Here is a 72,089-nt window from a genome sequence, read left to right as displayed (position 1 = left end):
TACATGTTAAGTACAAATATTTAAGAAATAACTTTGTAATATGCCCTAGTAGGCCTAGTGTGATTGGTTTGGATAGGTTGGCATGCCAATAGAGTTCTGATAGTAGTACTACGTATGGCTTCATGCCATTCTGTAATGTGATAGCCTATGTGTAACACCCCCGTTGCATAGCCTGGTATATTTCACTGTTCCGGTGACCGGTGTCGGTCCGGACAATTAATGGGATTAGGGCCACACTTAAGATAACTTGAGAAGCCATAAACACAAATAATTAGTAATGTTTAATTAGTTAACTATAAATAAGAAAAACAGAACATAAGAGGTTAAACGAGCCGAGAGTCACAGCGATGAGTGACCTCCTCGGGAACGACTGCGAAGTCGTTTTAAACTCAAATTTTGAACCGTAAAGTGACGTCATGTCCTTAGGACCCTTATAAACACAGTGGAAAAGAGAAAATCACAAAAAAGAACTGTTAAGCCAGTCAAATAATTAGGTCAGGGAGCCAGAAGAAATATTGGATTATTTGCAAACCGGGATGAACCGGCGAGGGGCAATTTGGTCAATTGACCCCGAGAGCTGACTCCTAACCTAACTGTCCAATAAAATCGGAGAAAAGAAAATTTCGGAATTGAGAATTAAATTAAAGAACTAATAGAAAAAAAAATAAATAGAAAAAAAAAAGAAGATGGAAAAGTCAAAGGTGATGACATCATGAATGATGTCATAAAGGATTAATTAAATTATTTATTAAATTAAGTTTTTGTGGTCTTCCATAAGCAAAATAGATAAAAGAAAAAAAAAATTTTTTTGATTACTTCATTCCCGTCACTATTTCTCCCTCATTTCTCTCATTTCCCTTTCCACCATTAACACCCATTTCAAGCTTTCAATAGCTTGATTTTATTTTATAAACTCCCTAACTCCTTTAAGTAAGTCTTGTTCTTGGACTTTGACAAGCATCTTGACAACAAAAAGAGGAGGAAAGAAAGAAGATTTGAAGAGGGAGAAATTCAACAAAAGAGGTTAGTGCTTAGTTTTTAATATTATGTTTAAATTCATAATTAAGTAGTTGAATTACACTAGAAATTGTGGAAAAATGAAATGAAATAAATTGTTGAAGGACCAAACCTAAATTTTAGTCAACTAGGGTTTAAGGATGTGTATGCATGAACTTGGTGAATTTAAAGGTGTATGTGAGCTTATTGGTGTTGAATGATTAGCATTAAAACCATTAAGTGTGATTAATTACAATAATTAAATGAATTAGGGTTTGGAGGCCTAGGGTTTGAGGCAAATTTTGGAGAAATGCATAAATGGCATTTTTGACCTATTGTGAAGTGAAATAGTGGTCAATTATGAGCAAATGAATTGTGTGGGAATGGTAGGAAATTAAACCAAATTCCTAGGTCAATGGTCATGCTGCTAGCAGCATGACCAAACCTATTTTGAAGGACCAAAACTCAAATTTTACAAGTCTAATTGATATGCCACCAATTGGAGATGAAAATAGACATAAAATAGCACAATTTTCATTAAGGAACCATGGCTAAAAACTGACCAAAACTTGGTGAAACAATTGACCAAAGTGAAATGAGAGCAGGCTGCCACTGCACCAAACTGACCAAATGAATAGTAACTATTCATTGTCATAACTCAAGTTAGACAGGTCAAATTGACCTGAAATTTGGCCAGGGGTTAGAGGAGATATAGACCTAAAACTTTCATGAAGAACATCACCCCAAATTATGCCATTAACCCATTCAAATTATTGAGCAAAGTTGAGTTATCAAACCTGCAACTCTGCAGATTTTCATTTGAGCAATAATGTTTGGATAGCTATAACTCTCTCTAGGAAACTCGGATTTAGGCGATTCTTGAACCGATGGAAACCTAAGACATAGTAGAACATTTCATATGAAGAAAGTTAGACCAAATTATGAACTTAACTTACTCAAATTACTGACCAAAGTTGGATCAAAATCTGCCAGAACCTAAAATCTCAGCATGAACAGTGCACGTGAACAGTAAACTTATTTTGGCTATAACTTGAGCTACAAAACTCCGATTGAGGTGATCCAAAAATGAGAATACACTTAAGACAATAAGGAACATTTTCTATGAAGGAAGTTTTGCCAAATTCCAACAGTAGATTGACCAATGGAATAGTGCAACTTAGAACTCCAAAACCGAAAATTGGCAATTTTGCCTAAATGACCTAAGCTTTGAGTAAATGACTAAAACCAACAAGTTTAGTGACCAAAATGTGGTATGTGGGTGAAGTTGGAGTTCCCATACCTATTAAGCCTTAGAAAGTCAACTATTTGACTTAAATAGTGCAGTGAATAGTAACCCGAAACACAAAATTTCGAGAACGTCGAATTTAACACGTTAGAACTAGGTAAATGCGAAGTTAAAATTTATTTTGGGATTTATGTTAAGTTCTAGTACTGAAACATTGTAAAATTTTGTGTTTCAGTTGAAAAGAATATCGGGAAGGAACCCGAGGAAACGAGTCGAGGCTAAGGGACGACTCGCTTGAGGTTTGTGCACAATAAACCCTATTTAAGCATTTTATCCTTGGAAAATTGATTTAGTACGCATTATGAATTTATGAACTTTTGTGTTGCCACCTTGTGATCAAATTGTAACTTTGGAAATTGATTTGATTTTTTTGTATGCAATATTTGAATGAAATGTTTGAAATGGATTTTTGATTCACACTTAGCATGACATTACTTATTATTCCTCCTCCATTTATGGGGTTGAGATCGATTATTTTCCTCCCTCTCTGGCTTACCAGTTGAGGTTGTAGATCGGATGAGTACTCATTAGCTAGCTAGCCACCTCCCTCATTGATTTTGATTAATGGGGTTGTAGATTGCTTTGTCGTGGTGTACAACGCAGCATTGATCGGAAATTTTGTGTCATGGCTTAAGTTGTGTATGATTTTGGCAACACTGTGTTTATGAAATTGTTTGACTAAACTGTGTTTAATATATTATTTGGCAAAAATGAGTTGTTATGAGTTTTGATATTTGTGAAATGTGGTTCTGAAGTATTCAAATTATGTTTCATCAATAAATAATTTATGTATCGCATTTTAAATTTTTATTGTGCACCACTGAGTATGTTTATACTCAGCGATAGTTTAATTTACTGTCACAGATAAGAGCAAGGATAAAGCAGCAGAGTGAGCTGCGGGATTGATAAGAACTTCTTGATCCCTTTTGTACGGGTATTGTTTTATACCCTTATGGTTATTTTGATGTAAATACTGTAATGTCATAAGTATCAATGTAAATTGAGCAGTTGTAAATAAATTGTAATAATATTTTTCTTTGATTTTCTTCTATAAATCTAATATTTGTACATATGAATTTACTACTTTATGTTTTGTTAATGAAGATATTAAATATTTTGAGATGAGAAATCTTGATTTGTATTGTGAAATCATTTGAAGTGCCTTGTATTGAGTTGATTTGAGAATTATTGGTGGTTGGGAGTTGTGAAATATTTTTGGAAGTGCTTTTTACAGGTATTTGAAGAACTGGTTTCTCAAAATACAGAGGGAACTCTGTTAAAATTTTTATAAAATTTGCGGCAAAATTTAAATGGACAAAAATTTTTACTAGTCCTTAAACTTTGAATAAATGGTTTTTAATTCCTACCAAAATGCTCACCACTTCCAAAATGTAAGAAAATTGTTTTAAAATCCCTTGTAGGGTACTTAATGAGTTATCGATATGTGAAGTTCGGTAGTTCATTAAGTATTCCACGGGATCATGTTATGCCTTACGGAGGGGTAAGGTGTGACATGTTTTAGTGGTATCAGAGCATGGTTTTTCAATAAATTTTGACTATGTGTAGGAACATTTTATTGATAAGTACAACTGCTCAAGTGTCTTTAATTGATACATATGACATATTTACATCATGAATATGCACTAACGGAGGTCAACCTCCTTGTGTTTAATCTCAGGAAGTAGAAATTTTGAGAAAACGGAATGGAAGGAGGGGATCATTCCGAAGAACAATCTGTTGAGGCTGAGGTTCAAAGGAAAGCCCCAGCACTCCAGAACGTGAGTGGGTCAACAACTCGGCTCTGCCCAAAGACCGCAGATTTCTGCTCAATTTGTACATGAGATGGTCGCCTTCTTTCAAAGAAATGGCGGGTAATGTGCCACCCCAAGCTCGGATGCGACTGTAGTAGCACAACCACAAATTTCTGGCAGTATGAAAAATTGATGAAATTTGGGGCTACCGAGTTTAAAGGCAATCGTGGATCCACCGGAGGCGTAATGTGGTTGGAAAGAATGGAACGAGTTTTCAGGAAACTGCAGTGTACGGAAGAACTGAAGTTTGAGTATTCTGTTTCCTTGTTGCAAGGGGATGCATTTGAATGGTGGAAGACCATCCCCCACAGCCTGGTTGAGCCACCTGTGCTGACATGGACAGACTTTTTGAGGGAGTTCCGACAGAAATGGGTTCCCGATGCATATGTGGATATGAAGTTGCAAGAATTTTTAAGTTTGAAACAAGGTAACCGAACTGTAGCAGAGTATGAGAGAGATTTCTCAAGGCTAAGCCACTATGCTGGAAGCTTAGTCTCCACCCCCAGAGACAGATGCAAGAGGTTTGAGTTCAGGCTAAGGCAGAGTCTGAGAATGCAAGTTGTGGGTTTCAGACATCAGAATTTTGCTGAATTGATCTCACAAGCCTTGGAATTAGAAAGGATAGAATCCGAAGGGGCAGTGAAGAAGGGTTCACAAGAGAAAGAGAAAACTGAAAAGACTACTGAACAAGCATCCGAAGTGGTTCGGGAAGAGGAAACAGCTTTGGGGATCTAGCTCCGTGAGAGGCAGAGGCAGATTTTACGGCCAAAGACCACCCGATGCAGTCGTCAGACCAGCGAGCACCCGAGGAGCCCTATCGGTCGGCGGTGTGAAACGCGTGTGGTAGAACTCATGGTGGGGTTTGTTTCAAGGCTACTGGTGCATGCTTTAAGCGTGGAGGAAGCGGACATTTCGCTAAGGATTGCACTAGTCCACGCGATGTCCGGATCTTTCACTACATCCAAGGATCACCAAGTCTCGCACCTGCAGGGTCACGATCCGCTAGAGGTAGAGGCAGAGGTAGGGGTCCCGTAACACCTGGAAGTCGAGCACTGTTAACCAGCCATTACCTAGTGGCGCACTCCAGAGTGTATACCATGCGTCGAGAGGAAGAGGTGAAACATCGATGTTGTAGCCGGTATTTTCTCCATCCTTGACCAAGATGTGTATGTGTTATTTGATCCTCGGCTCCACACATTCGTATGTTAGTGCTAGTGTGATGTGTTCAATCGCTATTCGGTGTACCAATGGACTATGATGTGCTAGTAACTAGTCCATTAGGCTAGGAGGTCAGGGTAAATAGGTTATATAAGGATGGTCCTTTGGTGATCCAAGGACACACTTTTCTGTCTGATTTAATTGAAATGCCCTTCAGAGATTTTGACATTATCTTGGGCATGGATTGGTTAGCCGTGCATCACGCCATGATTGATCAGAGATTCAAGATACCACTTTTGGTCTCCTCAAGATGGTGATGTAGTAATACATGGGGAGAGACAGTTATTGCCTTCAAACATCATTTCATTTTGACCGCCAGGAAAATGATTAGAAAAGGGTGTGAGGCGTACTTGGCACATGTGATAGACACCCAAGTGGGGAGTCCAGCACTAAAGGACATTCCTACTGTATGTGACTTTCCAGATGTGTTTCCTGATGAACTGCCAGGATTACCTCCAGAAAGAGAAGTGCAGTTTGAAATTGATGTTATGCCTAGTGTGGACCCAATCTCCATAACACCATACAGAATGGCATCTGCAGAATTGAAAGAGTTGAAAGTGCAGTTGCAAGAACTGCTTGACAAGGGCTTTATCCGCCCTAGTGTGTCACCTTGGGGAGCGCCAGTGTTGTTTGTAAAGAAGAAAGATGGCACTCTCCATTTGTGTATTGATTATCGGCAGTTGAATAAGGTGACAATAAAGAATAGATATCCATTGCCCCGCATTGATGACTTGTTTGATCAGTTGAGGGGTGCAGCTGTGTTCTCCAAAATTGACCTGAGATCAGGTTATTATCAGCTGAAAGTACAAGAGCAGAGTATTTCTAAAACTGCCTTCAGAACCCGCTATGGCCTTTATGAGTTTTTGGTTATGCCATTCGGGTTAACTAATGCTCCGGCTGCTTTTATGGATCTGATGAACACTATCTTCAGACTATACCTCGACCAGTTTGTTGTGATATTCATAGATGATATATTGGTCTATTCAAGGAATGCAGAAGAGCATGATAGACATCTGCGGATTGTACTATAGACTTTAAGGGAGAAACAGCTATACACAAAATTATCGAAATGTGAATTTTGGCTGAAGGAGATATCCTTTTTGGGGCATATAGTATCAGCAGAGGGTATTAAGGTAGATCCTAGCAAGATTGAAGCTGTCCTTAATTGGAGGCCACCCAGAAATGTCACAGAGATTCGCAGTTTTCTGGGTTTAGCTGGATACTACCGTCAGTTTGTGAAGGGATTCTCCATGTTGGCATCTCCATTGACCAAGCTGCTTAGAAAAGATGTAAAATTCCAGTGGACGGATAAATGCCAATAGAGTTTTGATGAATTGAAAAGATGTTTGACAGAGGCTCCAGTCCTGACTTTACCCACACCGGGTAAAGAATATACTGATTCTGATGCTTCTCACAACTGGTTAGGTTGTGTGTTGATGCAAGATCGAAATGTCATTGCCTATGCATCACGCCAGCTAAAACCGCATGAGAGGAATTATCCGACACATGATTTGGAGCTTGTAGCCATTGTGTTTGCTCTTAAGATCTGGAGACATTATTTGTATGGGGAGAAATGTTACATCTACACAGATCATAAGAGTTTAAAGTATTTAGGCACCCAGAAAGAGTTGAATTTGAGACAGAGGAGATGGTTAGAGTTGATAAAAGACTATGATTGTTTGATAGACTATAAGCCAGGGAAAGCTAATGTTGTGGCTGACGCCCTAAGTCGCAAGACTATGGCAAGTCTACGGGTTACTCCTTTATCTTTGGTACATGAGTTGAGGTTATTACATGCCAATTTAGAGATTAATGATGATGGGCAGGCAACAGTTGCATGGCATGTACAGTCAGTGTTGATTGATCAGATCAGAATGGCTGCTCAGAATGATGAAAGGTATCAGAAGCTGTTGGAAGAAGTTCGGCAGGGCAAGAAACCGGAGTTCTCAATCAGAGATGATGGTTTACTGCTACACCAAGGCAGAATGTGTGTTCCTAATGATGTTGATTTGAGGCAGATCATTTTGAAGGAAGCACATGAGTCTCCTTTTGCCATGCACCCTGGTGGTACAAAAATATATAGAGGGCTAAAGGAGCATTACTGGTGGATGGGCATGAAGAGAGATGTGGCAGAGTTTGTATCCAAATGCCTGACTTGTCAGCAAGTAAAGGCAGAGCATCAAGTACCCACTGGGTTGTTACATCCACTACCAGTGCCGGAATGGAAATGGGAGAGAATAACAATGGATTTTGTAATGGGACTTCCGAGGACACAGAAGAGTCATGATGCAGTGTGGGTCATTGTTGACAAACTGACTAAGTCTGCTCATTTTCTGCCAGTCCGAATGGACTACAGTTTGGACAGATTGGCCAGATTGTACATCGATGAGATTGTGAGACTGCATGGAGTGCCAGTATCCATTGTATCAGACAGAGATCCTAGGTTCTCTTCTAGATTCTGGGGTAGTCTTCAGAGAGCCCTAGGAACTAGCTTGAACTTCAGTACTGCATTCCACCCATAGACAGATGGCCAGTCTGAGAGGGTAATTCAAATCTTGGAGGACATGCTACGGGCTTGTGTGATTGAGTTTGAGGGTAGTTGGGATACACACTTGCCTTTGATTGAGTTTGCTTACAACAACAGCTACCAATCAAGCATTGGGATGCCTCCATATGAAGCTTTGTATGGCAGGAAATGTAGAACCCCGTTATGTTGGGATGACGTGGGTGAAAGAAAAATGATTGGACCCGAAATTGTTCAACAGACTGAAGAGAAAATCAGGGTAATCAGGGGTCGACTTAAAACTGCATCAGACCGTCAAAAGTCCTATGTTGATTTGAAAAGAAGGGATATTGAGTATGCAGTGGGTGAGAAAGTTTTCCTCAAGGTTTCTCCTTGGAAGAGGATTATGAGATTAGTAGAAGGGAAACTAAGTCCTCGCTTTATCTGCCATATGAGGTTCTGGAAAGAGTGGGTCCTTTGGCATATCGGTTGGCACTACCTCCAGAGTTGGAGAAGATACATAATGTCTTCCATGTGTCTATGTTGAGGAGGTACCGATCAGACCCATCTCATGTTCTACCAGTAGAAGAAATAGAAGTGAATCCAGACCTCACAAATGAAGAAGAACCCATAAAGATTTTGGCTTATGAGGTGAAGCAGCTACGGAATAAGCAGATACCGTTGGTAAAAGTGCTGTGGAACCATCATTCGGGCCAAGAGGCTACTTGGGAACGAGAGGAGGACATGAGGAAACAACACCCACAGCTGTTCAGAGATTGATACCAGGTAAAAAAAATTTCGAGATGAAATTTATTAAGGGGGGGAGAATTGTAACACCCCCGTTGCATAGCCTAGTATATTTCACTGTTCCGGTGACCGGTGTCGGTCCGAACAATTAATGGGATTAGGGCCACACTTAAGACAACTTGAGAAGCCATAAACACAAATAATTAGTAATGTTTAATTAGTTAAATATAAATAAGAAAAACAGAACATAAGAGGTTAAACGAGCCGAGAGTCACAGCTATAAGTGACCTCCTCGGGAACGACTGCGAAGTCATTTTAAACTCAAATTTCAAACCGTAAAAAGTGACGCTGCGGTCCTTAGGACCCTTATAAACACAGTGGAAAAGAGAAAATCACGAAAAAGAACTGTTAAGCCAGTCAAATAATTAGGTCAGGGAGCCGAAAGAAATATTGGATTATTTGCAAACCGGGATGAACCGGCGAGGGGCAATTTGGTCAATTGACCCCGAGAGCTGACTCCTAACCTAACTGTCCAATAAAATCGGAGAAAAGAAAATTTTGAAATTGAGAATTAAATTAAAGAACTAATAGAAAAAAAATAAATAGAAAAAAAAAGAAGATGGAAAAGTCAAAGGTGATGACATCATGAATGATGTCATAAAGAATTAATTAAATTATTTATTAAATTAAGTTTTTGTGGTCTTCCATAAGCAAAATAGATAAAAGAAAAAAAAAATTTTTTTTTGATTACTTCATTCCCGTCACTCTTTCTCCCTCATTTCTCTCATTTCCCTTTCCACCATTAACACCCATTTCAAGCTTTCAAAAGCTTGATTTTATTTTATAAACTCCCTAACTCCTTTAAGTAAGTCTTGTTCTTGGACTTTGACAAGCATCTTGACAACAAAAAGAGGAGGAAAGAAAGAAGATTTGAAGAGGGAGAAATTCAACAAAAGAGGTTAGTGGTTAGTTTTTAATATTATGTTTAAATTCATAATTAAGTAGTTGAATTACACTAGAAATTGCGGAAAAATGAAATGAAATAAATTGTTGAAGGACCAAACCTAAATTTTAGTCAACTAGGGTTTGAGGATGTGTATGCATGAACTTGGTGAATTTAAAGGTGTATGTGAGCTTATTGGTGTTGAATGATTAGCATTAAAACCATTAAGTGTAATTAATTACAATAATTAAATGAATTAGGGTTTGGAGGCCTAGGGTTTGAGGCAAATTTTGGAGAAATGCATAAATGGCATGTTTGACCTATTGTGAAGTGAAATAGTGGTCAATTATGAGCAAATGAATTGTGTGGGAATGGTAGGAAATTAAACCAAATTCCTAGGTCAATGGTCATCTCACGGGCAAAGATGACCAAACCTACTTTGAAGGACCAAAACTCAAATTTTACAAGTCTAATTGATATGCCACCAATTGGAGATAAAAATAGACATAAAATAGCACAATTTTCATTAAGGAACCATGGCTAAAAACTGACCAAAACTTGGTGAAACAATTGACCAAAGTGAAATGAGAGCAGTGCCATCAAGATTAAACCGACCAAATGAATAGTAACTGTTCATTTGGTCATAACTCGAGTTAGACAGGTTAAATTGACCTGAAATTTGGCCAAGGGTTAGAGGAGATATAGACCTAAAACTTTCATGAAGAACATCACCCCAAATTATGCCATTAACCCATTCAAATTATTGAGCAAAGTTGAGTTATAAAACCTGCAACTCTGCAGATTTTCATTTGAGCAATAATGTTTGGATGGCTATAACTCTCTCTAGGAAACTTGGATTTAGGCGATTCTTGAACCGATGGGAACCTAAGACATAGTAGAACATTTCATATGAAGAACGTTAGACCAAATTATGAACTTAGCTTACTCAAATTACTGACCAAAGTTGGATCAAAATCTGCCAGAACCCAAAATCTCAGCATGAACAGTTCACGTAAACAGTAAACTTATTTTGGCCATAACTTGAGCTAAAAAACTCCGATTGAGGTGATATAAAAATGAGAATACACTTAAGACAATAAGGAACATTTTCTATGAAGGAAGTTTTGCCAAATTCCAACAGTAGATTGACCAATGGAATAGTGCAACTTAGAACTCCAAAACCGAAAATTGGCAATTTTGCCTAAATGACCTAAGCTTTGAGTAAACGACCAAAACCAACAAGTTTAGTGACCAAAATGTGGTATGTGGGTGAAGTTGGAGTTCCCATACCTATTAAGCCTTAGAAAGTCAACTATTTGACTTAAATAGTGCAGTGAATAGTAACCCAAAACACAAAATTTCGAGAACGTCGTATTTAACACGTTAGAACTAGGTAAATGCGAAGTTAAAATTTATTTTGGGATTTATGTTAAGTTCTAGTACTGAAACATTGTAAAATTTTGTGTTTCAGTTGAAAAGAATATCGGGAAGGAACCCGAGGAAACGAGTCGAGGCTAAGGGACGACTCGCTTGAGGTTTGTGCACAATAAACCCTATTTAAGCATTTTATCCTTGAAAAATTGATTTAGTACGCATTATAAATTTATGAACTTTTGTGTTGCCACCTTGTGATCAAATTGTAACTTTGGAAATTGATTTGATTTTTTTGTATGCAATATTTGAATGAAATGTTTGAAATGGATTTTTGATTCAAACTTAGCATGACAGTTACTTATTATTCCTCCTCCATTTATGGGGTTGAGATCGATTATTTTCCTCCCTCTCTGGCTTACCAGTTGAGGTTGTAGATCGGATGAGTACTTATTAGCTAGCTAGCCACCTCCCTCATTGATTTCGATTAATGGGGTTATAGATTGCTTTGTCGTGGTGTACAACGCGGCATTGATCGGAAATTTTGTGTCATGGCTTAAGTTGTGTATGATTTTGGCAACACTGTGTTTATAAAATTGTTTGACTAAACTGTGTTTAATATATTATTTGGCAAAAATGAGTTGTTATGAGTTTTGATATTTGTGAAATGTGATTCTGAAGTATTCAAATTATGTTTCATCAATAAATAATTTATGTATCGCATTTTAAATTTTTATTGTGCACCACTGAGTATGTTTATACTCAGCGATAGTTTAATTTACTGTCACAGATAAGAGCAAGGATAAAGCAGCAGAGTGAGCTGCGGGATTGATAAGAACTTCTTGATCCCTTTTGTACGGGTATTGTTTTATACCCTTATGGTTATTTTGATGTAAATACTGTAATGTCATAAGTATCAATGTAAATTGAGCAGTTGTAAATAAATTGTAATAATATTTTTCTTTGATTTTCTTCTATAAATCTAATATTTGTACATATGAATTTACTACTTTATGTTTTGTTAATGAAGATATTAAATATTTTGAGATGAGAAATCTTGATTTGTATTGTGAAATTATTTGAAGTGCCTTGTATTGAGTTGATTTGAGAATTATTGGTGGTTGGGAGTTGTGAAATATTTTTGGAAGTGCTTTTTACAGGTATTTGAAGAACTGGTTTCTCAAAATACAGAGGGAACTCTGTCAAAATTTTTATAAAATTTGCGGCAAAATTTAAATGGACAAAAATTTTTACTAGTCCTTAAACTTTGAATAAATGGTTTTTAATTCCTACCAAAATGCTCACCACTTCCAAAATGTAAGAAAATTGTTTTAAAATCCCTTGTAGGGTACTTAATGAGTTATCGATATGTGAAGTTCGGTAGTTCATTAAGTATTCCACGGGATCATGTTATGCCTTACGGAGGGGTAAGGTGTGACACTATGGCTATACTATTATGATGTTATACTTGACTTTATGCCTTATTGCTTTTATGGCTTATTAGCCATTCTGTCTGCACACCAGGAGACACATTATGACTGTTGGTGTGACTGCCCGAGGTACCTGGTACCCAGTGCTAGTTTACCCGTTTATCTAGTCTGGTCAATTTGTATAGGTTACTTGGGCATGGAAAAGTATAAATGTAATTGAATTGATTATTAAAGAAAGTAAGGAAATTAAATATCAAGATAAAGAACAAGAATGATTACAATAAAAAGAAGTTCAAAATCATCAAGAAAACGATTAATAAAATGCTAGAACGAGTTAATATCATAAAATGTAATTATCCTTCGACTAAATAATAAGTTAGTAATTATTTATTTCTTATAAACACAATAACAAGAAAATTTTTACTTTTATCTGCATATTATATTTTCTTGTATTATTGGCACCACTAAGCTTTATGTTTAGCGCGTTGCTTTTGCAACGCGTAAGTACTGAAGATTTGGACAGAGAGCCTAGTAGACCACAGACTGTGTGAGGCCGTTCACAGTTCTGCATAGTATTCGTGCCACCTCACAGGCTACAGTGTATTGGTAGGACACTAGGTCCCATTTTTGTATTTTATATTGTTTGTAATCAAACTTTTATTTTCTCATGTATAAATTGAAACTTATGTAATATAATTTGGTATGAATATCAGTATTTGTAAATTTATGTTTATAAATGAAATGTACATGATTATGATGTTAAATGAATGAATGACTATTGGAAGTGTTTTTCACAGGTTCCGAAGAACTGTTTTCTCCATTTTTAGCCGGTACTCTGCCGGATATTCTATAAAATTTTCGAAACCTCAAATGAATTTAAAATTTTACTAAATGACTTAAATGAGTTAAATTTCACAAATTGCATTTCTTAACCATGAAGAAATAAATTAAGGAATGATAAAAATAATTAAGATAAAATATGGTATTCCGGTACACTGTGTGGCATATCTTGCTCGGCTACACTGTAGACGGGTGAGGGGTGTCACAACTGGCTTGCCAAAGCCTCATGCTAATATAATATTCATTTTGATTCATAAATTATTATGAGATTCTCATTGACTGACTTGTCTTGAAATAGTTCAAGCCAAGTACTGCACAGTCCCAAGTCAGTGCTAATACCTTGGGCCTGTGACACGGTGCAAGCTAAATCGTTAGCTACTGACAAAGAGTTTCATGTCATTGCTTCATTATGGGTTTTGTAAGGACTTCAGTAAGTTGATCCTTGGAGGAGATGAAGTGTACCTGCAGCTGCTTTTTGGTCACCATATCGCGGACATAATGAAGTCAACCTCAATGTGCTTTGTCCATACGTGAAAAATCAGGTTAGCGGAGAGATAGGTCGCACTTATATTGTCACACCAAAGTGTTGGTAATGCAGCAAGAGTGTATTTGATATCTTGCAATAGGGATTAAAGCCATGAGATTTCAGTTGCAGTTGCCCCAACTGCCCAATACTCAGCTTCCGTAGAAGACTGAGCCATAATTTTTTATTATTTTGAGCTCCATGATATCTAGGCCTAAGATATATAGCAAAACCAGTTGTGGACTTCCTGTCATCTAAGTTGCTCGCCCAATCCACATCACTATAGATGTTGAGCTCATTGGATGGAGATTTGGAAAGAAAAATACCATGAGTAGGAGTCCTATTAAGGTAGCGCAGTATTCTTTTTATAGTTGCCAAATGCTGCATTGTGGGTGCATGCATGTATTATGAGACTCGGTTGACTGCAAAGGTAACATTAGGACGAGCAAGAGATAAATATTGTAAGGCACCCATTACATTGTGGTATAGTTGAGGATATTATCAAAGGGTTCCCCTTTATTTGATTGATGTTTGATAAAAGGACACATTGGTGTTGCTATACCATTGCAGTTGAGCATTTGTGCTTTGGAGAGAATATCCATGATATATTTGGATTATAAAAAATGAAGGCTAGTACTTTTCTAATAGCTTCAATACTAATAAAATAATTAAGAGAGCCAAGGTGTTTGACCATAAAGTGTTGTTGTAAAGATGAGAAAAAGTCTTATAAAAAGTGATGTGTCCCTACCGCAAGTGCACGGGTCGTTCAAGTAGTATAGAAAAAATATCGTTCCCACGAGGAGTTGTGTTAATGATTGAATTTTTGATATAAAAAGTTGACTAAATTGAGCTATTTTTGAAATTAAAGTAATGAATTGATGGGTATTGAGAATGTGAAATCTATGTATGCAAAATTAATAATCTATTCAACAATGTATTAATTAAACTAAAATTGCATCAAATTGAAATAAGCAAGTTCAAATATGGAAATATTCAAAATGGCAAGTAATTAAATTCGATTAGAAATTAACAATGGTAAAAAGGCGATTCCGGAGTTCGGGATTTCATATTCGAGCTATTTTGGGATTTTAAATTGGTTATCCAATCTTGTGAAACTAATGGGTTTTAAGGAGATTAATTCTTAAATCCTTTGAATTCCCTTTCGAGTGAGACAAAGAGTGCCTTAATCAATCTAATCCTACTTTCGTGGACTTAGAGTTAATTAAGACCCATTAAGTTCTTTAATTAATCTGTGAATCCTCTTAATCCTTAGCCTATTTTTATGTCTAAGTTAATTAAGTCCAATTTCTTGATTATCTATCACAAGGCCTTCTCCTTTCGGTGCTTCAACCATGGATTAAGAACATTACTTAATGGGATCCTACACTAAGCATGTCATTAAGCACACAAGAAATGAATAAAACTCATTAAGACCACAAAATATGGATCACCCAATCAAAATCCACAAAATATCTCAAATATTACAACCCTTACTCCAGAATCAAAAGTAAACTACTCACTATCCATAATGCTTACAAGATATTATGAGTTTATAAGGAAATAAAGCTTTAATCTAAGCTAAGAAATAAGAAATTAAACACTAGAAATATAGAAAAATGTAAGGGAAGAAAGAAATCTGCAAATCTTGGTTGAAAATGGTGTGGAAGGTGAAAGTGACTCCTCAAATTCTGCCACTCTTCTCCTTTCCTTTTCTGCTCCTTGTGCTCCCTCTCTAAAATGGGAAAATGAGACTATATATAGCATTTTTCTAACATGGAGCCCTAAAATGGTATGTTCTAGGAAGAATTATCTGAGGGAATCTTCTGCCAGCTCATTAATGAACCCTTTATGGGAATGCATAAGTGGACTGCATAAGTGGACTGCATAAGTTATGCAGTCCCTTATGCAGTTTTCAGCTGATTCTGGTTCACTTATGCGAAACTGCATGACTTGGTGCATAGGCTATGCAAAGTTCCGTGAAGGTGCATAAGGGAGGCGAGAATGTGCATAAGCTATGCAGTCTCCTTATGCACATTTCGGCAGGTAATGGAACAATGATTTTTCTCCTTATGCAGATCCGCATAGCTTATGCGACAAGTTATGCACAATTTGGTCAATGCATATTTCAGCTTGAAAACTTGTTTTTGACATCTTTGGCTGTAGAAATCACTCCTCAATGGTAAAATTTCTCTTCAGTCCTTCCAAAAACACCATTTTTCCTACAAAACAAAGTAAAATTTACAAATTAATCTAAAATTGACAATTATGAAAAACTAACTAAATAACTAATGAAATTAGCTAAAAGTGACTAATAATCAAATAAAATGGCTATGAATTTAAACCTAAATGATTATGCAAAATGTATGCATCAAATACCCCCAAACTTAAGCTTTTGCTTGTCCTCAAGCAAACTTTAAAATGTAATGCAAAATTTTTAGGGGTGCCTTATCCAAAGAGCTATGAAAATTACCTATTAAAGTAACTTAACACACCTTTAGCCATACCAGCAATCCATATACCCATCCTTCAAAATGCAAAGAATTTAATGCTTATCCAAGCTTTCACCGCTTAGCCATCAAGTCAATTATCATTCAAAATCCCCAAACCAACAAATCAAAAGAGATAGTCATGCTCAAAAGGAATTCTAGGACAATCAATAACCAAAGTATCTCAACATGGAATGATAGAATTGAATGAATAGATGAATAGTTTTCCAATCCCATAGGCAAATTCCCTACTCCCATCTCCACTAATGTAGCAAGTACTATCAAGAGATCAAAGGTCTTTTTAGGGATGTAATGGGGCCATGGGGTTTAAAATGAGGCTAAGAAGAAAGATGGGTAAAAAGGATTCAAAGCATGAGAATATTTTCAATTTTGACAACATAAGGTACACCTTTTTTATTTTATTACATTTTTTCTTTTTCTCTTCTTTTATATATATATATAAGTGGAGGAGAGAAATACACAATGAGAATTGTCAAGTGCTAGCATAGTTTACAAAACACATAAAAATGAGGGACATTTGATTTTTTAAACTTGCATTTTGCATTTTCTTTTGATGATTGTCCCTAAAATTTGCCACCCCCAAACTCATTTCTTTTAATACTTTGGGTGGATTTCTTTCATTTTGAATGGCAATAGTGAAAAGCACATATACTAGCACTTTTACAAGATGACAAGCACTTCTTCTCCCTTTTATTGTATATATTTTTTTCTCTTTTTTTATTTTTATTTTTATTTTTTTAGAAAGTGTACCTAATATTCAGTATTATTCTCATGAAAAGGGTTGGAGTGTTTGGTTCATTGGCTAGGTAGCAATAAGGATTTCAAGAAAAATTAGGGATAAAAAGGCTCAAAGGGGTTTTCAAAGGTCAATTTTAATTAGGAAAAAGGGCCAAGGGTTTAAAATGAGAAGGTTTAAATCAAAGAATGCCTAATCATCTCTCTTTTCAAGTACAAGCTGGTATTTCACCTTGAAAGGTTTAGAAAATTTGTTCTAGGATTGGTGAGACATCATTTGACTACCTTATATCCAATAACTCCCTCTAAACACTTCCATCTCCAAATGACTAGTTGGGTGGCTTTTTGGCTAAGAAGATATAGGCAAGGGATAGACACTTCAAAACCCTGCACCTTTTAGGAAACTTTCAATCCACAAACCCAACTAAAGGGTGAGTCAAATCACTCTCATAGGTAACTTTTCAAAACTCAAGGGATTTGGCAAAAGATTTTAATGCAAGGTGCATGATTTCTAAAATGATTAATGCATTAACTAAATGGAGGAAGTCTATTTGTATGCAATGTGTACAATTTCTAAGTGATGTATAATGTGTGTGTAAATGTGTTATGTATATGTATGTGTGGATGTATATGTAAAATATTTACAATATATGAAAATGAAATGGAATGAGATGTTCCTATACTCAAAATGTGAAAAATGAAACAAAAATTAAGCAAAAATCAGAATGTGCACCCCCAAACTCAAAATTGGACATTGTCCTCAATGTCTCATGCAATGCATTATCAAAAGTCAAAGCAGATAATAATTACCAGGAATTGTAAAGATTAAGAGCAAAAAGAAAGAGTTACCTGGTATGGAGCAGATGAGAATTCAAGATAAAGGGATGCATAAGAAGCTGCACAGGTTATGCAGAGTTAAGTGCTGTCCAGAACATGTGCATAAGTAGGGTGCATAAGCCGTGCGGTTCTGCATAAGTGGCAATATAGGTTGCATAGGCTATGCAGGACATTTGCATAAAGGGAATACAATCTGTGCAGTTCTGCATAAGTAGCAGAAAGGGTTGCACAGGCTATGCAAAATATTTGCATAAGGAAATTCATAGCCTGTGCAGTGTATACAAAAGTTGCTGCATGAGGATTGGCAAGGAGAAATGTACAACCAGCAGTAGAAGCATTAAAATATATGCAGAGTATGGGCAAATATGTACAAAAGGGTAATAAGTGCAATGAAAATCAAAGAAGACTAATGTAATAGCTATCCAATAAAACTTCAAGAAACACAGAATTTAAAACAAACTAATTCAAAAGAAACATAATTCAAAGCAAACTATAAATGTATGAACATATTTACAAAGAAAAAGGTCCTACAAGATTGAACAAAAGTAAAACAGAAGCTAATCTAGTTCTATTGTTTTGCCCTTGTCCAAAGATGTTGCTAAGGGACTGGTGGCTTCTGTATCGAAATGATGGTCTTTGGAGGAGGTGATGGAGGTGGGGTGGCATGCCCGTAAAGATCTTGAGTTGCTTCACCATTTCCTTCAATTCTTTCTGCTTGTCCCTGGTTTCCATGACAAGGTCAAATAGGTAATCATGACGATCCTTGAGTGTATCAAGACCAGTGTCAAGCTTCCTATCCACAAAGTATATATCATCACTAAGCCTGTCAAGATAGGTGAATAAGGCTTTAGTGTTGAATGCAGGAGGGGCGGTGGATGAGGAAGGTTCAAATTAGGAGGTATGAGCAGAGGCTGGGGTGTCCTGCAGCCGAGGGGTGGGGTAGGTGTAGTAGGGTGCTGTGGGACTGATGGGAAAGGTTGGGTTTCTGGTTGTGCATTGGGCTCAGTGTCTGCTGCAGGTTGGGCAGTATCAAAATATGACAAATTGAACCTGTTTTGGTTAAGTGTGCGATATCAAAATATAAAGTGTCCACAAGTCTTTGGTATTGAGTGCTCGCAGATTAAAACCAAAATGCTTGGCTATGACAGTTATGAGCCCACCCAAAACAATGTCACCTATGGATTTGGTGGCAATATGCAGCACATGCTCACAAAAGAAATAACCAGGAGAAACCTTAACTTTGTGAAATGCACACCATAACATAAATAGTTTAGATTTCCCCACAGCACCAGAACTAGTCCCTCTGCCCAATATGGTGCTAGCAATCAGCCTATGAATAAACCTAAGTGCAGGGTCAAGTATTTGGGAGGTTTTTGATCTTCCAGCAGAGAAAGTTTGAGGTTGGTTTGTGATGATTCTCCAAAATTGGGCAACATTCCAAATACCCTTGTTGGCTACCTCTACTCCAGTATGTGGCACTCGAAACAACCCATCAATTGCAAAACCAAAAATGCTATGAAATTGGTCCAATGAAAGCTCTCTATTTTGCCCCAAGCATCTAAATTTCATAAGTGGCTTATGGTCTACATCATGCAATTTGAGGGTAGCAGAGAATGAAGAAATAAACTCCAAAACTAGAGTTGGATAAACTATCTCCTGCTTATGCACAAATTCTGTGACACCCTCCCGATAACCACTCCGTACATCATACTGTTCCGGTGACCGGTGTCGGTCCGGACAGCTAGAATGTCCGGAAAAATATTCAAACTAAAGTCAGGAACCATAATTAACTCAAATATTAACAAGAAAAATTTAGTAAAAATTTTAGAAATAAAATACAATCAAGTTAAACGAGCCGGTGCCCTAGCGATGGGTAACCGGAGGGAAGTTGCGGTTCTCACAACGAGGAGCCCTAGACCCAGGGGAAAAATTATAAAATAATTTTTGGGACTCCAGAGAAGGGTAATTGAGGTTCCCATGGCATTAGAATGCCAAGAAAATACCTAGAAAAATTTTTCAATCAGATGCTAATTTTGACCGTTAAGCCAAATGGAGGGCATTTTGGTCATTTCGCCTTCAGAGGTGAATTTTGGCCGACTTGTCCAGTTAAGTAAATAATTATTATGACTCAAAATATGAATAAATATTGCTAAAAATTAAATTGAAATTTGGTAGAAAAGAAAAGAAAGAAAAAGGAGCTAAATTGGGAATTATGATGTCATGCTTAAGTAATTAAAAATGCTATGGCCAATCACAATTAAGCAAGACAATTAAAATGCAATAAAAATGGATAAAGGAGGCAGAATCTAGAAACCAAAAAGAGCAGCCCTCTTCTTCTTCAAAACGTCTCACTCACCTCCCACACATTCCACCATTAACAAACCTTCCTCCCTCCATTTTTCCTAGCTCCCTTCCACTAAAAACCCTAACTACCAACACAAAAATTCATTCTATCATCTTGGTGATTATTGTGGGAGCAAAAAGAAAAGGAAACCAAGACTTTGAGGAAGGGAAAAATCTGCCCTAAGTGAGGTTAGTGCTACAATCTCATTTTCCTTCTTTTAAATTCTAGTTAGAACATTTTTGAGCTAAGAAATCTTAAGGAATTGAAGTAAATTACATGTGTTAAGGGTACCTTCAATTTTCAGCAGCCCTATGGAGGATTGAGTTTGATTGTTTAATAAACTTATAGTGGCTGGAAATGAGGGTTAAGGTATTAAAATGCATGGATATTGAACTAGTTATGTAATTAAGGTTTATGAGTAAATTTAGTTGAACATTAGGGTTTGGGAAGGTGAAATGGTGACTTAGCTTTGGAAATGGTTAGAGGACTTATTAATGGTCAATTAGTGACCATTTTAGGTAGGTTGACTCTAATTAGAACTGAAAAATGGGATGGTAAAGTGAAAGTATAAACTGCCCTATGGACAGCAGCATAGGGACTGAAATTTCAGTCCCTTTGCACTGCCATAACTTGGGCTGTGCTTGTCCAATTGATGTTTGGCCAATTGGACATGAAACTAGGCTTATAATGGCACATTTTTTCTGAAGAAACCATGCCCGAAAGACCAAAGCAAAAGGGTCAAAACTCAGCCACAATCCGGAACCCTGAAACTGCCTCTGCAGAATTTGACCAAATGAACAGTAACTGTTCATTTGGCCATAAGTCACTGTAGATTTGGTCAATTGGTCTGAAATTTTTACAGCAACAAGTTAAGACATAGAAAAACAACTTTCATGAAGGAACCTACCCCAAATTATGGCCAGAACCCATTCAACCAAGTGACTCAAGTCACTGTTCATGCATTGTAGATATGGTAAAATTCTGCAGACTGCATATCCGGACAGCCTGGGTTTTTGAGCCATATCTGGAGCTACAAAACTCCAAATGGAGTGATTCAAAAAAGGAAATTCAACTAGACAAAATAAGGAACAACTTTCATGTTTTACATTTCCTCAAATTCCAACAGTAACAGTGTCCAATAGAACAGTGAAGTTGACTCACCAAAACTGAAAAAATCTGTTTGTGTTGAGTTACACTTTGGAATGGCAAAAACACTTAATGCTAACAAGTTTTAAACACCAAATGTGGTATGTTGGGAGTGCCAAAGTTGATGTACACATTTTTATTCTAAAAGTCAACATTTTTGTTGACCAATGATGAATAGTAACACCAAAAAAGTTGAAATTCACAAATTGATGAATTTAAGAGTTTCAAATGCCCTAGTATACCTAACAAGATTGGTTTGGATAGTTTGGCATGCCAATAGGGTTCAGTTAGCAGTACTGCACATGGCAAAAATGCCATTCTGTGATTTCATGGCTTTTAGCCATTCTGACTTTGCATTGAGACTTGGCCTTGTGCTCGATATTATTTACTGCTTGTTAGCCGCTCGCATTTGCACCGGAGATGCATATGTGACCGATGGTGTGACGGCTGAGGTACTAGGTACCCGGTGCGGTTACCCGTTATCGATCCGATCGTCTAGTGTAGGTTACTTGGGGCAACCAAATGAATAAAAGTGAACGAGTTAATGAATTAATGAATATACCAAAATCAAACAAAGAAAGCATACACTTTGCATACACATTTATTTTCTTGCCAATTTCTTCTATTATATTATTGCACCACTAAGCATTATTGCTTAGCGCGTTGCTTTGCCACGCCAGAGGTACTGGAGACCCCGATCGTGAGCCCGTGAGACCACAGATCGGGTGAGTCCATCCGACGCTTACGCTGTCCGTGTCACCTCACGACTTGCAGTGCATCGGTAGGGCACTAGGTGTCATTTTGTCATTTTGATATTTTGTAGCAGATTTGTATTTTTCTCATATGTATTTGAACTCATGTAATATATTTTGATGGTTATGTAAATAATGAAAGTTATGACTATGAATGCAAGATTTGAGCATGTATTTATTGCTTGTATATGAGAAATGGATGTTGAGAAATGAAAAGGTTGTTGAAACCTGAAACTGAAAAATTGTTGAAACCTTGATATTGAGTTTTGTGATGATATTGAAGTTGAGAATGAATGAATTTGTTTATTGGAAGTGTTTTTAACAGTTCAAGAAGAGCAGTTTTCTCCATTTTTAGCCAGGTACTCACGATTTTCTTTAAAATTTTCGGAACCTTAAATGAATAATACTTTTGATAAATGGCTTAAACAAATTGTATTTCATAAATTATATGCAAAAGTATGATATAAATTAATTGAGGAATATTAGAGTGTGCCGATACACCGTGTGGCATTACTTACTCGGGTATACTGTACGGGTAAGGGTGTCACATTTAGTGGTATCGAGCACGGTTTAGGCGTTTCTGGGCCTAGATTGAGTCCATACCATGCATTGCATTTGTAAGAGTCGAGGTGACACTAACGCAGATCTGTTTATCTTTCTTATTCTGAATAGGATATGGACCCGTCATCTCATAGAGCCGTCGAGGAGGAAGTGGAGAGTCATGCTCCACCGGCAAGTGAGGCGGGGCATGAGAGAATCGCTCCACCACTCAAGCGTAACTCGCCACCTTTCGGCCACAGCCATGTTTCAACAAATGGCCGATTTCTTTAGACAAATGGCCGAGTAATGCCGACCACCACCACCACCACCAGCTCCACAGTAAATCACACTTGGAGAGGTTAAGAAAATTTGGGGCGGTGGATTTTTATGGCAAGAGAGAAGATGACTCATTGCGGTAGAGAATTGGTTGAGCAGGCAGGCGAGTCTTAAAACAACTCCACTTGCACCCAGGCGTAACTTAGAAGCTGCTATATCCTTGTTACAAGACGATGCCTACGGATGGTGGGACACTGTGTCAGTGAAGTGCAGAAGAAGTGTAACTTGGGACTTCTTCCTCTCGAGTTCAAGAAGAAATATGTGGTCTGTATACCTAGAAGAGAGAAGAAGGGAATTCATTAACTGAGGCAAAGGCGGTTGTCGGTCGAGTATGAGAAGGAGTTTGTTCGATTAAGCCGTTATGGAAGGGAGATAGTCCCTAATGAAGCTGAAAGATGTAAGAGATTTGAAGAGGGACAAAATGACAATATCAAGATCCAGCTCACTGCCTTGGGAATCACAGAATATACCAAGTTAGTGGAAGCTGCCACAAAGGTTGAAAAAGTGAGAATTAGTGAGTGGACTAGAAGAGAGAGACAGCAGAAGAGGGGCCGGTCGGTCTAGTTCAGCTCTGCATCGGGGAAGAAGTTCAAGGGTCCTCTGCACAAAGTTCAGCTCGGCCACGGGGCCGAGTGGTCGGGCCTCAGGCCCAGCCACGATTCACCCTAGGAGAGGTCACCCACACCATCGGTGGGCGCTCTCGAGTGGATGGGGTTGAGGACCAGCCGGCATCTTCTGCTGTCCACACCGTCAAAGATGACATAAGAAGTGTTGGAGAGTGGCGGTGCTGCTTGAGGTGTGGGTCAACAGAGCATCAGTTAAGGAACTGTCCACGCAGAACTACTACTGCTGCTCCAACACAAGCGCATGCACACATACGCACCACCAAGGGGTAGAAGGTCCGTAAATCCGGATTTGTGGGACCATCTCGAGGCTCAGATCCGAGCGGCAGAGAGGCCGGATAATGCACCACTGCCGAAATTATGCTTTGAGAGCTCAGGAGGAGCAAGATGCCCCGGACGTCATCAGGGGTACGTTCTCCCTCTACAATACTCCTGTGCATGCATTGGTAGATCCAGGATCCACTCATTCATACATCTGCATCAATCTACCCATAGAAAGGGGGATACTGGTAGGGGAGAGTGACCAAGACATTCTGGTCACTAATCCATTGGGTCACAATGTGGTAGTGAACAAGGTATACAAGGGTTGCCCTTTAAGGATTCAGTGGGTATGAATTCTTGGCGGACTTGATTGAGTTGCCCTTCCATGAGTTTGGCGTGATTTTGGGAATGGGTGGTTGTCACGTCATCGAGCAATAGTTGATTGCAAATTGAAGAGAATTTCTCTAAAAACTTGAGGGTAATGAGATCACGGTTGTGGGGAAAGGATGATTTCTTGTCCAATGTCATCTCAGCCACTGTTGCAAGAAGAATGATGAGAAAAGGCTGTGAAGCCTACCTAGCACATGTGGTGGATACTAGGCAGGCTAAGCCAAACTTGAGTGACATACCCACAGTGAGAGACTTCCCAGAAGTATTTCCTGAAGAGTTGCCTGGTTTGCCACCGAAGGGAAGTCGAGTTTGCTATTGAGACAACTGCCGGCACAAGACCCATTTCTATTGCTCCTTATAGGATGGCACCCATCGAATTGAGGAGTTGAAAACTCAATTGCAAGAGTTGCTGGATAAGGGGTTCATACGCCTGATGTGTCACCATGGGGAGCTCGGTCTTGTTCGTGAAAAGAAGGATGGGACTTTGAGACTTTGTATTGATTCTGGCGATTGAATAAAGTGGTGAAGAACAAATATCCGTTGCCTAGAATTGATGATCTGTTTGATCGGTTGAAGGGAAGCAGGAGTATTTTCTAAGATTGATCTCGGATCGGTATCATCACCGTGAGGTGAAGGATGTAGATGTGCCCAAGGCGCATTCAGGACCCTATGGGCATTATGAGTTTCTCGTGATGCCCTTTGGCTTAACAAATGCACCAGCGGCATTCATGGACCTTATGAACCGTATCTTCCATCCATACCTAGATCGATTCGTAGTGGTCTTTATTGATGATATTTTGGTGTATTCCAAGACCAGTGAAGAACATGATGAACATTTGAGGATTGTTCTACAAACCCTGAAAAGAAGTCGTATGCTAAGTTGTCCAAGTGTGACTTTTGGTGAGTGAAATTGCATTCCTTGGACACATAGTGTCGGTGATGGGATTAGGTGGATCCCAAGAAAATAGAAGCGATGATGGAATGGAAGCCTCCCGAGAAATACAAGCGAGGTCGAAGCTTCTTGGGGCTAGTGGGTATTACAGAAGATTTGTGAAGGATTTTCCTAATAGCTGCTCCAATGACCAAGTTGTTACACAAGAATGTCGATTTGTGGAATGACAAGTGTCGGACCAGTTTGAGAAATTGAAGGCTATGTTGTGAGAGGCACCGGTGTGCACAGCCGGTGTCGGAAAGGACTTTGTGGTCTATAGTGATGCCTCACATAATGGGCTAGGGTGTGTATTGATGCAAGAGGGGAAGGTGGTCGCCTATGCTTCCAGCGATTAAGGCCACATGAGCGAACTACCCTACCCATGATCTAGAGCTTGCGGCAATTATCTTCGTGATCAAGATATGGAGACATTACTTGTATGGTGAAAAGTGCTATATTTACACCGACCACAAAAGCACGAAATATTTGCCAACCTGAAGGAGCTCAACCTTAGGCGAGGCGATGGATTGAGTTCTGAAGGATTATTTGTGTAATTGACTACCATCACGGGAAGGCAAATGTAGTTCTTGATGCTTTGAGCGAAAGTCCATCAGCTTTGAGATCATTGAATGCCCGTCTATCCTTGGTTCGAGATAGAGCTATTTTGGTGAGTTGCAAGTGAGGCCAAACACACTCTGCAGATTTTAGATGGGCAAAAGCGGATGAGAAGCTAATGGCTATTATGAAAAAATCTCGGAGGAGAAGCAAGCGACTATGGGGTGAAAGCAGATGGGTGTCTCAGTATTACAAGGGAAGGCGTGTGTACGGATGAGGGGGAATTAAAGGCTAGTATTCTAAAACAGGCACACACCAGTGGATATGCTAGGCACCCAGGAAATACAAAGATGTATCATGATCTGAAGCTTCAGTATTGGTGGCACAGTATGAAGATGGACATAGTGACTATGTGACTAAATGCTTGACATGTCGGCAAGTCAAGGCGAGCATCAAGTTCCATCGGGTTTGCTCTGACCTATACGCATACGAATGGAAATGGGATCGGGTCACCATGGATTTTGTGAGTGGTCTACCTCTCACGGAAGAAACATGATGCAGTATGGGTGATAGTTGATAGATTGACTAAGTCAGTACACTTTCTGACAGTTTGGACTGACTACTAACTGGAAAAGTTAGCAGAATTGTATATCACTGAGATAGTTAGACTGCATGGAATTCCACTTTCCATCATATCGATCGAGACCCAAGGTTTACATCGAGATTTTGGAAGAAGTTGCATGAATCCTTGGGTACACAACTCCATTTCAAATGACTTTCCATCCTCGAGCGGATGGGCAATCGAAAAGAGTAATCGGTAAACAATTGAAACCAATGAAATTGATACAAATATTGAATTGAAATGATAACAATAACGTGAAATATATGTCGAGTCCTTGAGGATATCTTTGAGGAGTTGTGTCATTGAGTTTGAGGGAAGTTGGGATAAATACCTCCCACTGGCAGAATTTGCATACAACAATAGCTACCAAGCTAGCATCCAAATGGCCCCGTATGAAGCACTGTATGGGAGAAAATGTAGAACTCCAGTGTGCTGGACTGAATTGGGCGAAGACAAGCTGGTAGGGCCAGACCTGGTGAAACAGGCTGAGGAGAAGGTGAAACTAATCAAAGCAAATCTGAAGGTTGCCTCAGACAAACAGAAATCTTATGCCGACCTGAAGAGAAAAGAAATAGAATTTGGGGTTGGCGACAAAGTGTTCCTCAAGGTGTCACCATGGAAGAAGGTATTGAGGTTTGGAAGGAAAGGTAAGTTAAGCCCTAGGTTCATTGGCCCATATGAAGTCATTGAACGTGTGGGTCCAGTGGCCTATAGGCTAGCTTTACCACCAGAGCTGGACAAGATCCACAATGTGTTCTATGTATCCATGCTCAGAAGATACCGCTCAGATCCTTCACATGTCATCTCCAGGGAAGAAATTGAAATACAACCAGATTTGACATATGAAGAAGAACCTCTACGGATCCTGGCTCGGGAAGTGAAAGAGTTGAGGAACAAACAGATTCCATTGGTGAAAGTGCTATGGAGGCACCACAACACCGAGGAGGCAACTTGGGAAAGTGAAGAGACGATGAGGCAACAGTTCCCTCAACTGTTTGCATCAGGTAAATTTCGAGGACGAAATTTAAATTAGAGGAAGAGTTGTAACACCCTCCGATAACCACTCAGTACATCCTCTTTGTTCGGTGGCCAGGTGTCGGTCCTGACAGCTAGAATGTCCTAAAAATATTCAAACTAAAGTCAGGAACCATAATTAACTCAAATATTAACAAGAAAAATTTAGTAAAAATTTTAGAAATAAAATACAATCAAGTTAAACGAGCCGGTGCCCTAGCGATGGGTAACCGGAGGGAAGTTGCGGTTCTCGCAACGAGGAGCCCTAGACCCGGGGGAAAAATTATAAAATAATTTTTGGGACTCCAGAGAAGGGTAATTGAGGTTCCCATGGCATTAGAATGCCAAGAAAATACCTAGAAAAATTTTTCAATCGGTACAGCTAATTTTGACCCGTTAAGCCAAACGGAGGGCATTTTGGTCATTTCGCCTTCAGAGGTGAATTTTGGCCGACTTGTCCAGTTAAGTAAATAATTATTATGACTCAAAATATGAATAAATATTGCTAAAAATTAAATTGAAATTTGGTAGAAAAGAAAAGAAAGAAAAAGGAGCTAAATTGGGAATTATGATGTCATGCTTAAGTAATTAAAAATGCTATGGCCAATCACAATTAAGCAAGACAATTAAAATGCAATAAAAATGGATAAAGGAGGCAGAATCTAGAAACCAAAAAGAGCAGCCCTCTTCTTCTTCAAAACGTCTCACTCACCTCCCACACATTCCACCATTAACAAACCTTCCTCCCTCCATTTTTCCTAGCTCCCTTCCACTAAAAACCCTAACTACCAACACAAAAATTCATTCTATCATCTTGGTGATTATTGTGGGAGCAAAAAGAAAAGGAAACCAAGACTTTGAGGAAGGGAAAAATCTGCCCTAAGTGAGGTTAGTGCTACAATCTCATTTTCCTTCTTTTAAATTCTAGTTAGAACATTTTTGAGCTAAGAAATCTTAAGGAATTGAAGTAAATTACATGTGTTAAGGGTACCTTCAATTTTCAGCAGCCCTATGGAGGATTGAGTTTGATTGTTTAATAAACTTATAGTGGCTGGAAATGAGGGTTAAGGTATTAAAATGCATGGATATTGAACTAGTTATGTAATTAAGGTTTATGAGTAAATTTAGTTGAACATTAAGGTTTGGGAAGGTGAAATGGTGACTTAGCTTTGGAAATGGTTAGAGGACTTATTAATGGTCAATTAGTGACCATTTTAGGTAGGTTGACTCTAATTAGAACTGAAAAATGGGATGGTAAAATGAAAGTATAAACTGCCCTATGGACAGCAGCATAGGGACTGAAATTTCAGTCCCTTTGCACTGCCATAACTTGGGCTGTGCTTGTCCAATTGATGTTTGGCCAATTGGACATGAAACTAGGCTTATAATGGCACATTTTTTCTGAAGAAACCATGCCCGAAAGACCAAAGCAAAAGGGTCAAAACTCAGCCACAATCCGGAACCCTGAAACTGCCTCTGCAGAATTTGACCATATGAACAGTAACTGTTCATTTGGCCATAAGTCACTGTAGATTTGGTCAATTGGTCTGAAATTTTTACAGCAACAAGTTAAGACATAGACAAACAACTTTCATGAAGGAACCTACCCCAAATTATGGCCAGAACCCATTCAACCAAGTGACTCAAGTCACTGTTCATGCATTGTAGATATGGTAAAATTCTGCAGACTGCATATCCGGACAGCCTGGGTTTTTGAGCCATATCTGGAGCTACAAAACTCCAAATGGAGTGATTCAAAAAAGGAAATTCAACTAGACAAAATAAGGAACAACTTTCATGTTTTACATTTCCTCAAATTCCAACAGTAACAGTGTCCAATGGAACAGTGAAGTTGACTCACCAAAACTGAAAAATCTGTTTGTGTTGAGTTACACTTTGGAATGGCAAAAACACTTAATGCTAACAAGTTTTAAACACCAAATGTGGTATGTTGGGAGTGCCAAAGTTGATGTACACATTTTTATTCTAAAAGTCAACATTTTTGTTGACCAATGATGAATAGTAACACCAAAAAAGTTGAAATTCACAAATTGACGAATTTAAGAGTTTCAAATGCCCTAGTATACCTAACAAGATTGGTTTGGATAGTTTGGCATGCCAATAGGGTTCATTAGCGATCGCACATGGCAAAAATGCCATTCTGTGATTTCATGGCTTTTAGCCATTCGACTTTGCATTGAGACTTGGCCTTGTGCTCGATATTATTCTGACTTGTTAGCCGCTCACACACCGAGATGCATATGTGACCGATGGTGTGACGGCCCGAGGTACTAGGTACCCAGTGCCAGTTTACCCGTTATCCAGTCCAGTCGTCTAGTGTAGGTTACTTGGGGCAACCAAATGAATAAAAGTGAACAGAGTTAATGAATTAATGAATATACCAAAATCAAACAAAGAAAGCATACACTTTGCATACACATTTATTTTCTTGCCAATTTCTTCTATTATATTATTGCACCACTAAGCATTATTGCTTAGCGTGTTGCTTTTGTCACGCGTAGGTACTGGAGACCCCGATCGTGAGCCCAGTAGACCACGTGATCGGGTGAGTCCATCCGATTACGCTCGATTATGCGTGTCACCTCACTACTTGCAGTGCATCGGTAGGGCACTAGGTGTCATTTTGTCATTTTGATATTTTGTAGCAGATTTGTATTTTCTCATATGTATTTGAACTCATGTAATATATTTTGATGGTTATGTAAATAATGAAAGTTATGACTATGAATGCAAGATTTGAGCATGTATTTATTGCTTGTATATGAGAAATGGATGTTGAGAAATGAAAAGGTTGTTGAAACCTGAAACTGAAAAATTGTTGAAACCTTGATATTGAGTTTTGTGATGATATTGAAGTTGAGAATGAATGAATTTGTTTATTGGAAGTGTTTTTAACAGGTTCCGAAGAACGGTTTTCTCCATTTTTAGCCGGTACTCCGCCGGATTTTCTTTAAAATTTTCGGAACCTTAAATGAATAATACTTTTGATAAATGGCTTAAACAAATTGTATTTCATAAATTATATGCAAAAGTATGATATAAATTAATTGAGGAATATTAGAGTGTGCCGATACACCGTGTGGCATTACTTACTCGGGTATACTGTACACGGGTAAGGGGTGTCACAAATTCCATCCAACCCATACCATCAAGATATGTAACTACATTATCAAATAAACCAAGAGATTGTAGAGAATCAGCAGATATATACCTAGTGGGTTGTACCCTCCTATCCTTGAGTCGCTTAAAAGCTGCCTTTTGAATTGTATCAGGAAGAGGCCAAGGTAGCTTTGATACATGTGAAGCTACCGAAATTGTCTTTTTGCTGGAAGAGGGTGTAGAGGCTAGAGCTTTTGGCTTTTTGGGTGGTGGTTCCTACAATGGGGTGGGTGGTTCTTTGCGTTTGGATAGAGGAGGGGCAGAGGACATGGGTCGCACATATTTTGACCGGATTTTTCGTTTGTACGTGATTGGGGGAGGTGGTGGGGGTGTCGCTTGTGGAGGAGAATCGGGAGTGGGGGGGTATTGTTGACAATGGCGAGACTTCGAGAGGAGAAGCTGGACGGGAATGGGGAGGCGACTCCATTGTCGATGGTGAGGATGGAGGAGATGAGGGAAAAGAAGAAAATTGAAGAAGAATGAGAATTAGGGCAAATGTAGTGAGAATCGAAATGGAGAAGAAGATGTGAGGAGGAATTATGCGGGAATGAGGATTGTGAGAGAAGAAGGACAGTGAACAGGGTTTATCGGGGTGAAGGTGGGAAAGAAAAATTTTTAGAAAGGAAAAATTTGATTTAAACGGTTTTGTAAAGATCGCATAAGGGGAAAGTGCATGTGCATAGCTTATGCACCAGCTTATGCAAGTGTTGCCCTGTTTTGAAGTTTAGAAAAATATGTCATGCAGAAGTGCATAGGCCATGCACGCTGCTTATGCAGGTCTCGGCAACTTTTGAAATTTGGGGAGTGAAGTCATGCGGGAGTGCATAAGTCATGCACTCCCCTTATGCACCTCTCGGCAGCTTTTAAAATTTGGAATTTTCGGTTATGCACTCTGCTTATGCAGGTCTCGGCAGCTTTTGGTGTTTGGGGTTGGTGGTTATGCAGTTGTGCATAAGCTATGCACTCTGCTTATGCACTCTTCGATGGGTTTTGAGATTCAGAGTGTGAGGTCATGCAGAAGTGCATAAGCTATGCACTCTGCTTATGCACCTCTCGGCAAGTATGGAATTTTTGGATTTCTGGTCATGCAGAAGTGCATAAGTCATGCACTCTGCTTATGCACCCCTCGATAGGTTTGGAATTTTTGGGTTTTTGGTTATGCAGAAGTGCATAAGTCATGCACTCTGCTTATGCACCCCTCGGCAGGTTTGGAATTTTTGGGTTTTTGGTTATGCAGAAGTGCATAAGTCATGCACTCTGCTTATGCACCCCTCGGTAGGTTTGGAGATTCAGAGTTTTTGGTCATGCGGGAGTGCATAAGTTATGCACTTCCGTTATGCAAACTTCGGCAGAGAGAGAAAATGAAGAATTTGAAGTTATGCAAATGTGCATAGGTCATGCACTTTGCTTATGCAAGTTTCTAAAGATGTGAAATTTGACAAAATTAGGCTATGCAGAGTTGCATAAGCTATGCACTCTCCTTATGCACTTGCAATAAAGGTGAAAAATGGCAAGAATTGTGGTTATGCAGGATTGCATAAGCTATGCAGTTGCTTATGCACAATTCAACAAGATTAAGATTGCAATGGAACATGAATTGCAACTGTGAAAAATACCCTAAAATGAGGAAATATAATTCTATGAAGCATAAACCATGAGAATTTTCACCAAAACACATTAATATATACAAAGTTCATCAAAAATGCATCACACAAGCATGTAGATATGGATCCTACATAAAAGACCTTTGAGAACTATGCCATTTTGACTCAAATTGAGCAAATCAACATTTAGCACATTAAAACTCAGTAAAATCTGCATAAAGTTGCATCTATTCACAAATGATGAACTCTCCAAGTTATGCCAAGAGAATGCAATATTGTCCACCTTGAATTCCACAACCCAAATAATCTCAAAACTACAAAAATGACCAACTTACCACCATATTAGCATTAAAAGCACATATACTTAAAAGTCACACACCCCACCTCACCAAAAACACAAGCCATTTGCTGCAAATTTCACTTTTTGCTGCAGATTTCATTTTTCCTCTCTGCATAAACCAGATTGCAGCTCCTGCACAGATTATGCAGCAAAAACTTATCAGTTTTTGGGAGAGTTTGAAGGACAAAATTTTCAAGTTGAGGGTCACTCCCCCAACAGTTCACCAGCCTTTCTTCATTGAAATACATCTACAAGGGACAAGATTTAACAACGTCAAAAATTGAATTTGGGGAGATTTAAGATAAAAACTAAAGCAATGAAAATAAAAGTAAATTAGCAAAAGCAAAATAAAAGGACTTGGGATGCCTCCCAAGAGGGCTAATTTATAGTCCTTGGCTGGACTCTTCATGAATTTCACTGAAAATAGGTGAGGGATTGGAGAGCTTGTAACAGCTTGCTCCCTTTATCGGGTCTCCAGTTATGTAATGCTTCAATCTATGCCCATTGACCTTAAAATTCCCAGATTTTTCACTCCAAATTTCAATTGCTCCATAAGGGAAAACCTTAGAAACTCTATATGGACCAGTCCACCTTGACTTGAGTTTTCCAGGGAACAATTTCAATCTTGAGTTGAACAACAAAACTGAATCACCTTCTTTAAATTCCTTTTTCCTAAGGTGCTTATCATGCCAAACTTTAGTTCTTTCTTTGTAAATACGGGCACTTTCATAAGCATCCATCTTCAGTTCTTCAAGCTCATTAAGTTGTAATAACCTTTTCTCACCAGCTTGCTTAAGATCAAAATTCAAGGTCTAAATGGCCCAATATGCTCTATGTTCTAGCTCCACATGTAAATGACAAGACTTACCATACACCAGCCTAAAGGGAGTAGTTCCTATAGGGGTTTTGTAGGCAGTCCTATATGCCCATAAAGCATCATCTAGTTTGATAGACCAATCTTTCCGAGAATTGTTCACTGTTTTCTCCAAAATATGCTTGAGCTCTCTGTTAGAAATTTCAACTTGTCCTGAAGTTTGAGGGTGGTATGGGGTAGCTATCTTGTGCACTACACCATACTTCCTCATTAAGCTCTCAAATTGCTTATTGCAAAAATGGGAACCCCCATCACTAATTACAGCCCTAGGAGCTCCAAATCTACTCAAGACAAATTTCCTCAAGAATTTCACTACCACTCTAGCATCATTAGTTGGAGTTGCAATAGCTTCCACCCACTTTGACACATAGTCAACTCCAACTAAGATGTATCTATTACCATATGAAGGAGGGAATGGCCCCATAAAATCTATTCCCCAGACATCAAATAATTCTACTTCAAGAATACCATTTAGGGGCATTTGATCTCTTTTTGACAAGTTTCCACTCCTTTGACATTTATCACATTCCAACACAAATTTCCTCACATCCTTAAAAAGATTTGGCCAAAAGAAACCAGCTTGCAAAATTTTACTAGCTGTTTTAGAGATTCCAAAATGTCCTCCATAATCAGAAGCATGGCAATGATGCATAATACTCTGTATCTTCTCTTCAGGAATACATCTCCTTATTAAACCATCACAGCATCTCCTAAAGAGTAAAGGGTCATCCCATCTATAAAACTTCACCTCATGCAAAAACTTTTTCTTTTGTTGCCATGTCATACCTAGAGGTAAAACTCCACAAGATAGATAATTCACAAAGTCTGCATACCAAGGTAGTTTAGCAACAAGAGAGAAAAGTTGTTCATCCAAGAAAAACTCATCAATAGGGATTTCATCCAATTCTTCATCATCCAATTTCAGTCTACTAAGGTTATCAGCAACTACATTTTCAGCTCCCTTCTTATCTCTAATCTCCAAGTCAAACTCTTGTAGCATCAGAATCCACCTAATGAGCCTAGGTTTAGCCTCCTTTTTACGGAGCAAATACCTGATGGCTGCGTGATCTGAAAATATAACCACCTTTGAGTCAATAATGTCAGGTCTGAATTTTTCCAATGCAAAGACAATTGCTAAAAATTCCTTTTCAGTTTGAGCCTCATCCAGTGTTCTACTAGCATAATAAATAGCATAAGCCTTTTTGTCCTTTCTTTGACCAAGAACAGCCCCAATTGCATAGTTGCTAGCATCACACATAATTTCAAAAGGTAGGCTCCAATCAGGTGGTTGCATGATTGATGCAGTGATAAGAGCTTGCTTCAACCTGCAAAAGGCATCCAAACACTCTTGGTCAAATACAAATGGTGTGTCATTACTTAACAAATTAGACAAAGGTTTGGCTATTTTAGAAAAATCCTTGATAAAGCGTCTGTAGAACCTGGCATGTCCTAGGAAACTTCGAATTCCTTTGACATTGGTAGGAGGAGCCATCTTCTCTATCACTTCAACTTTGGCTTTATCAACCTCTATTCCTCTGTTAGACACCAAATGTCCAAGCACTATCCCTTCCTGAACCATGAAATGACACTTTTCCCAATTTAACACAAGGTCAGTATCTGCACATCGCCGCAAAACTTTAGAAAGGTTAGCCAAGCATATGTCAAATGAAGATCCATAAACAGAAAAATCGTCCATAAAAACCTCCATTATATCTTCAATGAAATCTGAGAAGATTGCCATCATGCACCTTTGAAAAGTGGCTGGTGCATTACACAACCCAAATGGCATCCTCCTATAAGCAAAGGTTCCATATGGACAAGTAAAAGTGGTTTTCTCTTGATCATTTGGATGGATAGGGATTTGAAAAAAACCTGAATATCCATCTAAATAGCAAAAGTAAGAATGCCTTGCTAGTCTTTCCAACATTTGATCAATGAAGGGAAGTGGAAAATGATCTTTTCTAGTAGCAACATTTAATTTTCTGTAATCTATGCACATCCGCCAACTAGTCACCGTTCTAGTGGGAATTAATTCATTATTTTCATTTTTTACCACTGTCATTCTACCCTTTTTTGGGACAACATGTACTGGGCTCACCCAAGCATCTTCTCGAGATGGGATATATGATCCCTGCATCAAGCAACTTCAAAATTTCCTTTTTAACAACTTCTTTCATATTTGGGTTCAACCTCCTCTGATGTTCAATAGATGGCTTACAATTTTCTTCCAAAATGATTCTATGCATGCAAAAGTGTGGGCTTATTCCCTTAATGTCATCTATGGTGTATCCCAAAACTTTTCTAAATTGTCTCAACACTCTTAACAACTTATCAGCCTCTAAGGTACTCAAGTTTGCATTTACAATTACTGGATAAGTGTTATTAGTGCCAAGAAATTCATACCTGAGTTGGGAAGGAAGTTGCTTAAGTTCTACCTTAGGTGCATCTTCTTCCTTGAATGATGGTTGCTTAGATTCTACTTTTTCCTTTTGTGTGAGTTGAAAAACTGGAGCAGAAATGAATGGTGGGCTTCCCTCTAAGTGTTGAGCATATGCAGCTACATGAGGGTTGTCATAGTCTATGCCTCCTCCATGAACCAAACAATTTTCAAGTGGATCTTCTGGATATTTCTTTCTGAAGTGTTCTTCAACCAGCTCATCAATAATATCAACTCTCAAGCAAGTATCAGCTTCAGAATGATGTTTCTTCATAGTGCTATTAATATTGAAAACCAATTGCTCTTCACCAACCCTAAGAGTCAGCTTTTCTCCCTTAACATCAATCAATGCTCCTGCTGTAGCTAGAAAGGGTCTTCCCAAGATAATTGGGATATTAAAATCTTCCTCCATGTCCAAGATGACAAAGTCAACAGGTATGTAGAACTTCCCAACCTTCAGAGGCACATTCTCCAAAATCCCTTCAGGATACTTAATTGACCTGTCAGCTAACTGAAGAGAAATGTGGGTTGGTTTAAGATCTCCCATATTGAGCTTCTCATAAATGGAAAGGGGCATAAGGCTAACACTAGCCCCTAAATCACATAAAGCTTTTGTAGAACATGATTCCCCTATGTGGCATGGAATTGAAAAACTCCCTGGATCCTTGAGCTTTGGGGGAAGTTTCTTTGAAGGATAGCACTACATTCTTCTGTCAAAGCTACAGTTTCATCATCTTCAAGTTTCCTCTTGTTTGAGAGAATTTCTTTCAAGAATTTTACATAAGAGGGCATTTGTGAAAGAGCATCAACAAAAGGCACATTTATGTAAAGTTTCTTCAAAACCTCTAAGAACTTCCCAAATTGCTTATCAAGCTTGGCTTTTTGAAATCTTTGTGGAAAGGGAAGTTGTGGCTTGTAGGGCTCAGGAGGTATATACTTCTCTTCCTTCTCTTCAATTTTCTCTTTACATTTTTCTGCACTCTCTTGTTTTTCACTCTCATAAGTTTCTTTTTCATTTTCTCTCTTCTCACTGTTTTCACTCTTCTCATCATTTATAACTTTCCCACTTCTTAAAGTAATAGCTTGACACTGCTCTCTTGGGTTTTCTGGTTGACTTGGAAGTTTTCCAAAAGATTTAGCACCTGAGGAAGATGCTTGTTGTGCAATCTGATTTTCCAAAGATTCATTATGTGTTTGCATCTGTTCCAGCCTTGCTTTCATCTCTCTCATCTCCTCATCATGCTTATTTTTGTTAGCAAGAATCTGTTGTAATAAAGCTTCAGTGGTGGAATTTCGTTCTTGCTGTTTTGGTGGAGGGTTCATATTTTTCTACTGAAAATTAGGCAATGGTTGCCTATTTTGCTGATATGGAACTCCTTGTTGCTGATGTGGTTGAAAATTCTGATTTTGAACTTGATTTTGCTGATTTCCCCATGAAAAGTTGGGATGATTCCTCCAATTTGGATTGTAAGTTTGAGAATAAGAATTCCCCATTTGTTTGTTTCCATAATTACCAACATATGCTGCTTGTTCTCCATAATCTACTCCACAGCTGGTAGTTTCCTCTGCATAAGCCACTTGTTGTGAAGTTCCAACTGATGATGATGAACTAACCAACATACTCAGATCTTCCATCTTCTTAGCAAGGACATTTGTAAGTGCATCAAACTTTGCATTAATCATGTTGAATGGATCAAGATCATACATTCCAAAGACTTGCCTTTTGAGTTGGAGCTGGTCCTCTTGGACTACTCCAAAGATGAGTATTCTTTGCAATTTTCTCCAATAGCTCATAAGCTTCATCTTCATGCTTCATAATAAATTCCCCTCCTATTTGAGCATCAATAATCCCTCTGATTGCAGGAGTGACATTTGTGTAAAAATTCTGATTTATCATCCATTTTGGAATGGCATGATGTGGGCATAATCTCTCTAATTCCTTCCATCTCATCCATGACTCATATAAAGTTTCATCTTCTCTTGGTCCGAAGTTTGTCATTTGATTCCTCAACTCTTGAGTTTTTCCAGTGGAAAATATTGTGCAAGAAATGAATCACTGAGTTGCTCCCAATTTGTAATGGAGTTGTGAGGTAAAGAGTCAAGCCAATCCAATGCTCTATCTTTCAAAGAGAACGGGAATAGCTTCAATCTTGCTGCATCATCTGACACTCCAGGTTGTTTTTGCATGTCACAAATCATAGCAAACTTCTTCAGATGAGTATGTGGATTTTCAGAAGGATGCCCTCCAAATTGAGAATTCTGAATCATTTGAAGGACTCCAAAATCCATCTTGTAACTATTTGCATCAATTCTTGGTCTTGCTATACTCTCTCTCAAGTCATCAAAACGTGGAAAAGCATGATCCATCATACTTCCCCTAGGCACGTTTGCATTAACAACTTCTTCTCCTTGGGCTTCATTTTCATTGTTTTGACCATTTCCAACATTACCAACACCAATTCTAATTCTTTCATCAGCCATGTCTGCTTCTAATTCAGTTTCTCTCAAAGCTTCTTTCCTTATTCTGGTTTCTTTCTTGTTGGCTTTATAAAATTTCTCAATTTCAGGATTGAACAATAAGGATGTGTTACTTGTGCTTCTAGCTCTTCTCATAAAAGGTTAAAAGTACCTGAAAAAGAACAAACAAACACAAAATGAAAAGATAACAAAGATAAAACTATAAACAACTAAAATAATCAAAAATTCAATATTAAACAAACAACTCCCCGGCAACGGCGCCAAAAACTTGATGTGTCCCTACCGCAAGTGCACGGGTCGTTCAAGTAGTATAGAAAAAATATCATTCCCACGAGGAGTTGTGTTAATGATTGAATTTTTGATATAAAAAGTTGACTAAATTGAGCTATTTTTGAAATTAAAGTAATGAATTGATGGGTATTGAGAATATGAAATCTATGTATGCAAAATTAATAATCTATTCAACAATGTATTAATTAAACTAAAATTGCATCAAATTGAAATAAGCAAGTTCAAATATGGCAATATTCAAAATGGCAAGTAATTAAATTCGATTAGAAATTAACAATGGTAAAAAGGCGATTCCGGAGTTCGGGATTTCATATTCGAGCTATTTTGGGATTTTAAATTGGTTATCCAATCTTGTGAAACTAATGGGTTTTAAGGAGATTAATTCTTAAATCCTTTGAATTCCCTTTCAAGTGAGACAAAGAGTGCCTTAATCAATCTAATCCTACTTTCGTGGACTTAGAGTTAATTAAGACCCATTAAGTTCTTTAATTAATCTGTGAATCCTCTTAATCCTTAGCCTATTTCTAGGTCTAAGTTAATTAAGTCTAATTTCTTGATTATCTATCACAAGGCCTTCTCCTTTCGGTGCTTCAACCATGGATTAAGAACATTACTTAATGGGATCCTACACTAAGCATGTCATTAAGCACACAAGAAATGAATAAAACTCATTAAGACCACAAAATATGGATCACCCAATCAAAATCCACAAAATATCTCAAATATTACGACCCTTACTCCAGAATCAAAAGTAAACTACTCACTATCCATAATGCTTACAAGATATTATGAGTTTATAAGGAAATAAAGCTTTAATCTAAGCTAAGAAATAAGAAATTAAACACTAGAAATGTAGAAAAATGTAAGGGAAGAAAGAAATCTGCAAATCTTGGTTGAAAATGGTGTGGAAGGTGAAAGTGACTCCTCAAATTCTGCCACTCTTCTCCTTTCCTTTTCTGCTCCTTGTGCTCCCTCTCTAAAATGGGAAAATGAGACTATATATAGCATTTTTCTGACATGGAGCCCTAAAATGGTATGTTCTAGGAAGAATTATTTGAGGGAATCTTCTGCCAGCTCATTAATGAACCCTTTATGGATCAGATAAGTGGATCGCATAAGTTATGCATCCCTTATGCGATTTTACCGATTCTGGTTCACTTATGCAAAACTGCATGACTTGGTGCATAGGCTATGCAAAGTTCCGTGAAGGTGCATAAGGGAGGCGAGAATGTGCATAAGCTATGCAGTCTCCTTATGCACATTTCGGCAGGTAATGGAACAGTGATTTTTCTCCTTATGCAGATCCGCATAGCTTATGCGACAAGTTATGCACAATTTGGTCAATACATATTTCAGCTTGAAAACTTGTTTTTGACATCTTTGGCTGTAGAAATCACTCCTCAATGGTAAAATTTCTCTTCAGTCCTTCCAAAAACACCATTTTTCCTACAAAACAAAGTAAAATTTACAAATTAATCTAAAATTGACAATTATGAAAAATTAACTAAATAACTAATGAAATTAGCTAAAAGTGACTAATAATCAAATAAAATAGCTATGAATTTAAACCTAAATGATTATGCAAAATGTATGCATCAAAAAGTGAGGATAATATCATCCACATATAGTAAGCAAAATGCTTTGTGAGGGCCCTGTGTATAATGGAATAACGAAATATCGACTATTAATGAAAGAAAACCAAGTTGTAATAAAACTTGTATCAATTTTTTGTACCATTGCTAAGGTGCCTGTTTGAGCCCATACAATGGCCAATGAAGCTTACAAACATAGTTCGATTTATCTTTGTCAACATAGCCAGAAGTTTGAGTCATATACACAATATCTACAAAATCTCCATGAAGAAACACATTAGATACATCCAATTGTTGGACTAGTCAATCTTGTGAGATAGCAATACAAAGTAGTATGGTAGGCTTGATGATTGGTGAAAATGTCTCAACATAATTTATTCCAGGGCGTTGGTGATACCCTTTGCAACAAACCGAGCTTTATAGTGGTCAATGCTACCATCTGCTTTTTGTTTGAGGCGAAAAACCCATTTGCATCCTATAACATTTTGATCATCAGTCCTTGGTACTAGTTCCCATATGGCAGTTTGGAGTAGAGCTGAGATTTTAGAGTTCATGGCATTGCACCATTCAAGTGAGGTAACAGCATGGGAATATGAGGTGGGAGTAAAAGGTAATGTGGTTTTAGTAAAGGATTTGTGTTGAGGTTTCCTGTTCAAAGTCTTATTACTATAGGGTGAGTTTTATGAGGACACATCGTGGGTGGTTTGGGTGTGGATTGGTTGATCAACTACTAAAGAAAGAACAGGATTCAGTGATTGTAGTGGAGTTGGTGTGGGACACTAGCTAATAATCGATGGTGTAGAAGTTGCATGTGGGAGGCCACTTGTCATGGTGTTGGAGTTGGATACTAGTGTTTAAGGTGACATGGGAATGCTTGGGCTAGTGATGTGTTGGGTTGCATGGCTTGGTGTGGGAGGTGGGCCAAGTATGCTTGGCATATGATCATTGGCTGGTGGATGCTATGGCAAGATGGTTATGGATATCGATGTATGCATGGGATAGATGGGTGATAGTACAACTTGATCAAGTTCGTTCATATGGTGATTTAGATCCTTTGCATTTTCACTTGCCGAAAATGAAAATACCTGTTCATAAAACACAACATGGCATGAGATGTACTTTTTGTTATTAAAAGAATCCAAGTAGATATACCCTTTGTGAAGTTTACCATATCCCAAAAATACATAAGCTGTTGAGCGTGAGGCTAATTTATATTTTGAATAAGGTTAAAGCCAGGGATAACATAATGAACCAAACAATTTCAATTCAGCATAATTCGGTGGTATTTTGAACAATAATTGAAATGGATTAGAGGAGGAACTATTAGCTATGGGAAGTCTATTAATAGTGTAAACTGCAATGTCAAAGGCATAAGTCCAATATTTGTGTGGAACAGAGGCATGATAGGGTAATGCCATATCAGTTTCTACAATATGATGATGTTTTCACTCAGCACGCCCATTTTGTTTGGGTGTGTAAGGACATGACACTCTCTAGGTGATCCATGCTCCTGTAGATATTTAGTGCTCTACTAACTGACGAAATTGAATAAAAATAGGTAACACATCAGATTTTTGTTTAAGGAAGTAGATCCAACTATATTTATTATAATGATCATAAAAAAGGACATAATATTTGTAATCATCCACAAATTCAATTGGGGATGGTCCCCAAACATCAGAGCAAATAAGTTCTAATGGTTTTTAACCTTAGAATATGACTCATGAAATGGTAACTTGTGACTTTTGCTCACATGACAAGCTTTGCAAGGACTAAAAGTAGTCTTATTAAAGGAAAGATTATTATGACTAAGAACATGATGAAGAAAGCGATTGTTGGTGTGACCCAAATGAGCATGCCAAACAGATAACTCAGTTAAATTAGCTTGAGGAGATGGAGCTAGACGTAAAGGCATGGAATATAAGCGATCCTTACTGTGACCTTGGAAGAGCACTTTCTTCGTGGGGTTATCCTTTATGGCAAAATAATCATGGAATAACTCAATGAAAGCATTATTATGATTAGTAAAAGAATTAATAAATAAAAGATTTTTATGAATAGAGGGCGAACAATATATATCATGCATATAAAAAGAGACATCATTAGCAATCATTGAAGAAGAACCTTGGAAAGAAATTGGAAGAGTATTATCAGTCCCATGATGTAGAGTTGAATGAGAGATATTGCCATTGTCAGGAGTGAAATGGTAATTGGCCCCGAAACCTAACATCCATTATTGAACTTAATTATGTCCTATATTGGCATAATTAGACATGGGTCGAGGAAATGAGGGTGGGCGAGTGGCATTGACGGGTTATGTGACCATAGCCTTGACAATTATGACAAATAATTGTTGAAGGAGGAATGTATGCATTGGTGGCATTGTGGTTATTGGAGGTACGAGGATGAAATCTATTTTGTTTTGATGATGGAGTAAAAGGTTTCTTTTCAAAAAGATAAGCAGTTAGGGGAACTATATTTTCAATGGAAAGATTTTCCATAGCAAGTTGAGACTCTTCACTTAATAGGAGAGCCATAAAGATCATCATAGCAAATGAGTGAGTTTCATGCTTCAATTGCCCTTGTGAAGGGGCGATAGGTTGGGCCTAAAATGCCAAGTATATCATTGACCCAAATTTCTTCAGTAATGGGACTCTAAAGTGTTGATAACTGATTATAAATATGCTTGGCTTTCTTCATGTAAACTTCAATAGGATCACTGCCTTTGTTAAGATGCTTAAGCTATTTTCGAAGCTGCTAAATTTGTGTTCTAGATCTGGATGAGAATATGGTTTTTAGTTTGCATGCTTCTCTAGCAATTTTCAGTCCTATGATTTGTGGTAGCAATTTTTTAGAGATTGAACAAAAGAGACAACTCAAGACAATTTGATCTTGACAGAACTAGTTGATGTATTCTGGATAAGGAGAGTTGTCCTCTAAAGTTTGTGACGGAATTGGGCCTGATTCACTCACATGATGGGCAAGAGTATAACTATGTAGAAGAGGCAATATGAGCTTGTCACAACAAGTAGTTGTTGGAATTGAGTTTAACAAATAAATATGCAAATTCTATAATCTTAGATTACCTTTAGTAGAGCATAATGTAATACAATATAATCAATTATATATTGTAATTAAAGTTGTAATATAATATAATTATCTTTATATTCCTATATTTGGTTGCAAAATAAAAAATATAAATATTGTAATATAATGATAATTTTGATTTTAATATTTAATATATTTATAGTATTAATAATAAGTAATAATGATAGTGATGGTGGTAGTGACAATAGCAGTGGTTAAGATGTGGCAGCGGCAAGTTAAAATAATGGTGATGGTAATAATCAAGTGGTGTTAAAGGTGACATTGATAAAATGATGACAACAGTGGTCAAATAATTGTGATGGAATGGTAGTAATAAAGTGATGATGATAATAGTAACATGCAAAATAGTGGTAATAATAACAATAGTAACATTAGTGGTGGTGATGTTAACAAAAAATGGAAAAAAAAAATCAAATCAACTAATTATTATTACATAACATCCACATGTAATCACCATTATATTGCTTTAAATATAATTTATTACATTATTTAATTGTCACCCATTACATCAAATTTTTTCATGTTAACAAATAATATAATCAAATATGATAATTAACTTTGATTACATCATATCAAACATGGCCTGGTGCAAGGAGAAGGATGACAAATATATGCACAAACTCTGTAATTCACGCCATAACAGCATAATTTACATAATATATGAATATATTCTACATAAACTAGGACCAGCTAACGGGTTTCCTTTAAGAAATAACCTTAACATACGCACTTATTTTACAAATTAACTACAGATAGTCTGATTCTACATCCACACTGAGTTTTAATATATCATTGTTCCAGCCAAACCCTTGCAGTCTCCAATGCCACCTTCGCAGCACCACGCACCGAGTCTCTCTGGCGTTCCAGTTCTAAGGCTTCTGCCAACTTATCATATGCAGCCTCCATGCTGCTCTTTGACTCCAACATTTCCTTAGAAACTTCATCAACATGTGTTTTGAGGACCAATGTCTCTGCTTCACAAGAAGACAGTTGTTTCTCAAGTTGAAGAAGCATGGCCTTGACAAGTGATATTTCTTCCTCAAGTGACTGAAGATGATTACTGGAAGCACTGTAAGCAGTCACTGCCTCAGCATGGAGTCGTGAAACATTATCAAACTGAACTTTCTCACTGTCCAAAAGCTTGATTAGTTCATGAGAGGAGAGGCCTTTGCACAGGGACCCTTCAATTGTCTCAAGCCTTGACATATTGTGAATATATTCCTTCACCCTCTCTCCAAAGGGGCCACATTCAATGGACAGATTCTGTAAGGTTTTAAAAGTAGCTTCTGCCAACTTTACCATTGCTCCATGACGGTGTGGATTCATAGACTCAAGAGTATTAAGAAGAGCTTGCCCATATTCCTTTAAGATAGATTTTGCTTCGTCTTGTGTTATACCAAAAGGCTCATTAAGCCCTGAAGCCTCTTGAATAACACCACCTACAAGCTGAACATCCTGCCCAGGAGTAAGAGATAGTGGCGTATCAGTTTCATCACTACCTAGTAAGACAAATGATCCTTCATTTTCAGACGTATTTACATCGTCATCTAAGGAAGGGCAAATATCTGCAAAAAGATGCAATTGTCAGAATCCAGGATACAAGGAACAAGGTAAACGAACGAATGAAAACAGCCAGCCATGCTTACAACAAACGATAGGCACAACAGGAGGGAAAGCATGACGATCCAACCAATCATAGACATGTAGATGTAAAACCTGATAAATAAAATCTACCAAATACCAAAAAGGAAGAGAGAAATATTATCTCAATACCTTGGAATAGTAATGCTAAAAAAAAGTAATTTTAAATGCTAAAAAGAAACTAATGTCAATAGGCCTCACATTCATGCCCCCTGAAACCTAATACCCAAAAACAATAAGAAAAAGAAGTCCAGAGAAAGACACACCCTGAGTTATGGTATTCCCTGCAACAGAAATTTGCCTTGCTAACTCTTTCAGGAAATAAGACTTCGATTGACGCATACGTTGGAAAACTTGCAGTGGAACCTCTGACTCCACATCTTGCATGACAAGTTCCCAATTGTGCATTTCATCTTGCTCTGAAGGTATAACAATGATTGGCATATTTGAGGCATTTTCAGCACCTTCTACAATAGGTGACTCTGGCACTATCTTAGAACTGAATTCTTTATTGTCCAAGTCATTAATTGCACTGTTAGACCCATTGCTTTTACCCACATACTTTCGCATCATTGCATTCACTTCAGAATCTACCCATTGGAAAAAACTACAAGCTCCGTGATTCTGCATAAGCCACAATATTTTGATCAGAATCAAAACACACACAAAAAAGCACTTATTTTAAACCGTCAGATGAGGAAAAATATAACCCACAAGCAGCTCTATATTCTCGTTGTTGGAAGAACCTATTTCAAATGTCCACGTATTCTACTATTCATTGTAATACAGAAAGATAGGATACAAACCTTTGAAATGGAAAAAGGCTAATTCCTACTGAAATAGGTTTGTTTGGCATGAGATTGTACGGACAATTAATAACATTTAATAACAAATGAATATGCATAAACCAAGTCAAATACTACTAGGCTAAGAACATTATATACGAACTAAAGTAAGTAAAACAAACGGCGAAAAATGTTCTTTATTGTCATTTGTGAGCACACCAAGAGAAAACACCGATGAAAACAGACACACTATCCCAACATTACATTCTAAACAACTTGATAATTTCTTCCTAGCAAAAGCAGTTGCAGAAGGAGATGGCCTAAGTTGGAAAGTCCATTCTTTTACATTTCTCAATACAATCACATGTTTTGGTCTTGCAGCAAAGGCCATAAGACAATTAACAACTCCCAATTAACACAACCTATTAAGTCGAGCAAAATTCTTCAATTAGCCTAACCCAGATCAAACTCAAGGCAAAAACAGCTCATGATCAAAACTTAAACCAAACAGAAGGTTGTAGAAAATCTAAAACCATATTGAAAGGTAAAATTTGAATCAAATGCATTCACTTACACATAAGAATAAATACATGCACGCAGAAAAGATGATAATCGTGGCTAGATGGCACCCACTAAAAACCATATCATTGAGAGAGAAAATAAATCAACCAAGATGAAGAACACACCTTTTTAATCCTGCAAGCAAAGTACCAATTTTCTCCATTTGGCCCTGTGGATTCTCTGCTAAGATTTAGACTACAAAATCCAACACCACAAGGGCACATAGGAGCTCTATCACTTAATTCATCGCACCATTTAAAGAAGTTACAGTAGCCCTGAAAAAAAATCGGAAAATTAAGAACTAAAATACATATTCCCTTTGGTAAATAAGAAGTAAAAAAAGGGTGCACATTACATCAACCGTTGATCTATCACCAGGGCACCTATAGAACTTCCTCTCAGGATTTTTCTCCGTTTTGGAGGTGAGAATTTGGCAAGTGCCTCGACCACAAGGACAACGAATCGGTGGCAAACCAGAACCATTCGTGGAATTTGATCCAGGGCTGAAGGGCTGTGACTTCTTGGGCGTTTTGTTGGGGCATTCTTTGGCCCAATGGCCTTTCCTTCTACAACTAAAACACTCATTTCCTGATATTCTTTGAGGGGTTGCGGGTGCAGAAAATGGTAGCAGCGCCGGCGACGGTGGTGATGAAGGTGACGGTGGAGTTGAAGTACATGGGTTATTAGCAAAATCACACTCCATCATTGTCCCTGGCCACAGTGCGTACAGAGTGGACTTCAGTGAAGATTGTGAGAGAAGCAGCTGGAGAAAGCGAAATGTGGAGAGGAAAAACGGTCGAAAATGACGCCGTATTGTACGTTCAACGGCTTCTTAATTACGCTTTCACTTCATTGGTAGTTTCTTGGACTCCGTCACCCGTCAGTGACAATAAAAATATCTCTAACTCATTTAAAAAAAAAATTAGTTTTTTAATTAATTTTTAGATACACACGTCCTCTTTAAAAACCCTACACCGTCACTGCTGCTGAAGCCAGTAGCGAAACGCCGCAGCTGGTGGACTCAGTGGCCGAAGCCCTATCCTAAACCAGAGGTAAGGCATTGTGTTTGATTCAATTTGCTTCCATTAATTGAGCTTATATCGAGCTCTATACCATTTCATCGTTTGATGTTTGTGTATGCCTTGTTTTGGTCAGTTGCAGGATGAGCTTGATTTGAGCAAAGAAAGAGCATAGCTTTTTGTACTTTTAATGGCGGTTTCATCCTTGCGCTGCATTCAATCTCTTGGGTTTTCATCAAGAGGACGTGCCTTCTTCCCTGTTGGTGATTGCAGCCGAGCCAATGCCAGGAAGAGCATGAACTGTCGTTTGGTTTTTGCTTCTGCGAAGAATTCTGATAGAGATCTGTGTGTCGAATCCAAGGTACTTAATTTACCCATCTTTCTGTTTGATAAAGCCTTAGCTTTAATCTCTATGCATTTGTGTTTATTGCTGTATTGTGGTATCCAGACATAGTCAGATGCCTACTGTGTGTTGTTTTGGTAGGGATTGTTACATGTCTGGAAAATCAAAGAGAGGGAAGGAAATTTGATGGATGGGTTTCCCATCTTTCTATTTACCATTTCTTACGGGTGTCCATCGTTGCTCAATAATATTTTTTCAATTATCATTGAGCTACATCTGGACTCTACATATCTCTCATATGGCCACTGCAAACATTCACTGGTTCACATGTGTGTTTTGCATTTAGATAAAAGTTATTAATGGGTAGGCCAAGTTTTAAACCAATCGCGATTTCTCTACCAAAATGGTTTTTGCTCCCTTGTAAAAAGAAAGGGTAATTTCCTAGATGTACACTGGTACTTTTGCTTAGTATGGCAAGACTTTTGCACTGTGCTTTACAAGATCATGCTTTTGCTTGTTGAAGTTTTTAATATTTCCTTCACTTGAATTGAATGACCATGATCAACCAGACAGTCAGAAGTCTACCGTGTTTATTATGGTAGAGATTGTTACTTGTCTGGAAAATCAAAGAAAGGGAAGGAAATATGATGGATGGGTTTCCCATCTTTTGTTGACCATCTCTTGAAGGTATCCATCGTTGCCCAATAATATGCTGTTAATTATTATTTGAGCTACATCTGGACTTCACATTTCCCGCCACCTGTTCCCCCTTTTTATAAGATGGTAGAAACACATAATTAAGTTTTTTAATGCTATGGAATCACAAATATAATATGGTTTTGAAAATAACTTGCACTGCAGAAGGCTGAATAGCATATTACATTATGCTTCTGTATCTGGTTTGCATCCTCAATTATAGTTCTGTAATCTGTATTACATCATTATAGAGGGAGAAGGCCTTTGTGTTACTTTTAGCTCTAAACATTTCATTGATGGTCCAGTTTGATCTTTCACCACTGAATAACTTTGTTTATGTTTTTTAAAAGAAAGGCTCAATACTGTTCAAGCCTGCTTGTTTTTTGCCATCTTGGCTTAGCTGGCTAGTTTAAATGTTTATGAATGCAATTCTCATGTTATGCAAATTAGCTTCTTGATGTTCTTGGTGATTTCTTTGTCAAGAGTTTCAACATTTATAAATAATGCGATCATATACTGTAATGCTAATGTGGCCCTCATGTTAGTTTTGTATATGATGGGGAGCAAAAAAATACATGCCACTGCACATGCATTTATTTCAAATCCTATTTGCTCATATCCTTCTGTTATTTGATTTCCGTATAATTTTAAGCAGGAGCAAACTAGCTAACTGTCTAAATTTTAGGTTGAGACATTGTTAGACAGTGTAAAATGGGACGACAAAGGTTTGGCAGTGGCTATAGCTCAAAATATTGACACAGGAGCCATATTAATGCAAGGCTTTGTGAACAGGGATGCATTAGCTACAACCATTTCCTCTCGAAAGGCAACATTTTACAGTCGGTCACGTTCGTCTTTGTGGACAAAGGGAGAAACCTCCAAGAATTTCATCAATGTCCATGACATCTTTCTTGATTGTGATCGTGACTCTGTATGTTCTCGACAATCTGGTGGAAATCATGAAGTGTTCTTTGTAAATTCTGTTTTGAATTTATTTGTTGCTGTTGCAGATAATTTACCTTGGGAAACCTGATGGGCCTACCTGCCACACAGGGTCAGAAACTTGCTATTATACATCAGTTAATGATTTTCTAGAACATAAGCAGGTCAACTAATTTTCCTTAAAGTGATTAATCATGCTTTAGTTTTGCATACGTTGAAAATTATATTAATTTATGGATTTATAATAAAATTTGATTATCCATGGCAGATTGAGGGCAGTAGACAGGCATTGACAACTTTGTATTCATTAGAGTCCACAATTTCCCAGCGCAAAGCAGAATTAGCAGTGCCACAACATGTAAAGCCCTCGTGGACTAAACGATTGCTACTCGATAGCAAATTCCTTTGCTCAAAAATCAGGTACTTTACTTTTTATTGTTTTTTAGTTTTGTGAAAGTTTGTTCAGATTTTTACAATTTTAGATTTTTACTAATTATGTATGTTGTAGGGAAGAGGCAGATGAGCTATGCAGAACAATAGAGGAGAATGAGCACGGCACACGTACCGCATCAGAGATGGGAGATGTGCTATACCATGCTATGGTTCTGCTGGCACTTAAAGATGTGAAAGTAGAAGATGTGCTAGATGTTCTTCGACATAGATTTTCTCAATCGGGTATTGAGGAGAAGAGAAGTCGCGGACAACAAAACGAGGCATGAATCTGTATGCACAACCATGCTGCAATCAATGGGTTTTCATCTATGAAAAATCACGTCTTCATAACGTGTGCCATAACAGATCTTATCTCTTGAATAAAATCTTTAATTATACTGTAACTTATCTTGTTTACACCAACATGTTTATTATCTTTTTTCATAACAGATGAATAATAGCATTCAAACATTCGAACTCTGTTTTAGGATGTACCCAGAGCGGGACTAGCATGTTATTCTTTATTTAGTACGGGCAGCGTACAATTTATGACTGCCGGCTTACACTGTATATTCACTGCACAGGCGATGGAGGAGGATGGATCTTGGATGTGGTTTCAAACACTTTGCCCATGCACTTGAAGATATCACAACCACATCCCTCAGCGCATTTTGACAGGTTCGACTCTTCACTTGTTGCACTTTTGACAACACATTGGACAACATTTTGCCCACAGCTTGCCAAGCATTGTTCCACTGAATCGTCACCGTGAACCTGTGCTGCTCTGTAGAGTATCAGCAGCAGCAGCATTGCAGGAATATGAATATGCATTCGTGATTTGGTCTGTGAATCCATTCTGGTTCTGGTGTGATGGTTGTCAATTTATGTTTGAAGAGTTCTGCTCTTGGAGGAGGGATGACTGTTATTGGACTTTAGCAGCACGGCAAAATAAACTTAAAAAAATAATAATAAATGACTTATTTATTCATAGAAAACAGTTTTTTATTTTTCATATGAAAATTGTGTTTTAAATAATTTTTAATTCAAAAAATTAAGAAAAAAAATTATTATCTTTTATATTTTAAAAAATAAATAACCGTATAGCATGTTAAAAACTTATAATTATTAAAATTATGATTAATTTTATTATTTTAAATAAATACTATTCTAAATAACTACTCAATTTTAGATGTAAGAAAGCTATAGGATAATTTAGTTATATATATATAATTTATAAAATGCGTAATATAGGTTTTCTTTCACAAGAATTATCTTGTAAGTGTCAAAATTTATATTAATATCAAAATTTATTTTAATTTTATTAATATTTAAATTATTGAATTAATTTAAATAAAAATAAATTAAAAAAAATAAAGCTAAAATTGAACTAAAATCAATCACAGTTGAAAATTAATTAACAAAAGAAACAAAGAATAAAATAAAACAAATCAAAAGCTTTACTTAAATCATAATTATGCAATTTTACTATATTTTATCATATAATCAATTTAATTATCGGAGTAAAGACAATCATTCCAAGACATTATTAAACTTTTCGAATTAATCAAAATAACTCAAATTTCACAATCAGACTTATTTGGTTAACTAAAATATTAGAAACTTAAGTTATCAAAAATACCCCATACTCAATATGATTTATTTAATATGTTTTAACATGATTGAATATTATTTAATTTTTATAAAATAATATATTATATAATTTTTTTATTTTTTTTTCCTTAAATTCATATATTAAATTAATTTTAACAAAAAATAAAAGTCAACTATAATAAAAATAAAAAATAATTACACCAATATTTATTAATTTATTATTTTTAATAATACTATATATTCGTGATTCCTATATTGCCAACACTTATGATCCCTCCTATTGCCACTATTGCCATCATTATCATTCTGATAGGGATAAGCATAAAAGAGTATGTTTAAAAAAAAAATATTTTAAACTTTAATAATTTTATTATATTTTATAGTATTATAAATATTTAAATAAAATATCAATGATCATTAAAATGGGTAACTAAATCATCAAATAATTGTTTTGTAGCGTTAAAAATTTAAAAGAAATTGATGGTTTTTCATTATTTTCAAAAGTTTTTGTAATAAAAAAAAATAAATTATTAATAAAAAGTAAAAAGAAAATAAAATGTATAATCGTATTAATAGGCAAATGAGATTAAAAAAGTGATGATAATTTTATTACATTTTATGGTATTATAAATATTTAAATAAAATATCAATGATCATTAAAATGGGTAACTAAATCATCAAATAATTGTTTTGTAAGGTAAAAAAAATTAAAAAAATTAATGGTTTTTCATTATTTTAAAGAAATGAGATAAAAATAATAACATATTAATGAAAAATGAAAACAAAAGAAAATATATAATCATATCAATGAAAAAAAATAATCAAATAAAACTCTTGTACTTTCAATTGATGGTTAGATAAATTCAAAATTAAATAAACTCTTGTGCTTCTTAACTAATACCAAAGAAGTTCTCACCTAACAAAAATTATTTTCTTAGCAATACAATATTATTTTCTCTTTTTTAATAATAAAATATTAAAATAATAATTTAACATTAAATAATTTTTATTCATAATATTCTTCAATTTCTTTTTTATTTTATTTTAATTAAAAATAATTAATAATTCATATTTAAAAATTAAGAAAAAAAAAATTATTATGTTTGGAAGTACACAAACTATGACACGTTGAACCTTTCAGGGACGAGGGAAGTGGTTAGGTATATGGCGAGAAACTGGTACAAATGGAGTTAGGTGTGGCTAAAGACAACTTAATAACTACCAAACTTCGTAGTAGGCTGAGCCTCCACGTTGCTTTGTCCCGCAACAACTTCTCAATTAATAAAAAGAAAATCAAAACCCCATCTTTAAAAAAAAAAAAATTTACAATTTAATTCTTGAATTACAATTTAATTCTTAAAATTTATTTTATATTATATTTCACTTTAAAATTATTTATTTATTTTTTAAATTTTCCATTGTATCATATTTTAGTTTATATAATTTTAAAATATAGAAAAATTTATTCATTCTATTAGTGAATTAAATATAGGGACTAAATTATTTATATATTAAAATTAAAGAATTAAATAATTTAAATTTTCAAATTTAGGGACTAAAATATAATATAAGGTAAAATATAATATAATCTTAAATATTAATTAATTAATTAATTAATTTAATATGTATTAAAAAAATAAAATTTATTAATTTTAAAAATAATTTAATAATATGAGTTATTTAATTTTTAATGGAATAATATAAATAGAGGGTAAATTAAAAAAAAATTACACTTAATTATGTTAACTATTTTTCTTATTAAAAAATTACATATTCTTAAATTATATATATAAAAAATAAATTTATATTTATGAGATAGAGGGGTATATAATTTTTTTATTTAAATTGCTATTAATTTATTAACATAGGTGGCAAGTGGGAGTTATAAGGTCCCGTAAATAGGATAATGCATAAAAATTCATTACTAAATGATTTAACGACGGATTTGTAATCGAGTTTTGTTCATTGTAGTGAGTCTCGTTGTTAGTTCATTTAGCAATAGATTTTAACTTCTGTTGCTATTAGCAACAGATTTAGTAATGGAATTATCTATTGCTATTAGTAATGAACGAACAATGTTTTTTGTTACTAATTTAAATAATTTAAAAAAAATAGAAAAATTAATAAAAAAATAAAAATAATCCGTTGCTATTTGTAATTGATTTGTAATTTGTTAATAATTTGCTCATTATTTAATATTATAAATTTTTAATTTTAATATTAAATTTTAAAATTTTAATATCATAACCGATTTAAAAATTTTAATTGATACATAAATTTTTATTTATAGTTATTATATTTCAATTAATAGTTACTATAGATACATTATAATGAGAGTAAAAAGTATTATTTAAAAAAAATGGTGAAAAAAAGAATAGAGGGAAAATTATATTAATGAAAATGGAAAATAAAAGGTAAATAATAAAAGTGAGGAAAATGAGAGGAAAGTGAGAAAATGAGAGAAATGATAGAAGAAAATGAGAGAGAATGGAAGAAAGTGAGGAAAATGATAAGAGAAAATGAAGAAAATAAGAGAAAAAGTGAGAAAATGAAAGAAAAGAAAAGAAATTAACAATAGAAAATAAAATAAAAAGAAATAAAAAGAAAAAAAATGAAAAAAAAAGTGAAAAAAAATGAAAGAAAATGAAAAAAAAAGAGATTTAAGAAGAAAATGAAAGAAGATAAAAAAAAATATTTAAAAAGAAAAGAAAATAAAAGGGAAGAAATTAATTATAGAAAATCAAAGTAAGAAAAATTATAAAATTGAGAAAAAGAGAAAAGAAAATAAGTGAATGAATGACATGAGAAAAGAAAATATTGCGTTTGAATAAATATAAACATGAATTAATAACGGATTTAGCAATGTATTACAAATTTGTTATTAAATTTAGACACTAAAATTTATTTTTCTCCCAAAAAAATAATAATTTCAAAATCCGTTGCTAGTTAATAATAGATTTTAGAAACTGTTACTAAGTATAATTATATACACTTTTAAATTTTTAATGACATATTTTTTCCTTCATAAAATTAGCAACGATATTTAAAATCTATTGTTAATATTATAAAACAATTTTAATGATGATTTATAAAATTTATAAAATTATATTTTTAATTTTACAAAAATAACAACGAATTAAATAATCTATGTTTTCCTAGTTGAATTAAACTCTTTCTCTCTCTCTCTCTCTCTCTCTCTCTCTCTATATATATATATATATATATATATATCAACACCACATTTCTTTTTAATTTTTTTGTTTTACCAATTTTCAAAAGGAGCTAATAGCCCCATAGATACTATAACATTCAACAATTGTTAATTTTATCCTGGATGATAGCAATTGCAATTACATTTAGATCCAAGAGTCATAGTAAAATGAAAACTAATTGAACCTAAATATTATATATTTCACATATCAATTAAGTCTAGCTAAATCTCTATTTTCTTTTTATCAAGGTTTTTAAATTTGACTCAATTAATAAAGACATGAAAATTGAAAATGTAAAGTTTAACCGAAATCGAATTGAAACACTATTAATTTTAAATATTATTTAATATATATTAAATTTATATTATGTAATTACTAATCTTTCATTTATTGGTATTAGTACGTTAAATTCTGGTTATTAATATAAGTATATATATTAAATTAATATTATATTTATACTATTTAATAAATTTTAAATTTATGTTGTGCAATTTATAATTTTTTGTATATCAATATTAGTATGTTAAATTAATAAATATAGTTTTAGTATATTAGTTTCTATACCAGAAATATGTTTTTAATATTTAATTTATTATTAAATTCAAATTAATATTACTTAATTTTAGTGGACAAGTATTCTATAAAATTAATTATCCAAAAATACTGATAATAAATTCTCCTACTTTATTACCCTATAAAGAATTGCTAAGTATGTTTAATTAATGACTATCATGTGTATAAAATGATGTATGATACATTATAATCAGGATGGGTCTTTAGATAAAGGACGTGTGTACAACCTCCAGAGGTAATATACCTTCGACCTTTTCAATTGAAAAATGCACCTAGCTCAATCACAATAGAAGTCACTTGTTGTGACGGACCACATACCCGTAGTGCTAATGGAAGGATATACTCAAATAGAATATGAGAGTCATGAGTTTTCAATCCACTAATCTTACGTTCCTTAATGTTAACACACCCAGAAATATTAGATGCATAACCATCAGGCATTTTCACATTCTTCACAACTTCACAAGAATTTCTCTCTCTTTCTTTGTCATTGTAAATGATGCCGGAGGTAATTTGCTCCTACCACTTTCACTTATTTGTGGATGTAATTCACTTATAATACCCATGTCCACCAAGTCAAGGTGAGCCTTAAGATTATCCTTGGACTTACCATCGATATCTAATAAAGTGCCAATTACATTATCACACTCATTTTTCTCTATATGCATCACATCAAGATTATGACGCAATAAACTATGTTCCCAATATGGTAAACTATAGAGAATACTTTTCTTTGTCCACCAATCCTTTGCATTATTAGAATCTTCAACCACATTCTCTATTGTTTCTTCAACCAATGCACTAGCATCCTCTTCTCTATTTCTTTTCCTTCCAAACTTTTTTATTTTTCTTTGTCTTTTTTTGCCCAACTTGAGATACTTTCCCCAATGTAAATTGGATAGTATGTAGTTGTTTTACTACACCACTACCTAAAGCTCGTAAAGGTGTTGGTCGCAGTTCCTCAGTACCATCAAAGAAATTTTTTTGAAATCGAAATTCATGCCCCTCATGTAACCATCTCCTATGACCCATATAGCAATATTTTCCACTTTTATATAACCATCTTGAGCATGTGAATTCAGCACAACAAGGACATGCAAAAGCTCCCTTTGTGCTCCAACCAGACAAATTTGCATATGCTGGAAAATCATTGATTGTCCACATTAAAGTAGCTTTCATTAAGAAAGTATGCCTAATGGAAGCATAATAGGTCTCAACCCCTTCCCATAATTGATTTAACTCCTTAATTAAAGGTTGTAAATACACATCAATATCATTTCCAGGACTCTTCTCACCAGGGATGATCATTGATAAAATGAATGAGGATTGCTTCATACATGTCCAAGGAGGCATATTATATGGGAATAATATAACAGGCCATGTGTTGTAAGTAGTGCTCATAGTCCTAAATGGATTAAAACCATCAGTAGCAAGACCAAGCCTCACATTCCGTGCATCAGAGGAAAATTCTGAAAATTTGGAATCAAATTCTTTCCATGCTTTTCCATCAGTAGGATGTCTTAGTAATCCATCTTTTATGCAACCCTCTTCATGCCATCTCATGTCTTTAGAAGTTTTAACAGATGCAAATAACCTCTGAAGCCTAGGTATAAGGGGAAAGTAACGTAAAACTTTAGCTGGTTTCTTCTTCCTAATAGAAGACATTTCTACTCTGTCACCTTCTGAATTCAACTGTTCATTCTTCTTTACAACCCATCGACAGGATCCACAAACATGACACAATTCTTGCTTCTCCCTTTCTCCCCAAAACAACATACAATCATTTATGTAAGAGTGAATCTTCTCGTAATTGAGACCTAATGCTCTAATGACTTTTTTAGCTTCATAATGAGATTTAGGTAGTGATGTACCTTCAGGAAAAGCATCAACTAACAACTCCAAAAGCATTGTAAATGATTTCCCCGTCCATCCATTTAAGCATTTTAAATGGTACAATTGCAAAATGAAAGATAACCTAGAAAAGGTTTTGCAACTGGGGTACAACTCTACATTCACATCTTTCAATAAATTTTCAAATTCACTTGTCCTTCTACTAGAAGTATCTTCTGATTGTTCTATATTAATCTCATCAAGTTGTGATTCATTCTCGACTCTATCTTTTTCATAATGTAATTCCTCGACATCTTGTCTAACTCTATAATTTCCTTGACCAGAAACACCGAACAAATCACGTAGTAATCCTATAATGTCATATAACCTTCTTGTATTTAAGGTTGTGGTATTACATTCTTCTATATGTTCTGTAGTATGAACATATGTGGTGTGTTGTGAGGAAGATGATTGATCAATATTGGTGGTTGGATTCTCCCCATGACATATCCATTTAGTATATCCCCTTAAAAACCCATCACATATAAGGTGTACTCTAGCATCATCATAACTTTGCCAAGAACGATTAACACAGTGAATGCATGGACATAATATCTTCCCACATTGAGATGCATTATGGAATGCAAAATGAAGAAATTCAGTAACTCCTTTTTTGTACTCATAACTATTCCTAGGCTTGTTCATCCAACTCCTATCCATTTCAGAACTATGCAACTACTACCTGTAAAAATGTAGAAAAAAAAAATATATATATATATAAAATAAGCAATTCAATAGCATTTAAGCCTTTTTGGTTAAGGATGAGTATTACGAAGATGTTGATATACCAAGTAATCTGATTGACAAATTAAATGTGTAGTTATATTGGTTTCATGTCAATTTTCTAAGCTTTGGTACATGTTCTGGGTGGATAAAGTAGAGTAATGGTCAAAGCAAATTATATAGATTTGAAGATGGAGTAGATGGACAAATTAAATGTATAATTGTATATAGATATGTAGATTCATATCAGTTATTTGCTAGAAATTACATGATTTAATATTATTGAAACTTTACGATGGTCCATTTATTTTCTAGATTGATCATTATATAAATATCTTTGTTTAGCAAATTAAGGAATTAATAACTTTTTCTCATAATGTTAAAAGTGTATGTATAAATGTTTGCCATTTTACTTTCTTCTCTTTAATATACCTAATTCTAGATAATAGTTAATATAGGGAAAAAAAAGAAAGAATTAATTTTAGATTTTATAAAATGCAAGAGCTTAATTAGTGAAAATATAAATTTTATTCCTTTGTCACTTTATTAAAAAAAAAAAAATAATTTCACTTTCACTTTGAAAAGCTGCAACATGTCCATGTGGACCTAAAGTGTAATAGGTTATGAGTTTATTGATTTATTTGTCACAGCCACACATGAGCCCAAGTATTAAGCCCCATTTAACAATGAATTTCAGAATTAATTTTTTTAAAAGATAAATATTATTCTAAATATTATTAAAATTTTATTTTACTATTTTTATAATAAAATATATTAAATTTAATTTTAATATTTTCTAACTAATATATTTAAGAAAAATATACTTTCAATAGCTGTTTTAATAATAGTTTTAAATAAGTCTTAATTTAATTCATTTAAGTTGATAAGGTGTAAGTTAATGCATTTTTTAGGTTTTTAATCATTGTATAAATAAAAAAATAAATAATAAGATAATTAAGAAAATTATACTTAATTTTATATATAGTTATAATAAATAAGATTTTTCTTTTAATATAAATACACATATCATGGTTATGTCAACCATCAGTTATAATACATTCATAATGTTTTGTTATTTTTAATGTGCATAAATAATTTGTCCATTTAATATTAATTTCAAAAATAAAATTTTATTATTAATGGGTTTTGAAAAGACTATTATAATGCAAATAAAAAACTGAAATGAAGATTTAAGAATCAATTATTTTGAGACTGAAACAATTAACCGTTAATATTTCAAAGTTACCAAATGGGTTCAAGTTGTTGGAACTCAAAAGCTATACACTATATAAATCAAACACCCTTAAGTAAGAGTTAGTTGTTAGCTTTTGGGTTGCAAAAAGTGCAATTAAGGCTTCAATATAGGGGTAAGAAAGGAATTAAAGCTAACTAATCAAGATCACTCCATTGCTTACATATTTTCTAGATTTTTGGGCAGCATGTTTTCTAGTTATTTAGTGCAGTTTTGGTAATATTATTCCAGGACTGATCAAAGACAAGGAGCGGAGACATTTGATAGATTTGGCAAGAATACTCATCCCCTACCAAACTTCTATCACTAGAACAATACTAATGATCTATTAATTATAGGTTAATTGCATGTGAAGTATGGAACAGTAGTTACCTAAGGCCCAAAACCACTTATACATATAATTATTTAAGTTGCAGCTAGGATAATTGATTAATGTAGAAATAAAATGGTTCATACTAGTAAAAAGCATAGTGAAAGAGAAAAAGGAGAGGATAAATTTGGCACTTAAAGCAATTAGATAATAAGAAAAACTGAGGGAAAAAAGTTGTGATTAAAAGTGGATTACTAATGCTTGGAGAGCAATGAAGAAACAAGTAAAGGCATTTTGAGCCAAAATAAAATGTGATTAAAAGTGGATTATTGATACTTGGAGAATAATTAAATAACAAGCAAATACATCTTTAAGCATACAAATCATGTCTTTGCACATTTCAACTGCAAATAACAAGAAAATTATTAAAATAAATAGCCTAAGAAATAACAACAAATTTTGATTTAATTATGGATATGGACTTTCTATACTGATAAACAGGAAAAATCCAAAATATATCCATTCTAGTATATCCAAAAGTCTTAATATCATCCAACTTTAATGTCTACCACCAAAATCAAAGGTTAGATACCCAATATATGATACACATATAATAAATCAAAATATACAATCACCACAGAAACAGTAATAAAAAAGGAAATAGTTTATATACATATCAAAAATCCCAATTTTAATTGCAAATCAAAATCCCAGTTCATCAATAATAAGAATTAAAATCCAAAATCCCAATTTTAATCCCAAAACACACCAAACAAGACCCCCTATCACTCACCACCAATCCACAAACAATCAAACAAGATCAAATCAGACAATACCCATTAAGTTTCAGCCAAGCATTCATAAAACATAAGCGAAAATAATATAGAAACCATCAATATGGAATTAAATAGCGTACCAGTAGAATGACCATTATAGCATAAATCACCACCAGTGATGAATAACCAGACCATCGATGCCTTAGACACTGATGAGTACCAGCGGAAATCACCAAAGTTGAACCACAGATATTACTTTGTGTGTACCCAAATGAATACAAGCAGAACTGAACCACAATATAAAAATAAAAATAAAATTAAAATTATATTGAGTACCGATAGAATGATGAGTACCATAAAAATACCACAAATGATGAATACTTTGACTATCGATGCCTTAGAGATTGATAAGTGTCAACGGAAATCACCAAAATTGAACCATAGCCGACACTTTGTATACCCAGTCGATACTGTGTTTTTTTTTCCAGAGAAAATAGATGGAGAACAGTTAGGGAAAAATAATATTGTAAGATTTTGAGTGCATTTTTTTAGCAGAATGAGGACTCGTGCGTGGAAACACCTTTTAATTTACTGATGCTGCAAAGATAAGAGGCGGTTTGTAAAATGGTCTCTGGCATTTGCCTTATTTGTAACCATTTAGAGTTTTAGAGTCAATTTTAAAAACCGCCTCTATTTAATTCTCGAGAAAGAGTCATTTTCTTGTAGTGTCTACAGTGGAATGTACATACGACTTTGAAAATCAAAGTGTAAAGGGTACTCGACCAATGTGAGATAGAGAGAGCGCCCCAGAACTCATATACAACGGCCTTGGACTCTTAACAAGCTACCAAAATACATAAAGGTCGGCCTCATTTATCTAGGCCTAATTGTATTATTACCAAGTCGTCTTAATAAATATATGAGCTAAATTAAACATTTTGTTGAATAAAAACTAATAAAAAATACCTAAAACTCGTTCCTCCAATATGACCCATTAAAATTATCGAGTATTGATCAAATTTTATAACTTTCAATGATTCGAAGTGGCCATAGATTCGATTCTGATTTTTCTAATTGAAGTAGTTGAGTCATTACAGATTTGACAACATTGAATTTGATTTTTTTCAATGATATTACTTAGTATAGAAATAATTGAAGGTCAAAATGTTTATTTGAAGGTGAATATCATTTGTGCTGACTGTAATCAAGCACACATATCTAAAAGTACAAAAATGACAAATTTCAAATACAGATGTGATGGAACTGATACCTTTTTTTTTTTATCAGCAAGTTATAATTGCATTTCATAGCCCAATGGATAAATAAGTAAAGAGAGTTTCAATATATAAATAAAATCCATAAAACCAAGATTAATCCCTTACTAAATAAATAAGCCTAGCCCATAACCAAAAAACCTTACAGAAGCAACCAAAACCTAGAAGCTTCTCTCTTCTTTTCATTGTCAGCAACAAGGACTAGGCTAGAGCAAGTCGCCGGAGGCCATGCATGGAGCTTTCTTCATTCACAGACCAGCAGATGCAAGCACCACTAGCACAAATAGACCTACTTTACCAAATGGAGAAAACCAAGGGAGGATTTTCTCTCTCTAAACTAAAACGGAGGAAAAAAACTCTAGATGGGGCTGATACTAACCCCTAAAAATGATACAGATGGTATCCGAGTAACGGATAATCAAATAAGGATTGAGTTACCATATGTAATTTGGATAGTCGTCTTGTTTATCTGAAATTAAATAAGGATTTCAAGATATTTATCGTAATTATTGTTCTAATATTAATAAAACTCTCATATAATCTAAACTTTACGTTTTATTTTGATACTAATTTAATAGGAGACAAACCTAAAACTTATATAGAAGGCAATCAAGTACGCATATCTTAACTTAATTCTATTGATTTTTGAACAATCCCCACACTAATTTAAGCATCAGCGAGATTTTCCATCAATCCACTGTTCTTTCTTGTATTGTATATTGCAGATCCAAAACTTGTAGAAGAGGGGAGAACAGCATCAAGGACTTAAGCATGGTGCTTGGATTGATGAAATCTTAAATGGTTAACTGAGAGAGAAAAGGAAAAAAAAGGAAAATTATGAGTTATTAGAAAAGACATCTATATATCAATGAACTCTAATTCAATCATATTGAAATTATCTGTAAAATTATAAATTCGTATTTTAATCAAAACCTATTGTAAAAAAAAAAAAATCAATGCAATACATAAAAAAAAAAAAATTATCATCATTGTGTAACGACTCATTCAAGGAATGTGAACCACATATCTGTACATATTCATAAAATTTAATTATTCGACATCAGTTGTAATCTATATAGTTCTGACTTTGACTACTTTACTGTATGCGAAATCTCCTTTTTGAAACTTATCTCAACCCATCTTTTACATCATATTCAAAACTAAAATTAATGTCTAAATAATTTCAAAACTTCATAATTTTATATTATTTATGTGATTTAAATCTCATATTGTTTGATCAAAAAATAAAACAAATTATAATTTTCTTGTTAATTTTTATATTAATTTATCTCTGAAATTGTTATTGACTTATTAGTTTAACTGTCAAACACTTACCTTCTAGTACGTGTGTTAATTTATATTTTGAATTATAATAGCCTCGATTTTTTTTTTTTTGAAAAATTTGATGTATATATATATATATATATATATAAATCAATCATGGATATAATGGGTGTAATAGTTTTTTACTGTAAGACAAGTTACCCTTTAAAGAAAATTTTCTACCACATAATCAACTATATAAAGAGATTAATATATTATATATAGAGTTATATTGAATCTATCTTATATAACATCTTTAATGGCGTATTTTGGAAATTAGATATTTGTAAAAATTTAATTTAATTGATTTTTTTTTTATTAATTGTATGTTTAAAATGTAATAAATGAAAGAATTTAATTCTTTTAATTTAAAAAAAATTATTAAAAGAAATAAAAATTATATATAATTATGTTGAAATTCAATTCAATACTATTTATATATATAATTTATTTAAAAAAAAAAAGCCACGCGACAATGGGAACTAAGATGGCTTATAAAACACTTCAAAACTTATTAATTACTAGCTTTGACATTTTACCAAACTCAAAATGAGATGGCTTGCATTAATTAATGCATGTATGGCCCTCCCAAGCCCTACTATTCTCTGTTTTTTTTTGCTTAGAAATTTTTTTTTAATAAAATGTTTTATAATTGATTATTAAGAATCATAAGTTAAATATAATATAATTTTCTCATAAGAGAAAAAAATATATAAGCAATTTAAATTTTTTATTTACAAATAATTTATATAGAGGAGAATAATTTTCAAAATAGTAATCAGTCCTTTTTCATTTTGGATGATAAAAGAAATTTTCTGCAATATTGTTTTTTTAAGGAATTTGTTACCCGCATAAGAAATTAAATCACCAAACATTAATAGTAGAATAGACCGCACTATTAAATTCCACTGATAAAAGATCATTATCCATACCCGATGATATAAAATTTCCAACCAAAAGAAATACTTGAATTTGATAATTCCTCTTGACTAATTGATAGAGTACGCCGTAAAAGTCCAAATTATGTTTTTGAAGAGCTCGGATCCTTTGGGATCTGGTTGGATTTGGATTTCGTCATTCGGGGTAATTAAACAAGGTGTTCGGACAAGACATGAAAAGTTCGAACAAGATATAAGGAATTCGGATAAAAAAGGATTATCTTATAAATCGAACACAGATTGTTGGAATCGCTATATCTTCGGCGAGAATAACACTTAAAAATGTATTGTGTTATCCTTTGCCTTATAAATAAGAATTATGACAATAACTAAGGTACACAATTTATTTCTTTTATTTTTTTTAGAACTTATTTTCTTCCTTAAGCATTTACTGACCTAAGTGTCAGAGTAACTTTAATCAAGCCACCGACTTTATATTTCTCCTTGTTACAAGTTATGGAGAAACTATTTAGCAATCTAAGAATCACAGGCAACATCACTAATTATATGATTGTTTTGGTGTTTACCTAAAAAATCTTTAGTTAGAGTTCGTCTCTGATAAGATTTTTTAGCAACAATTAGTGTGTCTCTAATACATACTTACACGTCACTAATAACTTAAGCAACGTAATATTCATCACTAATGTATTTAGTGATAGATGATTTGTTAGTGACAATAAATACGTTGGTAAAATTTTGAGGAACGAAGGGCTCATCTGTATTATTTCATCACTAAAAATTTTTAGCGATGACATAACCGTCGCTAAATCCCTAGAGAATTAATATAAATTAAATTTAATATTATTTTAATAATAACTCCACTTACACCAAAAATTATATTGTAATTCTTAATATAGTAATTTTATAATTATAATCATAAATTAAAATATTATTAATTAATTAAAATTTATTTAATTTATTATAATAAAATTAATAAAAAAATCTTAAGCATCGAATCTCACATCTAATAATTTATTTTTTTAATTATTTTAAATATTTACAAAATTTTATTATAAGATTTATTAATTAATTAACATATAATTTTTAAAAAAAATTATATATATATAATTAAATTACGAATAAATATAGGAAATGCAATCCATGTTAAACAAAATAATTAAATTTAAAAGATTCAAACATATATATGTAACCTTATTTTTTGTTGTGAAAATTGTCGGATAGGAAAATTCTATTATCTGGACTTGGATATATTGTCAAACATATATATATATATATATATCCACTTCACCCACTCATTTTCTACATTATCCTCAAAATGCAGAAAAAATAAAATCACTTAATTGAAAAAGAAAACTCTATCATATGCTTTTGTCCTGTTTCTACAAAGTCATATGGCAGAATGAAAAGTCCCTTGACCTAATCAGCTCAACGACCCTTAATATATATCCAATTCGATTCGATTTAAATTTGTTTCATTTCAAATTTATTTTAATTCACATAAAATTTAAAATAATTTTTCATTTTTTAGAAAAAAAATATTTAAATATAAAATCATCTGTAATTTATAATTAATTAACTCGAATTTAATTTAAATTTTTTCTTATATAGAGGTGATCCGCTGGATAATTCAAACAATTTGCAACTCAAAATCACATAACTTGGTAATTCAAATGACTCGAACCTCGCTGACATTTGTCGCATCCACTTGTCAATGCAGTTGCTGGTCGAGGTCATGCATTTAGATAATTAAGGTGATAGATGGTGAAGGGTAATATATTTCAATCTTAGACAGAGAGAGCTGAGCAGCTAATAATTAATTAAAACACTTGTCCAGCTGTTCTTTCAACTCCATGATAACAATATTAATAATAACTATTGAAAAAATAAATTTAAATTTTTATGTGTATTACTGATTTTGTTCAAAACTTTTAATTTTGAATAATTTAATATAACTTTTAAAATTGAAACAAAACTCATAATTTTATTTAAAATTTTGACTTTTATTATCTAGAAATATTCCATAATAATGGTATATATTTTTTTCATATTGCACAGTATCCCAGGCTCACTAGGCTATGACTAATCTTACTCGCATTGGGTTAGCCTACTAAGGGGTGAAACGCTCTCAACGAGTATCATCTCCATTCATGAGGATTGAACACTTGATCTCGCTTAACAAATAAGAGTATCAAACCACTCATATCAAACATTTGTTAGTCACAATAATAATATATATACCACAATAATGGTGAAAATCATGTTATAAGTCAAAATCTCATGGCTATCTAGGAGGCAACTGTCAAAATTCCAAATTATATTATGAGTTTTGAATAAAATTTCTTTAATTCTGAAAAAATGATTAAATTATATAAAATTAAAAATTTTAGATAAAATGAGTAATATTTATAAAAATATAGATTTATTTTGTTAATTAGCTTAATAATAATAATAATAAAACAAAAAGAAGTGCGGCTTTAGGAAGCAAGGAGCAGTACGAAAACCCATTTTTCAAAGATTGGATATATATCACCAAATTAATTAAAGAACCCTATTATTTTCAGTTGGTTGATGAACAGGAAATTTGCAGAGCTCACAAACAAGTTCATTTTGACTTTGTTGATAGTGACATTGATAGTTGGTTTATGCCTTCATTTTCCAAGAATCAAACCTTAGAAAGTAGTGTATATAGATATTTTGACAAGAGCATCTATAATTAGAGAGCAATTAATTTAAGGTTTAAGCTTAGCTTTCTATGTAATTAAACGAGTGACATTGATACATGCAGTTAAGATATTATAAAATCTTGTGGTTGGCAGCAAGTACAAGTTTGCGACAATTTGAAGGATCTTTTGATTATTAATTTTGTAGTTGAAGAGTATCCCCAGCTAGTTCTGACGTTATGATGACTTTAGATATTTTTATATAGGCATCGGAGACAACAAGCACCCGAATGATACAGATTATTTTTATTTATTATTTGTCAAAAAGATTCATGTTGGGAGAATTCTACAGTGTTGTTCCTCACTTTTTAATACAATGCCTTTACGTATTTGACAAATAAATTGCAATATATATATTTTTAAAATGCATGAAATATATTTTTTCATAAGCAGCATGGAATGATAAATATTTTACACTAGCTAGCTTATGCGATCAACTTCGATTAAACATAAAAATAATAAGTTTTGATTTAATAATATTGATATTATTATGAGTTTAAGGAGAACAACAAATGTAGTTAGTGCTTATGCCCCATAAATAAGACTAGATAGTGAGAGTAAACGAAGGTTTTTGAAAGATATGGATAATCTAATGCAAAACATGCCAAATGAAGAGAATGTTTTCATCGGTGGAGATTTGAATAAACATGCAGGAAGTGATAGACAAGGTTATGAGAATATTCATAAAGGTTTTGGTTTTGGCAGCCGAAATGAGGAGAGAAAATACATCCTGGATTTTGCTATGGCATACAACCTAATACTAGCAAATACCTACTTTATAAAAAAAGAGTTATATTTAGTGACTTTCAAAAGTGGACAACATAGTAATTAAATTGGCTTTCTCTTAACCAGGAAGACAAATAGAGCTCTATGCAAGGATTGCAAGGTTATTCTGAGAGAGGTTTTAACAAGTCAACATCGGTTAGTGGTCTTGGATGTCAAATTTAGGAACAATTTAAGTAAGGTTAGAAGAAATAGTGTAGCTCGAACAAGGTGGTGAGAGTTCAAATAAGTAAAGCAAGTGAAGTTTAAAAATGAGCTTCTCAAGTCCGAAGCATGGAAGCTGATATGGAGGCCAATGCTATGTGGCTACAAATGGCATCAAAGATTAGAGAAGTAGTTAGAAAAGTACTTGGAGAGTCTAGAGGACATGGACCACCCTCGAAAGAGAGATGATGGTGGAATGAGGAAGTATAAAAGGCAGTGAAGAAAAAGAGGAAATAGTATAAGAATTTACCTAAGTGTGATAATAATGAGGCATATGAACAGTACAAGATAGCAATGAAAGAGACAAAAAATGCAGTTAGTCAAGTAAGAGCGCAGGCCTTTGAAAAGTTATATGAGAAACTTGAAACTAAAGAAGGGAAGAAAGATATTTATAGATTAGCAAGGAAGAGAGAAAAGAAATGTCAAGATCTCAATCAAGTTAGGTGCATTAAGGATAAAGAATGAAAAGTGCTGGTGAAAGATGAGGACATTCAAAAAAGATGGAGAAATTATTTTGATGATCTCTTTAATAATAGTCAAAATGATAATAGCGTGAATATAGACTTGACATTAAAAAAGATGGATAAATTATTTTGATGATCTCTTTTGAATATAGACTACAGAGCAATAGAAAAAAATGTGAATTATACTAGAAGGATTAGATCTTTAAAAGTAAAGGAAGCACTTAAGAGAATGAAAGTGGGTAAAGCCTATGGACCCGATAGAATACCAATTGAAGTGTGAAAATGTTTGGGAGATATGGGAGTGGCATGGTTAATTAAATTGTTTAATAAGATTCTAAACTCAAAGAAAATGCCTAATGAATAGCGGAGGAGTATTTTAGTACCCATTTTTAAAAATAAGGGAGACATACAGAGTTGCTCAAACTATAGAGGAATTAAACTCATGAGCCATACTATGAAGTTGTGGGAGAAAGTTGTGGAATATTTACTACGTCATGATACTTCTATATCTCCCAATCAATTTGGCTTTATGCTTGGTCGTTCAACTATAGAAGCGATCTTTCTTATTATAAGCTTAATGGAGAAATATAGAGATGTGAAGAAAGATCTACACATGATTTTTATCGATTTAGATAAGGCTTATGATAGTGTTCCAAGAGATGTCTTATGGAGAGTGTTAGAACAAAAAAGGGTATCTATTAGGTATATACAAGTGTTGAAAAATATGTATGAAGGAGCAACTACTATTGTATGCACAGCGGGAGAGGACACAAGAGATTTTTCTATCTCAGTTAGATTACACCAAGGTTCAGCTGTAAGCCCTTACCTTTTTATATTAGTTTTAGATGAATTAATGAAACATATACAAGAGAGTATCCCTTAGTGCATGTTGTTTGCAGATAATATAGTTCTGATAGATGAGACGCGAGAAGGAGCCAATAGAAAGCTAAAGCTTTGGAGAAGTACTCTAGAGTCAAAGGTCTTTAAGTTAAGTAGAACGAAGACAGAATACATACATTGCAAGTTCAGTGAAGGCCGAACTGGTGATAGGGAAGGAGTAGTTTGGATGGAGTGGTACTATCCCAAAGTAATCACTTTAAATATCTTGGCTCAGTTCTTCAAGTAGATGGAGGATGTAAGGAGAATGTTAGTCATAAGATTAAAGCCGGATGGTTAAAGTGGAGATGCGCTATGAGAGTTTTATGTGATCGCAAGATTCTCAATAAGTTGAAAGAAAAATTTTACCGTACAGCCATACGACCGGTCATGTTATATGGTAGTGAGTGTTGGGCACTAAAGGAGTCGTGTGTATCTAAGATAAGAGTTGCGGATATGAGAATGTTAAGGTAGATGAGTGGCCATACTAGACTAGATAAAGTCCGTAATGAGAATATTAAAAAAAAGATAAGAGTGGTGTCAATTGAGGATAAGTTGAGAGAAGGGAGATTGAAGTGGTTTTGTCATGTGAAGCGTAGACATACGGAGGCTCCAGTTAGACAAGTAGAGCATATTAGGTTAGAGGATAGAAAGAAAAGAAGGGGTAGATCTAAACTGACTTGGAGGAGAGTAGTACAATATGACCTATAAGTATTGCACACTTATGAGGTTTTAACCCAAAATCATTTAGAGTGGAAAAAGAGAATCCATATAGCCGATCCTAAATTTTTGAGATAAAAACTTAGTTGAGTTGAGTTGAGTTAAGTTAATATTATTATGAGCTTCTTTCATCAATCTATAGTTGATGTGAGACCTATAAAGAGATAAAAATAAGATCGCATGCTCTTGAACAATTACTTTAATGCTTAAGTCAGTTAATGATTAAGAGAGCATTACTCAATGAGAATTTTAATAGAAAATTAGAAAAGGAAATTTTAAATAACGAACCATTTGACTATGTTTAGGACAAACTATATCAAATATTAAAATGATTCTTAAAATTATAAGGTTAATTAAATTTCAATCAATCAAAAATAATTTTAATAAGCAAGTAATTTTTATTTAAAGAAAACTTAATAACTCGAATTGGAATTAAATCAACTGAAATTAATTCCATCACTTTTATGGAAACACAACAGGATTTAACAAAAAAGCAGGGTTGGCTTTATCTTCTAATAAAGTTAGTATTCTTTTAGTATATCATACTAGAATAATTATTTTGGATGATACCGCCATTTTGGTGCAATTTTGGGTTTAAGAATGAAAAACAAAAACAATTTCATTCGATTTTTATATAGGAATTATATATTTTGAATTTTATTCATTATAATTTTAGCAAAAACAACATAAAATAATTAACTTGCTAAGAAAAGGAAATATGCTTTCTATATATCTAGCTAGCTCATAACAAAGCTTGATTTTTATTAAAATTCAAAATTGATATTTTATAATTTTATAAACGACTTCAATATTATCGAATTAAAATTAATTAGTCAAGGATATATATATATATATATAAAACACCAGTTTGGAACTGCCGGTTTTGGTTCACTAAGAGGGTGATACTTGAATCAGAATCGTGAACCCTCTAACGATTCAAGTTTAAGTTCAGCTCCATTTTCGATTCATTTTAGGTCCAAATCTAATGATCCAAAATTTTTTTTCAAATTTGTTTTTAATTTTCACATAAAAAAAAAAAGATAATTCAGCCCTGAACCATCCGGTTTATTTACAATTCGAATCAAAGACAAATTTAACTAATTTCGGTTTAGTTTCGGTCCAATTTTAATACTGAACCAATTCTTGGTCTGGTCTACTATTAAGCCATATAATTTTTTTATTGGAGGAAATTAAGTCTAGCCAGTAATGATATGTTTTTATCATAAATCAAGCGAGAATATTTTAATTAAAATAACCTTACCTAATTAAAACAAAATTAAAGTTATATAAATCATAATTAAGTTAAAAAAAAAATTCTGTTAACCATTATTTAATATGTTTGATCCTGAAACTCATATTAACTGAACTTAACAAATAAATTCAATAGAGATGGTTTGTCAATCCATGATTTGGTATTTTTTTAATTTATTTTTTTGTTATTAAAAAAATTATTTATTATAAAATTAGAATTCAATTAATAACACGCTTTTCGTTTAAGCTTTTTTTTTTTCTGAATTTTTTATGTTCAACTTTATTTATTTTTAAATTTTTTATTTAATTTATTCAAACTTTTTAATTTAATCTTAAAGCCATTCCTGTTCTGAACTAATGCATAAATTGATTATTTTAATTTTTTTTAATTAAAATATGAGTTAATTACTTTGAGATAAAAAATGATTTTAAATTTTTTGAAAAATTTAAAAAAAATTTAAAAAAAAAAAAAAATTTAAAATTTTTAATTTTTTTTTTTTTTTTTTTTTTAATTTTTTTTTTTAAATTTTTGAAAAATTTTTTTTTTTAATTTTATTAAAAATTCAATTTTTTGAATTTAAAAATTTCCGCACCGGATCGGGTCGGTCTCTTCTCTCTCTCCTTCTTCTTCTCTCTCTCTCCTCTCCTCTCCTCTCTTCCCTCTTCTCTCCTCTCTCCCTCTCCTCTCTCCTCCCTCTCCCTCCTCCTCTCCTCTCCTCGCGCCTCGCGCTCTCTCCTCTTGGCAGCTTCCTCCCGCGCGGCGCTCCTCGCCCCGCGCGCCTTGCTCGCTGCCGCGCCGGCGGCCTGCTCCCGCTGCCCACCCCCCGGCCCAAAACGCCGGTTGATTGTCTCCCTGTGTCAAAAAACAATCTACTCTGGAGCTTTCCAAAGACACCACGCTCCGAATTAATCGGATTGGATCCAATTTTATTAGGGAAGATTTTTTTTAGACAATTTTTTTTTTTCCATTTTTTTCCAAAACCGGAAGATCCCTAGGAAGACCGGCCCATTTCCGCGATTTTTCAGGCCGAGCTTTGAAACGCTTTTTTTTTTTTTTTTTTTTTTTTTCCACCGAATTTCATTCTGAATTTTTGAGCACCAAATTTTTTTAGAAACTTCTGAAAATTTGAAATTTATGAAAAAATTTGCAAATTTCGTGAAAATTTATCAAAAATTGAAAATAATAATGTGAAAAGTAGTGCGGAAACAAATCGAATTGGAAAAATTTGGTTTCGAAAAGGTCCCAGGGGGTTAGGCTTTTGGTTCCGCTCGAAAATCGGCGTGGCTAGCCGGAATCGGCAAAGTAAAGCCGAAGTTTTTTACGTTATTTTCTAGTTTGCTTAAATTTTTAAGTCTTAAAATAAAATAGTGGTGGTAAATAAAAAAAAACCTTTATTTATTTAATTAATTGCTTAATTTATGTTAATGGCCATTAAAAGAGCAATTTTTTTTAAGAATTTTTTGTTCTTTTTTTTTTTTTTTAATTTTATATTTTTAATATAATTTTTAAAAATTTTTGATAAGTTGTTGTTTTATTTGATGTGATTTGATGACAGATGATGATGGTGATTGATATGTGATGATTGTATTGTGAGTATAATTGGTGTTTTTTTGAGTTTTTTGG

At 34.6% G+C, this 72,089-nt stretch overlaps 3 protein-coding genes, 1 long non-coding RNA gene and 1 other non-coding gene across 7 annotated transcripts; 2 read left to right on the top strand and 3 right to left on the bottom strand.

Moving 5' to 3' along the window:
- Window positions 1-37,623: 37,623 nt before the first annotated feature.
- LOC131176393 (small nucleolar RNA R71) lies at window positions 37,624-37,731 on the top strand. The gene has a single exon (XR_009146485.1). It is a non-coding gene; the product is annotated as a small nucleolar RNA R71 (small nucleolar RNA).
- Window positions 37,732-43,797: 6,066 nt separating this feature from the next.
- LOC110650921 (uncharacterized) lies at window positions 43,798-46,956 on the bottom strand. Of its 2 annotated transcripts, XM_021806073.2 has the most exons (5): window positions 46,528-46,956; window positions 46,298-46,447; window positions 45,093-45,450; window positions 44,832-44,915; window positions 43,798-44,750 (listed from the first exon to the last, which is right to left on the bottom strand). In XM_021806073.2, exons 1-5 carry the CDS (start codon window positions 46,876-46,878, stop codon window positions 43,975-43,977), a joined length of 1,719 nt encoding a protein of 572 aa, XP_021661765.2. In that variant the 5' UTR covers window positions 46,879-46,956; the 3' UTR covers window positions 43,798-43,974. The 2 variants fall into 2 exon arrangements, with proteins under 2 accessions (XP_021661765.2, XP_021661764.2); XM_021806072.2 differs by lacking the exon at window positions 44,832-44,915.
- A 115-nt stretch (window positions 46,957-47,071) lies between these two features.
- Window positions 47,072-50,599, top strand: LOC110650922 (histidine biosynthesis bifunctional protein hisIE, chloroplastic). 2 transcript variants are annotated; one of them, XM_021806074.2, is made up of 7 exons: window positions 47,072-47,224; window positions 47,328-47,552; window positions 48,916-49,161; window positions 49,241-49,336; window positions 49,441-49,592; window positions 49,681-49,885; window positions 50,189-50,599. In XM_021806074.2, the coding sequence occupies exons 2-7, from the start codon at window positions 47,382-47,384 to the stop codon at window positions 50,243-50,245; spliced, it is 927 nt and encodes a 308-aa protein (XP_021661766.2). In that variant the 5' UTR covers window positions 47,072-47,224; window positions 47,328-47,381; the 3' UTR covers window positions 50,246-50,599. The 2 variants fall into 2 exon arrangements, with proteins under 2 accessions (XP_021661766.2, XP_021661769.2); XM_021806077.2 differs by having other exon boundaries at window positions 49,681-49,895.
- Window positions 50,600-55,452: 4,853 nt separating this feature from the next.
- On the bottom strand, window positions 55,453-57,550 carry LOC131176304 (uncharacterized). The gene is made up of 2 exons (XM_058141308.1): window positions 55,930-57,550; window positions 55,453-55,658 (listed from the first exon to the last, which is right to left on the bottom strand). Exons 1-2 carry the CDS (start codon window positions 57,548-57,550, stop codon window positions 55,453-55,455), a joined length of 1,827 nt encoding a protein of 608 aa, XP_057997291.1.
- A 2,442-nt stretch (window positions 57,551-59,992) lies between these two features.
- LOC131176332 (uncharacterized) lies at window positions 59,993-60,622 on the bottom strand. Its single transcript, XR_009146443.1, has 2 exons — window positions 60,532-60,622; window positions 59,993-60,421 (listed from the first exon to the last, which is right to left on the bottom strand). It is a non-coding gene; the product is annotated as an uncharacterized LOC131176332 (long non-coding RNA).
- Between the last annotated feature and the right edge of the window lie 11,467 nt (window positions 60,623-72,089).

This window comes from Hevea brasiliensis, unplaced genomic scaffold (assembly GCF_030052815.1).
Source record: "Hevea brasiliensis isolate MT/VB/25A 57/8 unplaced genomic scaffold, ASM3005281v1 Scaf1, whole genome shotgun sequence".
NCBI lineage: Eukaryota > Viridiplantae > Streptophyta > Magnoliopsida > Malpighiales > Euphorbiaceae > Hevea > Hevea brasiliensis.
This window is presented reverse-complemented; position numbering and strand designations above follow the sequence as displayed.

What these genes read in the sequence shown, in the direction of transcription:
- LOC131176304 (XM_058141308.1), bottom strand. Translation starts at nt 57,550, where the DNA reads ATGGATAGGAGTTGGATGAACAAGCCTAGGAATAGTTATGAGTACAAA. An exon ending in AACACCTTTACGAGCTTTAG is followed by an intron (nt 55,659 to 55,929) that starts GTAGTGGTGTAG and finishes TGATGCATATAG; the next exon opens with AGAAAAATGAGTGTGATAAT.
- LOC110650922 (XM_021806074.2), top strand. Translation starts at nt 47,382, where the DNA reads ATGGCGGTTTCATCCTTGCGCTGCATTCAATCTCTTGGGTTTTCATCA. An exon ending in ATCTGTGTGTCGAATCCAAG is followed by an intron (nt 47,553 to 48,915) that starts GTACTTAATTTA and finishes TCTAAATTTTAG; the next exon opens with GTTGAGACATTGTTAGACAG. An exon ending in TTGATTGTGATCGTGACTCT is followed by an intron (nt 49,162 to 49,240) that starts GTATGTTCTCGA and finishes TTGCTGTTGCAG; the next exon opens with ATAATTTACCTTGGGAAACC.
- LOC110650921 (XM_021806073.2), bottom strand. Translation starts at nt 46,878, where the DNA reads ATGATGGAGTGTGATTTTGCTAATAACCCATGTACTTCAACTCCACCG. An exon ending in GTGATAGATCAACGGTTGAT is followed by an intron (nt 46,448 to 46,527) that starts GTAATGTGCACC and finishes ATTTTTTTTCAG; the next exon opens with GGCTACTGTAACTTCTTTAA. An exon ending in AGGGAATACCATAACTCAGG is followed by an intron (nt 44,916 to 45,092) that starts GTGTGTCTTTCT and finishes GGTATTTGGTAG; the next exon opens with ATTTTATTTATCAGGTTTTA.